This window comes from Aquarana catesbeiana, linkage group LG11 (genome assembly GCF_042186555.1).
Source record: "Aquarana catesbeiana isolate 2022-GZ linkage group LG11, ASM4218655v1, whole genome shotgun sequence".
Lineage (NCBI taxonomy): Eukaryota > Metazoa > Chordata > Amphibia > Anura > Ranidae > Aquarana > Aquarana catesbeiana.
This window is the reverse complement of record NC_133334.1, coordinates 264,261,519-264,322,466: the sequence shown is the minus strand read 5'-3', so window position 1 is coordinate 264,322,466 and position 60,948 is coordinate 264,261,519. Positions and strand designations below refer to the sequence as shown.

The following is a 60,948-nucleotide window of genomic DNA, read 5'->3' as shown; positions in this document are numbered from 1 at the left end:
CGCACGTGCAGAGCCTGCCAGGAAGTCGGCACTGCACAGCGCTAGTAGCAGGCAGTGAGATATTTTCCCGATCTGTGGCTGCAGAGATCGAGAAATGTCTTACTGCCTGCGATTAGCGCTGTGCAGTGCCGACTTCCTGGCAGGCTCTGCATGTGCGGGTTGCGAACACGCCTGAGATCATCCTTAATGGTCAGACAATGCAGACATGATACAGGAGATGCTCAGAGACTGTAGACATACTACAGGAGATGGTCAGAGACTGCAGACATGATACAGGAGATGGTCAGAGACTGCAGACATGATACAGGAGATGGTCAGAGACTGCAGACCTGATACAGGAAATGGTCAGAGACTGCAGACATGATACAGGAGATGGTCAGAGACTGCAGACATGATACAGGAGATGGTCAGAGACGGCAGACATGATACAGGAGATGGTCAGAGACGGCAGACCTGATACAGGAGATGGTCAGAGACTGGAGACTTGATACAGGAGATGGTCAGAGACTGCGGACATGATACAGGAGATGGTCAAAAACTGCAGACCTGATACAGGAGATGGTCAGAGACTGAAGACATGATACAGGAGATGGTCAGAGACTGCAGACATGATACCGGAGATGGTCAGAGCCTGCAGACCTGATACAGGAGATGGTCAGAGACTGCAGACATGATACAAGAGATGGTCAGAGACTGCAGACATGATACAAGAGATGGTCAGAGACTGCAGACATGATACAGGAGATGGTCAGAGACTGCAGACATGATACAGGAGATGGTCAGAGACTGCAGACATGAAACAGGAGATGGTCAGAGACTGAAGACATGATACAGGAGATGGTCAGAGACTGCAGACATGATACCGGAGATGGTCAGAGACTGCAGACCTGATACAGGAGATGGTCAGAGACTGCAGACCTGATACAGGAGATGGTCAGAGACTGCAGACATGATACAAGAGATGGTCAGAGACTGCAGACATGATACAAGAGATGGTCAGAGACTGAAAACATGATACAGGAGATGGTCAGAGACTGCAGACATGAAACAGGAGATGGTCAGAGACTGCAGACATGATACAGGAGATGGTCAGAGACTGCAGACATGATACAGGAGATGGTCAGAGACTGCATTTATGGCTGAACTCAGTGTAAAAATATATAGTATAGCAGAGCTGCTGCACTCTACTTAACCACTTCCCGCCCGGTCCATAGCAGATGAGGGCCGGGCGGTGGTTCAGTTATCCTGACTGGGTGTCATATGACGTCCAGCAGGATAACATGCCGCAGCGCGCCCCCGGGGGCACGCATTGCGGCGATCGGTGGAGCGGTGTGTCAGCCTGACAAACCGCTCCACCGATCTTTGTAAAGCGCCTCCGGCGGAGGCTCTTTACCACATGATCAGCCGTGTCCAATCACGGCTGATCACGCTGTCAATGGGAAGAGCCGTTGATTGGCTTTTCCTCACTCGCGTCTGACAGACGCGAGTAGAGGAGAGCCGATCGGCGGTTCTCCTGATAGGGGGGGTCTGTGCTGATTGTTTATCGGCGCAGCCCCCCCTCAGATCACCACACTGGACCACCAGGGATCGCCACCAGGACCACCAGGGAAGGGGCAACATGTGGGTGGCCAGGTATGTACCCCATGGCCATCCACATGTGCCCAATCTGTGCCAATCATTGCCCCCATTATGTTCCAGATCTGCCCAGCAATGCCCCCAATATGTTTTATCGGTGCCACCTGTCATTGCCCATCGGTGCCACCTGTCAGTGCCCATCTGTGCCCATCAGTGCCCACCTATCAGTGCCCATCAGTGCCACACATCAGTTCCACCCATAAGTACCCATCAGTGCCACCCATATGTACCAATCAATGCCACCTACGAGTGCCCATCAGTGCCGCCTATGAGTGCCCATCGATGCCACCTATGTGTTCCCATCAGTGCCGCATACCAGTGCCACCTATCAGTGCCCATCATCAGTGCCCATCAGTGCCACCTCATCGGTGCCCATCAGTGCCGCCGTATCAGTGCCCGTCATTGAAGGAGAAAACGTACTTATTTACAAAACACTTTAACAGAAACAAAGAAAAACTTGTTTTTTTTTCGAAATTTTCGGTCTTTTTTTATTTGTTGCGCAAAAAACCGCAGAGGTGATCAAATACCACCAAAAGAAATCTCTATTTGTGGGAACAAAATGATAAAAAATGTGTTTGGGTACAGTGTAGCACGACCGCGCAATTGTCATTCAAATTGCAACAGCACTGAAAGGTGAAAATTGGCCTGGGCGGGAACTTGTCTAAGCGCCTGGTATTGAAGTGGTTAAACCAGCTCTGCAAAGATCAAATCTTCCTTTGAAAGTACAACCGACAGAAGACAGCCGTGCAGCGCACACAGAGCTCAGTGTACAGATTAGGCAGCTATTAACGCAAGCTCCGCCCACTTGCTCCTCCTTTGCAATCATTTGGCTGGGCTTCTAGTGGGCGGGAACAAGCTGGTTTCCGTAGAGACGCTGCTCGCTCTCCTTGGATTGGCCTCGTTGTAGCTGGTCTCCATGGAGACGGGGACTCCGGAAGTGCAGCCACATGGATCCTCTGTGTGTACAGGAGGCCGAGCCTGTCCTGGAGGACAGCGGGGAGAAGGAGTGGAGGAGTGACAGATTGTCCCAGGTCACTGGTCAGGCTGTCATAGTGTTGGGGGGTCATGGTGTGCGGATTGGGGGCTCAGGAAACCTCCAGCCATCTGATGATGTCTCAGTCTGTGTTGTGGGAAGATAATATGAATACAGATTTCAGGAAGCCAGGACAATGTCTAATGTTTGTTATAAATCTGCTCTTTTCCTGCAGATCCCATTCCAGATCCTGAGAGGACACAGAGGTGCGGTGAGCTCCTGTCACTTCTGCTGCCGGGATACAAAACTTCTAACCTGCTCACATGACCAGACCGCCAAACTCTGGGTGAGTCCTCGCCCCGCAGACATGGCCGCCTCTGACTTCATCGCCTTCTGAGTCAAGTACACAGTGCAAGCATGCAGCAAGTGAAGGCGGCATGCTTTCCCAATCTGAATGCTTGGTCTGTGTCAGTTACTGAGAATAGATTGAAGCAAAAGGATTAGCATGACAACTAGGCATGCCGTACAGTGCGATGGCACAGTATGATGGCACTGTACGTTATGCGATGGCACTGTACGTCATGCGATGGCATAGTATCATGGCACTGTACGTTATGCGATGGCACTGTACGTCATGCGATGGCACTGTACGATGGCACTGTATGTTATGTGATGGCACTCTATATCATGCGATGGCACTGTACGTCATGCAATCGCACTGTACGTTATGTGATGGCACGGTACGTTATGCGATGGCACTGTACTTAATGCGATGGCACTGTACGTCATGCGATGGCACAGTACGATGGCACTGTACATTATGCGATGGCACTGTACGTCATGTGATGGCACAGTACAATGGCACTGTACATCATGTGGTGGCACAGTATGATGGCACTGTACGTCATGCGATGGCACAGTATGATGGCACTGTACATTATGTGATGGCACTGTACGTCATGCGATGGCACAGTATAATGGCACTGTACATCATGTGGTGGCACAGTATGATGGCACTGTACATCATGCGATGGCATAGTATGATGGCACTGTACGTTATGCGATGGCACTGTACATCATGCGATGGCACTGTACGATGGCACTGTATGTTATGTGATGGCACTGTACATCATGCGATGGCACTGTATGTTATGTGATGGCACTCTACATCATGCGATGGCACTGTACGTTATGTGATGGCACTGTACGATGGCACTGTACGTTATGCGATGGCACTGTACATCATGCAATGGCACGGTACGTTATGCGATGGAACTGTACGTCATGCGATGGCACAGTACGATGGCACTGTACATTATGTGATGGCACCGTACGATGGCACTGTACGTCATGCGATGGCACAGTACAATGGCACTGTACATCATGTTGTGGCACAGTATGATGGCACTGTACATCATGTGGTGGCACAGTACGATGGCACTGTACATCATGTGGTGGCACAGTACGATGGCACAGTACGATGGCACTGTACGTCATGCGATGGCACTGTACATTATGCGATGGCACTGTATGATGGCACTGTACGTCATGCGATGGCACAGTACAATGGCACTGTACATCATGTGGTGGCACAGCATGATGGCACTATACGTCATGTGATAGCACAGTACGATGGCACTGTACATCATGCGATGGCATAGTATGATGGCACTGTACGTTATGCGATGGCACTGTACGATGGCACTGTATGTTATGTGATGGCACTGTACATCATGCGATGGCACTGTATGTTATGTGATGGCACTCTACATCATGCGATGGCACTGTACATTATGTGATGGCACTGTACGTTATGCGATGGCACTGTACATCATGCAATGGCACGGTACGTTATGCGATGGAACTGTACGTCATGCGATGGCACAGTACAATGGCACTGTACATCATGTTGTGGCACAGTATGATGGCACTGTACGTCATGCGATGGCACAGTATGATGGCACTGTACATTATGCGATGGCACTGTATGATGGCACTGTACGTCATGCGATGGCACAGTACAATGGCACTGTACATCATGTGGTGGCACAGTATGATGGCACTGTACGTCATGTGATGGCACAGTACGATGGCACTGTACATCATGTGGTGGCACAGTGTGATGGCACTGTACGTCATGCGATGGCACTGTACGATGACGATGGCACTGTACATCATGCAATGGCACGGTACGTTATGCGATGGCACAGTATGATGGCACTGTACATCATGTGATGGCACAGTATGATGGCACTGTACATTATGCGATGGCACTGTACGTCATGCGATGGCACAGTACAATGGCACTGTACATCATGTGATGGCACAGTATGATGGCACTGTACATCATGTGATGGCACAGTATGATGGCACTGTACGTCATGCGATGGCACTGTACGTCATGCGATGGCACAGTACAATGGCACTGTACATCATGTGATGGCACATTAGTACGTCATGTGATGGCACAGTACGATGGCACTGTAAATCATGCAATGGCACTGTACGTCATGTGATGGTACAGTACGATGGCACTGTACAGCATGCGATGGCACTGTACAGCATTCATTGGCACAGTGCAGCAGCAATGGCACTGTACACCTTGCGATGGCACAGTATGGCATGCGATGGCACTGTCATAGTCCCGGTCTCTCTGAACTCGACCAGCGAATATCTCTTGCTGTTTATTGACCCAGATGTGATGAGTAGACCCCTGATTTTTTTATTAAAGTGAACCTGCTGCCAAAAAATACAAATAACATAAGGGACTCTTTCCCTTAAAAAAAAAAAAAAAAGTTTAGTAAAAAAAAAAGTGAAAAAAAAAACTGTAAAAGAAAAAAAAATACCCCCCAAAGTTTTTTTTGAGCCCACCCCCACAATTACGAACATAAATGCATGTGTCGGGGGCACTTATGCACAAAAACATAGTACAACACTTGTGTACAGCACCCGGCTGTCTCCCAGGGGCTATTTATTTATCTTAATCTCCATGTATTGCATGCCAGCATGGGCTGTATTATATGCCGCTAGCAGTGCTCAACCTCATTAGGTTTTTTTCCTTTGTGGATGCTGGACCTTTTAGTATTACTACTCTGGTGGTCTTTTTCATGCCTGGATATAAGACACAAGCCTGCCCCTGCTATAGCAATACCTGAAGTTTATTTATCATTTGCTATAAGCACTCCATATTTTTGGAAATTTTCCGGCTACTGGGATTTTGTACATGAGGCCCAACCGTATTGAAGACAGTGAGATTCGCTCTCTTTTCTCTTTTGTTACGTCTCTGAACCTTGATCGTGTCCTGAAGAAGCCTCATGGCGAAACGCATAGACGCACAAGGGCTCATTGTACAAACTGTATCATTTTCATGTTTTTTATCTCTTTTTGAACACTATGTTTATACGATGAACTTTTGAACACTATGTTTATACCATGAACTTTTGAACACTATGTTTATACGATGAACTTTTGAACACTATGTTTATACGATGAACTTTTTTCAATAAATGTTATGAATATTGTTTTGGCTTTTTCTCCATTGTTTCTATGCCTCAAAAGTCCGACCTTTGGTTACTCTAGTAGTACCCTCTCCTGTGTCCCTCAATTTATGGATGTGGCAATATCAGTGCTTCCTTCTCTCATTTTACAAAGTTTTGTTGCCGTTTCACAACTGCATGCAATTTTTAGGTTTGACATGTTGTATCTCGGTGCAACCTCATCTTTTATATTATACCAAAAATTGAGTAAATTATTACATTTGCATGCCCTAGAATAAACTTTAGTTTATTTTTTACTGAAATTCTGCATTTCCTGAACCGTTACACTAATATCGTGTGACATAAACTGGCTCCATACCATTGCAGGGTGGAAGTGACAATAAAACGTCACTTCCGCCCAATGCTCTTAAAGGGACATTTTTTAAATTTATTTTTATTTAATTTTAGTGTAAATATGAGATCTGAGGTCTTTTTGACCCCAGATCTCATATTCAAGAGGACCTGTCATGCTTTTTTTCTATTACAAGGGATGTTTACATTCCTTGTAATAGGAATAAAAGTGACACATTTTTTTTTTAAAAAAAGAACAGTGTAAAAATAAAAAATAAAAGGTAAAATAAATAAGAAAAAACAATGCGCCCGTCCCGCCAAGCTCTCGTGCAGAAGTGAACGCATACGTGAGTAGCGCCCGTATATGCAAACCACCCATGTGAGGTATCATCGCAATCGTTAGAGCGAGAGCAATAATTCTAGTTCTAGACCTCCTCTGTAACTCAAAACATGCAACCTGTATAATTTTTTAAATATTGCCTTCGGAGATTTTTAAGGGTAAAAGTTTGTCGCCATTCAACGAGCGGGCGCAATTTTGAAGCGTGACATGTCGGGTATCAATTTACTCGGTGTAATATTATCTTTCACAATATAAAAAAAAATTGGGCTAACTTTACTGTTGTCTTATTTTTTAATTCAAAAAAGTGTATTTTTAGACCGCTGCGTAAATACGGTGTGACAGAAAGTATTGCAATGACCGCCATTTTGTTCTCTAGGGTGTTAGAAAAAAAAAACAATATATAATGTTTGGGGGTTCTAAGTAATTTTCTAGCAAAAATAAAAACTGATTTTATCTTGTAAACACCAAATCTCAAAAAGAGGCCCGGTCCTTAAGTGGTTAAGGGGGGGGGGCTCTGGTGTGAAGGGGGGCTTCTGATGTGAAGTTACTTCTTGGAGCTTACTTATTAGTTTAAAGTGTATTCATAAATTTATAAAACTGATTTATTTTTGACCCGTGAATATTGAATGAATGAATGAGTGACTTGTATAGTGCCACCTATGCGAACTGCGCCTCAGGACGCTTTTGCCGCCGGTGTCCATCTGCGGTATAGCACAGTCCTTTACCCCATAGGGCCCTGAAGCGTTTACACATACTCATATTTTGGCCAATTTTTTAGACAGGGTCTAATTAACCTACCAGCATGTCTTTGGAGAGTGGAAGGAAACTGGAGTACCCGGAGGAAACCCACGCAGGCACAGGGAGAACATGCAAACTCCAGGTAGATGGTGTCGTGGTCAAGATTTGAACCAGCGACCCTGTTGCTGCTAGGTGAAAGTGCTAACCACTACACCACTGTGCTGTAAAATACACAATGTGGCCCTCATACAGAAAAGTTTGGAGACCCCCTTTTTTAAAGTGATGTTAACTGGTTCCTGGAAAACGTACTGTTCCCATTGACATGAGTGTCGGGTCCGGTAATCAGTGGCTGCTCTCACTGAGGCCCTTAATAATGATTTTCATTTCCATCATTTTTAGATGCATACTTCCCAACAGTCCCTGATTTGTAGCAATGTCCCTCTTTCCTCCTCATTTGACCCTCATTTTGGTCTGATCTATATAGATGTATATAAAATGCACTATTTATGTTTCAAAAAGTGTTTCCCAGTGCTAAACTGTTACAATTGTAAACGTCAAAAGCCAATATAAAGGAATAGTAGTGGTAAAAAAAAAAAAAAGCACTTGTTGGTTTAACCAATCCTTTTTTTTTTTTTATAGTATAGTTCTCCTTTAATGGGGTGTGGCGGGAGGGGAGGGGGGGGGGTGTCCTATGCCTACATACATTTGCTAATAGGTGTCCCTCGGTACCCCTTCCAGAAAATTTGGGAGATATGTTATTGTCATGGGTTATTGCATCTTGTTCAATGTGTTCTCTATGTCCCGTGTCTCTTATTCCCATATGTATATTAATAATAGTGATTTGTTTTCTAGGATCTCTCTACCAGCACTCCTGTCTGTGACTATGGAGGAGAGCACACGGCTCCTATTTCACAGTGCAGCCCAACACAAGATAACCAAAGGTGATCGTTGCATCATAAAGTGAATTATCATTTTTTTTACAGTGACTTTTATTTTGCAAAAAAGTTCTGCTGACTGGTTCTTCATGCAGGCACCCAGAGGTACCCATACCTATCTACAGCAGCTTCAGTCCCCCCTGCTCCACCAGAATCCCAGGCTGCTCTGATTGGGCAAAGTGCCAGCATTTTTAGTATGCTAACTGAGGTATTGCCGTGGTCATTGTCGCGAAAACTTCAGAGTCCTCCGCACACTGACCACAGGGGGTTGCTCACTCTGCACTGCTGCCATTTACAGAATGCCTTGTATTTTTTTCAATGAATACCAGGTTTCGATTCAGGCTCCTTGACAGCCCCTCAGGTATGAGATTTGCACTTACTTTGTGCGAAGTATGGAATAAAGATCAAACCTATAATTCAGCTTTAAACGCTTATTTACAATGTTTTTTCTTTTCCATAAATCATTTTTTTTTTATTGATCTGCCTTTGAATTTGGAGATTTGACTACTCCAGGAAGAGTGAAACCCCTAAAGCAGTCCCTCCCCTTCTTGCAAGTCATAGCCTTCTCCTTTTCTGAAAGTGTTTATTTACGGTTTGTGCTGGCCCAGCTCCTCCATCCCCGCCCTCATTTGCCTACAGAACCTTTTATGTAGCTGCTGAGGAGGAGTGAAGGGGAATACTATAGAGCAGTGATGGCGAACCTTGGCACCCCAGATGTTTTGGAACTACATTTCCCATGATGCTCAACTACACTGCAGAGTGCAAGAGCATCATGGGAAATGTAGTTTCAAAACATCTGGGGTGCAAAGGTTCACCATCACTGCTATAGAGCATGGGTGCTCAACCTATGCCCCTCCAGCTGTTGAAGAACTACAAGTCCCATCATGCCTCTGCCTTTGGGAGCCATGCCTGTAACTGTCAGCAGCTTGCAATGCCTCATGGGACTTGTAGTTCTGCAACAGCTGGAGGGCCACAGATTGAGCACCCATGCTAGTATAGAGGGTCACTTGAGTGACAGCTCTGAGTCTGCTGACATCACATCCAAGATGGTGGTGCCCAGCAGCAGTCTCTGTGCTTTTGAATGTCTATATAAGGGAGGCTTTATACATTATTTGCACATATGATCTTATGGGAAGTTTGTTGTTTAAAGAAATGATGTGAGGACAGGATCTCTTTAAAAGAGAAGTATAGCCAAAGCTCGTTTTGGCTGTACTTCTCCTATGGATCAGGAGTGCTAATTGGTTTAGCACTCCTGTGACCCGTTTTCAGCAGAGAGCAGGCTGAAGTCCACTCTCTGCTGATGTTACAGAGCCAATCCAGGCACCACGTTATCCCGACAATGGAAGTCGGGATCCACCAGGTGCCTGGACTGACACCCTGTTGCGAGTCGCTGAGAGACTGAACCGGCCCCACTGCCCCCTCCACAGCTCAGCGCTCTAGGGAGCGAAGAGGGGGCAGAGGGGAGAGCTGCTGATTGACAATCAGCAGCTCCCTACTCGGGGAGCGGTCAGAACCAAGTGATCGGCGGTGTTCGATCACTTGGTTCTTAGTGTAGAGACGCCGGAAGGACAGATTCAAGTATGAATCTGCAAAAAGTAAAAAAAAAACCTTTACTTCTCATTTAAAGCTGCTGCAGGTATGTCCAGGTCTCCAAGTCACATGGCCACTTGGTTTGCTGTCCATTATTGCCACTTTCCTTGTCTCTTTAAAGCTGGTCATAGATGGATCGAATCTCAGTCGGTTCAGCAGGGACCGGCCAATATTCGATCTATCTACAGCAGGCTATTTGTATCCAAGTCAATCCATCGATCGACTTGTGTAAAACCAGCTGGTCATGTAATTATTGCCAGCGACTATAGCCACTAGCAGTAATCATTGTATTTTGCCAGCTGGGAAGGCTCTCTCTCAGAACACAGTAGCACTGACTGTGTAGATGGGGGAATCAAGTGATTTTTCTTTCCTTCCACCCGTGGTGGAAGGAAAGAAAATCACACAGTCTACAGCCCTCTCACAACAATAAAGGTGTACAGACTCTTGACCCTGTGCAGGTTAGAGGGGCCCCAGGTTGGTTCCTCAGGATCCTTCTGGTTGGAGTTGTTTGGTGGCTCTGTGTCTCCTGTAGATCCACTGGCTGCCCTCTGCCCCCCAATCTGCCTCCTTTATATCTGTCACTTAGGCCCCTTTCACACTGGGGCGGTGGGGGCGTCGGCGGTACAACAGCGCTATTTTTAGCGCTGCTGTACCGTCGTTCTTGCAGCTGTATTCGACTGCTAGCGGTGCGGTTTTAACCCCCGCTGGCGGCCGAAAAAGGGTTAAAATCACTCGTACAGCGCGGCTATAGCCGTGGTATTGCCGCGGTATAGCCGCGCTGTCCCATTGATTTCAATGGGCAGGAACGGTTTAGGAGCGGTGAATACACCGCTCCTTCACCGCTCCAAAGAAGCAGTTTGCAGGACTTTTTTCACCGCCCTGCCAACGCACCGCTTCAGTGTGAAAGCCCTCAGGCTTCCACACTGAACAAACAGCGGAGGCTGTTTAGGGGCGGTTTGCAGGCAGTATTTTTAGCGCAATACCGCCTGCAAACCGCCCCAGTGTGAAAGGGGTCTTAGTGAGATCTGGCCATTCCTTGAAGTTGTCTCTCTTTTTATCCATACAGAGTAGAATGTATCCTTATTATAATTATATCTCATTTATAGAATGGTCACATCATCCTACGACAAAACCGTGAAGTTCTGGGACCTTGAGACAGGGAAGGTTCTGGTATGTACATCAACTTATCGCCCACATTCACATTCTACCATACAACATATTTGCCATTCCAGCTTTATTTTCTCAGTTATGTAAATCCTAACAATAATGTTGTATTTGCTACCTTTGATCTGTTCATGTTACCAATGGAAGTGCTTTGTTATACAGCTGTGCTCAAAAGTTTACATACCCTGGCAGAATTTATGATTTCTTGGCCATTTTTTAGAGAATATGATTGATAACACAAAAACTTTTCTTTCACTCATGGTTAGTGTTTGGCTGAAGCCATTTATTATCAATCAAATGTGTTTACTCTTTTTATATCATAATGACAACAGAAACTACCCAAATGACCCTGATCAAAAGTTTACATACCCCACCCAGTTCTTAAAGCGGAGTTCCACCCTAAAAAATTCTCCTTTTAACCTATAAACAAACATTTGGAGGAATTTTTTTTAATACTTACCAGAAAAGCCCTGTTGCTATGTAGTCCTAGTAATCTGCCACTTCCTGGTCCGCGGAGCTCCTTGTGACTTCCTCCCTCGCCTATGCTCTTGGGAAATGATGACACGTCATTTCCCAGGAGTCTGTGAGCAGTACTGTGCTTGGCGCTACGGCCGCCATTGAATTGCGCATGCGCGAGATTGAAAGGTGCATGCTGGTTACCCAACATGCACCTCTCCAAAGCTATTCCAGGAAGCGATCTCAATTGGGCTTCACATGCCCACATTCATGATGGAAACGGCCACAAACGGAAGCATTCATTTTTACAGTTATAAATGTATATTTTTGAACAATCAATCATGTATATATTGTATTGTATATCCTTTTTTAATTTCATTAGCAATAATGCTAGAATCAAAAAAAAAAAAATTTGCCGGAACTCCGCTTTAAAGTGGATGTAAACCCAATGTCATCCTTTCTAAACTACTGCCCTAGGGGTTATCTATAAGGATATATGTGCCTCCTGCATGGATCTTTACCTGTCAAATATCTCCCCTCTGTCTGTTATTAGACACGAAAAACTGCATATTCTGTGGGCGGGTCTGTTGTCTGGAGCTCGGTGGGTGGAGTCGTGATGTCAGTAGAGTCCCCGCCCACCTCTACACTCCTTGTCAATATGCATTTTCTCCTGTGTATTTCTTACACTGAACTTCTGCTATGATCTCTAAGAGCCCTTTCACACTGGGGCGGTTTGCAGGCGCTATTGCGCTAATAATAGCGTCTGCAAACCGACCCGAAAGTGCCGCTGCTTTCATTCCAGTGTGAAAGCCCCGAGGGATCTCACACTGGAGCGATGCGCTGGCAGGACGGTAAAAAAAGTCCTGCTAGCAGCATCTTCGGAGCGGTGAAGAAGCGGTGTGTATACCGCTCCTTTACCGCTCCTGCCCATTGAAATCAATGGGACGGTGCGGCTATACCGCCGGCAAAGCGCCTCTGCAGAGGCGCTTTGCGGTGGTATTTAACCCTTTCTCGGTCGCTAGCGGGGGGTAAAACCGCCCCACTAGCGGCCACATTTTACCGCCGACGCCGCCCCTGCCCCAGTGTGAAAGGGCTCTAACATCCACTGAAAAGACAGGAAAGTAACCACATGACTTCAGCATGCCAAATCATGCTGAGGTGTGGAACAGCCAATCCTTGCAGAGCTGCTGAAGAAAGGAGTGGGGTGGGAATTAAAAAATAATGGCTGTGTCTTAGGCTGTCACTCACAGCAAGGGGGAGGATTTGACAAAGTTTTTTTCAGTTTGTCAAAAATTGTTTCACTGAACAATAAAAGAGGATTGCTCAGAGATGGATTAACTCTGTGTGGCAAGACTGGGCTCAAATGATAGGAAATCTTATACTCTACAGCAGGGATCTCAAACTGGTGGCCCTCCAGCTGTTGCGAAACTACAAGTCCCATGAGGCATTGCAATGCTGACAGTTACAAGCATGACTCCCACAGGCAGAGGCATGATGGGACTTGTAGTTTTGCAACAGCTGGTGGGCCGCCAGTTTGAGACCCCTGCTCTACAGTATGATATAAAAAAAAAAGTATTTTATGGTATTTGTGGATGAGGCTCTTTATCTTCTCAGATGGTAAAGCTGCCCATTCCTCTTGGCAAAAAGCCTCCAGTTCCTGGAAATTCTTGGGCTGTCTTGCATGAACGGCACGTTTGAGATCCCCCCAGAGTGGCTCAATGATATTGAGGTCAGGAGACTGGGGTGGCCACTCCAGAACCTTCACTTTATTCTGCTGTAGCCAATGACAGGTCGACTTGGCCTTGTGTTTTGGATCATTGTCATGTTGGAATGTCCAAGTACATCCCATGCGCAGCTTCCTGGCTGATGAATACAAACGTTCCTCCAGTATTTTTTGATAACATACTGCATTCATCTTGCCATCAATTTTGACCAAATTTCATGTGACTTTGTAGCTCACACATCCCCAAAACATCAGCGATCCACCTCCGTGTTTCACAGTAGGAATGGTGGACCTTTCATCATAGGCCTTGTTGACTCCTCTCCAAATGTAGCATTTATGGTTGTGGCCAAAAAGCTCAATTTTGGTCTCATCACTCCAAGTGCCAAAAGTTTTGAGGCATGTCTCTGTGCTGTTTGGCGTATTGTAAGCGGGATACTTTGTGGCATTTGCGTAGTAATGGCTTTCTTCTGGCGACTCGACCATGCAGCCCATCTTTCTTCAAGTTACTCCGTATTGTGTATCTTGAAACAGCCACACCACATGTTCTCAGAGAGTCCTGTATTTCACCTGAAGTTATTTATGGGTTTTTCTTTGCATCCCGAACAATTTTCATGGCAGTTGTGGCTGAAATTTTAGTTGGTCTACCTGACCGTGGTTTGGTTTTAACAGAACCCCTCATTTTCCACTTCTTGATTAGAGTTTGAACACTGCTGATTGGCATTCTCAATTCCTTGGATATCTTTTTATATCCCTTTCCTGTTTTATACAGTTCAACTACCTTTTTCCTGCAGATCCATCTTCCCTCAGGCCTAGTCTTCATTCGCCCACCTTGTTTGGCTACTGACAGTTTAGCTACTACTTCATTGTCCTTTCTGTTTCTGATGCATGTACTCTTCATGGTCCTATTTTTCTATGTGTGTACCATTTTATCTATGGTTGTGCGTCGTGGGCTTTTTACTCTGTACATCCAGTCCTGGGTCATTCTTTAATGTTTGTTTGCCTTGTTTATTATTGCAATTCTTTTTTTTCTCTTTTACTGTACTTTTTTTGTTTGTTCTTTGTATAAACTCTAATAAACTCAGATTGAACATTATGCAGTTTTCTGATATGTTGGCTGTGGTTTGCAGTGGTCGGTGAGCTTGGATGGTCTGGTGACCTCCTGCAATGTTTCCGGTGATGGAAAGCTCGTGGTATGCAGTGTGGATGTGGACAATGCGGTGTGCGTCATCAACACAACCACGGCCTCCAGAGTTCTAAATGTTAAAGGTACATCATTTTTATTTTGCTGTCTCTTGACACCTTGATAGTGATATGGGGCTTTAACATTCATTTGGAAATAACCCTAAAGCTGAACTCCAGGAATTGGACAAGATCTACCCTGACAGTGGATCCTCTCCCGGCACTACAAAGGTTCAATGCATTTTTAAGGTATGGCAACCATGGCAAGTGCCGGGGGGGCCACCAAAAAAGCCGCCCCCGCAAAAACAACAAACCCCCACATGTCCTCCCATGGCCGCCTCTAGGACTATTAAACCCCCCCGCGCCGTGGCCGGCCTGCTGGAGCGCAGCCCTGGTGTTCTGTCAGATAGCCACTACCCGGCCTGGGCTGTTGGGCTCGGCTTAGGCTGATGTAGGCTCTGTCAGCAGGGAGGGGCGGGGCCGGGAGCTCCACGGACGTTCTGACCCTGCCCTGCACCGCAAAAATTCCCACCCCTGCCGCCAAAGCCCCTTCCCCTACCACCGAAAAGCTCCGCCCCCAGACCTCTGAGAGCGGGAGGTGGGCCCGGCTGGCCGGGTAGGTCTTTCTGCCAGTATACACTGCCTGTAGACTCACTGTTACACTAAACCCTCCCTGACAATGTTGTTTACCCCCCCGTATAGCTGTGCATTGCTGAAAATTATCATCCATATGACCCCTGACATTAGTGGTGAGTGTAGAAGTGACCCCTTAGATTGGTAGTCAGTGTAGGTAGGAGGTCAATTTACCATTACTGTCTTTTCAAGGAACCCCTAGCACCCTCTGGAGGATCCCCAGGATTCCACAAAACCTTGATTGAGAAAGGCTGCCTTAGATTAGAGAACATCATAACAATGATTGCTGGACCCAGAGCATCAAGGGAAAGGCCAAAGGCAAGAGTGAGAACCACTTAGCCATTATGTCTATTGGTGGGATATTTTTTATCTATTTTGGGGTTTAAGAAGTGCAGCCAGGTTGGCAAGGCAAAGCCCAAACCTCCCCCTTCCAGAGGCGATCGTGTCCTTGATAATCATAGAAGATGTAAGCTTTTTATATCATTGTCATTTTTCAGACCAGCACACATCCACCATAACCCGATGCTGCTTTGACACCAAAAGTCAGAGGATTTGTTCAGTGTCATCAGACCGAGCGATCAAATTGTGGGATATGATCGCCCAGCGCACCACCATCAACATAAGCGGGTAAGAAGAAATATGGGCATCGCATGGGAAAATAAAATCTGAATTTTTTACTCCAATGACAAACAATCTCGTTATCTTTTTAAAGACACGAGCTCATCAGTCACACTGGCTATTGAACTTCATTTTTCTCGTCTCGTCGTATGTGTTGTACATCACCGCGTTCTTGGCGTTCAGAATTTCCGACAACATTTATGTGACCGTGTGTATGCAAGACAAGTTTGAGCCGACATCTATCGGAAAAAAATCCACGGTTTTGTTGTCGGAATGTCCGAACATGTGTACGCGGCATAAGTGCCTTCTCTTTATATTCCCGTTCAGTGATTGTTGGATTCTCTATAGGAATAATATGGAAAACTCAAGCTGGTGACACTGGTAGCTTGGCTGAAAAGCTATGGTTAGAATCTCACAGCAATGCAAAGAAAATAATAAAAACAGCAGTAAATTAGTCAACAGGAGGTTCAAACTATGCTCCACTTCACCTAAAACAGAAAAAGAACAGAACCCCATTCAGGCCTCCACAGGAGCTTCAACCATATGAAACACCAGTACAGTGGTACCTTGGATTATGAGCATAATTTGTTCCAGAAGAATGCTTGTAATCCAAAGCACTCATATTTTAAAGCGAGTTTCCCCATAAGAAATAATGGAAACTCAGATAATTCGTTCCACAGTGACTTCTATTGTATGCAGTACCACATGTTGCCAGAGGTGGGGGTGGGCGTCGGAAACACTCGGAAACATCTCGGGAATGGAGTGCATCCGAGCGGCGCCCCCGCACCTCTGACCAAATGTGGTACTGCACACCACAGGGGCTTCACGTTTTGCGAGACAACACTCGCAAACCGAGTCGGGATTTAAAAAAAAATAATAGCTTGTATTGCGAAACGCTCGTTAACCGCATTACTCATAATCTGAGGTATTACTGTATGCGTTTAAAGTGGTTGTAAATGCTTACATATGCCCACAGAAGTGACTGGCCTCAGGTGATACACAGAGATGAAAAAAAAAACTCCTACATAAGTTGAACCTGTTTATCTGCTGTCTTCTCCTCTCTACATCCATTCAAATTCCAGGATTTATAAAGCTTGTCTGAGAGTTCAGAAAAAAGGGGGGGGCAGAGATCTGAAGTTACACTCTGCAGAGCTGATTGAAGTGAAGGGAACCCCCCCCCCCCCCTCCACACAGGAACAGAGCTGAGGCTGTCAATCAGCTGGAGCTCCCTCCCATGTCACCATTTTTCTATTGGTGTCAGGAAAACTTTTCAGGAGCGACTCATGCTAATAGCAGAGGAATGAGATCGTGGACAGAAATGACACTTAGTGCTCTGGATTGAGACAAGTACACACTATAGAGGGATATGCTTTGTTCATATTTCATGTCTGAGGTTTACAACCATTTTTAATAATTATCTTGTAGAGCGCACAACAATGTTATATCAGACTGCAGCTTCAGTAACAATGGGCTTCTACTCTGCACGGCCTCCTGGGATAAGAGTATAAAGCTTTGGGACATTAACGCTGGAGATTACCGCCATCATGGTCCGGATAGTCTCCTCCACGCACACAGCGGCTCTGTCAGCTCTTGCGCATTTTCAGAAGATGGTGAGTCAAGCAAGTCGTTTAAACACTGGTCCAAGCAAAGTTCTGTGTCACTAATTGCACTGTGCAGAATTTTTTTGAGGATGTTTTGGTGCTCATTTCACTAATACAATCAATGCAGAGAAATCAGATTAATCAGGGTTATTGATTCTTCCTTGGACAAATGTGAATGGGCCCTTTTACCAACCAATCGCTGACTGTTTCTTGCTGTCTCCTTTTTTTTAGGCTCCACCCTTATATCTGGAGGATATGACAGAACAATCGTTGTGTGGGATGTGAGTTCAGCATGCAAGAAACTTGTCCTCAAGGTAATTCATGGGATCAAAAGGGTTAAAGTGATTCTAAACATAAAACTTTTTTTTCTTTAAAAAAACAAACAAACGTGTACTACTTACCTGCTCTGTGTAATGGTTTTGCACAGAGCAGCCCCGATCCTCCTCTTTTTTGGGGCTGGCGTTCTTGGCTCCTCCCCCTTATGAGTGCCCCCATAGCAAGCAAGGGGCTTGCTATGGGGGGCACTCATGTGGGTTTACTCCTGAGCCTTGCTGTTTGTGTCTATTGACATACAGAGCTGTGTTTGACCCAGCCCCCTCGCGCTCCCTCGTCACTGGCTGCGATTGACAGCAGCAGGAGCCAATGTGGAGTTTGAGATGCACATAATTGAATTGAGATCGGGCTCAGGTGAGTATAAAGGGGGGCACTACATGCAGAAGGTTTTTTTTTACCTTTATTCATAGAACACATAAAGGTAAAAAAAAAAACTTGTGAAGCTCTAGTGAACTCCATGCCCAAGAGGGTTAAGGCAGTGCTGGAAAATAATGGTGGCCGCACAAAATATTGACACTTTGGGCCCAATTTGGACATTTTCACTTAGGGGTGTACTCACTTTTGTTGCCAGCGGTTTAGACATTAATGGCTGTGTGTTGAGTTATTTTGAGGGGACAGCAAATTTACACTGTCATACAAGCTGTACACTCACTACTTTACATTGTAGCAAAGTGTCATTTCTTCAGTGTTGTCACATGAAAAGATAGAAGAAAATATTTACAAAAATGTGAGGGGTGTACTCACTTTCGTGAGATACTGTGTGTGTGTGTGTGTGTGTGTGTGTGTGTGTATGTGTATATATATATATATATATATATATATATATATATATATATATATATATATAATGTGTATATGTGTGTATGTATTAAAGTTGCCAGCAATTGAATTCAAGGGGCGCCACTGTCTTTCTTCTTTCTTTATGTGTCTGGATTGTGGAGCACAGGATGAGCCCCAGCCTGGCTTATGGCATGCAATGTATTTGCAGGATTACCCAGTTATGGGTAATCAGGAAACAGAACAAGGGCGCACACACCGCTTCAGGCAAAGAATGGACACACCCGGTCCATGGTGCTAATCCCAGCTCATCACCGTAGGCAATATCAAGAAGAGAAGACCAGATTGATCGCACACTTGGATCCAAAAGGTGCTGTAGAAATTTCTTTATTGTCATGAGCCAGACAAAATTGCAATGATGATCAGTTGACGCGTTTCACACGAAAAGAACCGTGCTTGTTCACAACAATTGAAATGCTCACAACACAAGCTATTTATAGGCATGTATCAAATCAAACACCTGTAATTAAAGAGCAATCAACACAAAACTTTACCGACAAAAACATTTCTTAAATGCTAAAACTATTTTAAACTGTTTAAATTTTATGTGAACAAGCACAGTTCTTTTCGTGTGAAACGCGTCAACTGATCATCATTGCAATTTTGTCTGGCTCATGACAATAAAGAAATTTCTACAGCATCTTTTGGATCCAAGTGTGCAATCAATCTTTTCTTCTCTTGTTGATATTACCCAGTTATGGGCTTGGGAGCAGCATGTTCTATTTTTCATTTAAATGTCATCCAGTTCAGATTTACTTTTGTTTCTGCTGGGATATGTGATTATACATTGCATGATAACTCCAGCTTCTTTCTGGTCACTCCATAGGGCCACACAGACTGGGTGTTGGACGTGGCGCTGAGCTCCGATAAGAAATGGATTCTATCTGCTTCTAAGGTGAGGAACCTCGTAGCTGATGTCTGTTTAAAGGGTGTAATTAGTCAGTGTAGACACATGGAACGCTGTGTCTATATAAGGATTCTGTACATTACAACTGGGCCTGTAACATGAAACATATACTGAATATTTTTCACTGGAAACAGAAAGGAGACAGGGCAGGAGCAGACAAGACAGATACTGCTGATGGCACAGCTGATGATATCACTACCATGTTTTTTTTTTTTTTTTAAAGTTTGCCATAAAAGCGGAGTTCCCCTTCAGTGGCTCTATAGCAGTTTCAGTTACAGAATTGATATGGGATCTCTCTGTGCTTCTGCAGGATTCTACACTAAGACTGTGGGATATAGAGAACTGCGAGGAGATCCCTGCCGTGATTGAGAACAAGAAAGCGATTGGTCCCCGATTTGCCCAGGTGACAGTCTTAAGAGATTTTACTGAGCGGTCTATAAATATTTTTGAATGTACCCTAATCTGCTACCCGTACACCCCAAGGTGGGCAGATATGTTCCAGAGAAACATGGATGGAGAGACACATTTGCTGCACCATACACTTCATTTAAACCAATGTATGACTGCAGGGCTTTTATTAGAAATCATAGGGCCCCATACAATCTACCTGACAGCCCCCCTCCCAAAGATCTGCTGCAAGCACAGAGGCTCGGAGCTTCCCCAGTTGTACAGTTGTATCTTTGCTCAGGGCCTGCACTTGGACCCCGGACCCCCCTGCCCCTGAAAAGAGAGATAACAAAAGATGATATCACTCCAGTGTCCAGTGAATACTGAAGAGTTTGGGGTTGCAAAAAAACAAACAAATATACTGTGTGTGTGTGTGTGTGTGTGTGTGTGTGTGTGTGTGTGTGTGTGTGTGTGTATATATATATATATATATATATATATATATATATATATATATATATATATATATATATATACTCAATCACCTCTGTGCTGCAGCAGCAGTGTGATCCCATGTTGGCTCTAAATTCCAGAACTGAGTGGTCACATGACCGCTAATCACTCAGTTCTGAGTCTGCTCAGAGTGGAGAGCGGTGACAGTTAGTCACCGCTCTCCACTGTCCTCCTCCTGCAGAGCTCACCGGAGCTCTGGGCAATAGATGGGGCCACCACAACTGGTTTTGGCTCTCCGCTGCGTGCTGAGAGGCGAAGCCAGCTGTCAATCAGGCATCTTGGTGGATCCTGACAGAATTGTCGGGATCTTTACAGAGCCTTGGGCAGCTCCACCACGTCAGCTGACAACGGGCTGTAGCCTGCTGCCAGCTGATTCTGGGTCACAGAAGCGCCAAAGTAAGTGCACTCCTGCGACCCACAAGAGAAGTATAGCCAAAAAAGCTTTGGCATACTTCTCTTTGTAGATTGTGCTGCCTTCTGCAGTGCCCAGGAAAGTCTTGCCCCGTAATGTGCCATGATTGTGCTGTGAAGTGCCCAGTAGGACAATATGTAGGACAATAGGACAATATGCCCAGTAGGACAATATGTAAGTCTCTCCCTCTCCTCTACTGCCAACTGTCATGAAGGGAGGTGGAGGTATCCTAGCCCAGAGGCAGCCTCCCCTGGGACAAGGTCATCTAGAGCCCAGGGCAAACATGCCAAACTGTGCCCCCCCCTCCCCCAAGATGTATGAGCATTATGTGTCAGCAAACCCCCCCCACAAAAACACTGAGCACTAATCTGCATGCTTTCCCCCTAAGTATAAGTTCCCCCTCCTCCCAGTACAAATCTGTCCCCTTGCTGAAATCCCCCATCTCAGCACAAATCTTTGTTCCCCCTCCCCCCAAAAAAAATTCACCCCCTCCTAGCACAAATTCACTACCCCTAAAATGTCCCCTCTTAGTACACATCTTCTCCCCCCCTCACTTCAAATCCCTCCCCCAGCACAAATTGCCCCCATCCCCCTCCCAACATAAATCCCTCTAAATCCCCACTCTTAGCTTCCCCCCCAAAATGTCCCCTCCCAGAAGAATACTTACCCCTTGCAGCCCCCCAAATTCCCCTTTCTAACACAAATCCACTCCCCCCCCCCCTACTCGTGCCGCCCCACACCTCACATGATACCACAGTGCCCATATTTTTTCAGGGTCCTCCCATTTCCACAAACGGTATTGATCAGCGTTGCTGGTTATCACTCCCATACTGGGAAGTCCTGGACTACCCATAATCCATCATTCCCTTTTCTCTATGGGACTTTGAACCTTTCATTGTGCTGCAGTTGAATGGAAAGTAAAGCTGTATGGGGGAGGGGGTCACCATTGTTGGCAGGGACAGGCCTCTTATCCTATAGTCAGCCTGTTATGAGCCTAACCGTCCTGTGTGTCTTTCCAGTGTGAAGCATGCCAGAAGCCTTTTCCCATCATGCACTGGGACAATACCAACGTCACCCACAGGTGTGTTTTTTGTCGTCATTCTACGCCCTCCAGAGACATCCTTCACCCCGTACCCCCAACCCTCTGTACACCCCTGGAATAAAAACTTTTCTTTTTTACCATGAGTGTGTGTGCGTGCGTTTCTAAATGAAGGTAATGAAGTGAGGGGGACATTGTCGCTTCTATTCATCGCTCTCCCTTCAAACTGAATGCAGCTCATATAACACAGATCTGTTACTCAAATGTCCACATAAAATTTTACGGGGGGGGGGGGGGGGTCAAGGGGGGTGAGAAAAAGAGGAACAATGGAAGAATTGAAATACCATTCCTGGAGGAAGTGGTGCTGCAGACTCCCAGACCTGGTCAGGTGATCTAGGCTGAACGAGCCAATCGGAACTCAGATTTTTGCATTCAGCATAAATCACATGACCCAATGCCTAGGTTTTCTGATATGTGGACATGTTGTGCATGCATGGAATCACCTGAAAAGCGCCATGCATGAGATGCTGTGTAGCTCTGTCAGGTCCCATAGCCTGGCACAGATCTGCAGCTTTCTGCTCCTGCTTGGGGGGGGGGGAGGGGTTCACATAATTCCACGCAAGCACAGACTTGCCATGTTGCTCTGTCAGGTCCCATAGATCCAGCAGCATACAATGGGGAAAATATTTATTTGACCCCCTGCAGACTTTGTAAGTTTGCCCACTTACACAGAAATGAAGGGTCTATAATTTTTTTTTTTTTTTATCATAGGTGTATTTTAAATCAGGGGTCGTCAACCCCCGGGCCGCAGGCCACTACCCGGCCGTAGCGTCTTTGCAGCCAGGGCCGCGGCAGGCGGCATGACATTTTGAGTCACCAGTGGATCAGTGAGGGAAGCGGGCTGGCGAGCAGAGATGACATCTCTCTCTGCCCACCTAGCATCACCGCTCATTCTACATTATAGTGAGTTGAACTATTTCATTTATATTACAATGTAATATAAGAAATAATGTGCTTCATTCATTCTGACACCATACCAATCATGGTGCCGTGATGATTGAAGTACCGCAGAACACCAGCTATTGCCCTGATAAATTGCCCGCGAAATTCGCTTACCCCCCCCCCCGTGTGCGTAAATAGACCTCTCCCTCCACAGTAGATCCCTTCCAGCAACATAAGACCCCCCAGCAACAATAGATTCCCCATCAGCAACAATAGACCCTCACACAAAATCAGATCCCCACCAATGACAAAAGATCACCAGCAGCCAACATCAATAGACCCTCCAGCACACCCCACACCCCATGCTATTACATACATTCAGTGCTGGAGGTGCCGGAAATGCGTTCCCCCGCGTTCCCGCTGAAAAAAAGCCCTGGTCTCCATCATTTAACCACTTCCCGCCCAGCCTATAGCAGAATGACGGCCGGGAAGTGGTTCAGTTATCCTGAGTGGTTCAGGATAAGCCACGATCGATCGTTGGTGTGGTGTGTCAGTCTGACACACCGCATCTCCGATCTCGGTAAAGAGTCTCTGATGGAGGCTCTTTACCACATGATCAGCTGTGTCCAATCACAATCACGTGTATCGGCTTTTCCTCTACTCGCACTGACTGATGCGAGTAGAGGAGAGCCGATCGTCTGCTCTCCTGACAGGGGGGTCTACACTGATTATCAGTGCAGCCCCCCCCCCCCCAGGATGCTCGCCCATGGCCACCAGGTAAGCCCACTAGAGCCCACCAGGGATGGCAATCATTGCCCATTAGGGATGGCACTCTGTGCCCATCAGTGATGCCTATCAGTGCTGCCTATATGTGCCCTCCAGTGCCACCTACTAGTGCCCATCAGTGCCACCTAGGAGTGCCCATCGGTGCTGCCTATGAGTTCCCATCAGTGCTGTATATCAGTGCCACCTATCAGTGCTGCATATAAGTGCCACCTCATCAGTGCCAATCAGTACTGCCTCATCAGTGCCCGTCAGTGCAGCCTCATCAGTGAAGGAGAAAACGTACTTATTTACAAAGTTTTGTAACAGAAACAAAGAAAAACTTTTTTTTTTTTCAAAATTTTCAATCTTTTTTTTATTTGTAGCGCAAAAACTAAAAAAAAAACCCAGAGGTGATCTATTTGTGGGAAAAAAATGATAAAAATTTTGTTTGAGTAGAGCGTCGCATTACTGCGCAATTGTCATTCAAAATGTGAGAGCGCTGAAAGCTGAAAATTGGTCTGGGCAGGAAGGTGTATAAGTGCCCTGGTACTGAAGTGGTTAAAATACACCTATGATAAAAAGTATAGACCCTTCATTTCTTTGTATGTGGGCAAACTTACAAAATCTGCAGGGGAACAAATAATTATTTCCCCCACTGTATCTGCACATGCGCGAGATCACGCTGCATACGTCTCCTAAGATTTAAAAAAAAAAAAAAAACTGAACCTGTTGCTGTCCACGTAACACCTATGTGCAGCGGCAGAAGGGTGGGCTTTAATGCTGACGCGTTGCACATATGCATCGCAGGGGACCAATGTTCCTGTGCTGAGAGTGCGCTCCCCGCACAGACACCGACCTGTCAAAGACCGCTGTCGGCCTGGGTTAACGATCAGTAGCTGGCAGGACCAGCTCCCAATCATGTGACCACTGTGCCAGCCAATCAGTGGTCACATGAGCACCGATCCTTCCTGCCTCCCCCCTCCCCCGTCCCTCCCAGGCATTCAGAACTTTTTAAAGCGGGGGTCCACCTATCTATCGTTTTTTTTTTTTTTTTTTTTGGAGTTCATTCACAAACTTTTCTTCTCATGATTATCTATTCACATGTTCTGTGTAATAAGTCCGCCTGTGTCCGATTTCGTTGTAAAGAATAACTTATAAAATTCACTGCAGGCGGTTTCCATCTTCATTGTGGGCATTTGAAGCCCACAAGCATGTATTTCCTGGATGCGGTGAATGCTGTGCTCCCAGCATTCACCGAGATGTTGTGATGACGCTGTTGCACAATGCATGCTGGGAAGCCTGAGACTAGCTCCCAGGGGACTGTGGGAGGTCTGGGAGAGGCTAGAAACACGCCTACTCCCATGGGAGGAAAACCAGGAAGTGCTAAGAAGATTAGAAAGAAAAAGGTAATTATGGCGATTTAAATTTTTTTACACAGCATGTCAGCATCTAGGCAAGGAAGAGAATACATAGAGATAATGTTCAAAATTTGGGTGGAACCCCACTTTAAAGGGATGCCGAGGCAGGAGGGAAAAATTTCCACCAATTGTGTAAGAGGAAGGGGGGGGGGGGGGGGTGTGAAGTCAGAGGGGAGGAAAGCTGGACTTACACTTGTAGAATTCATTAGTAATTTTTCGTTTTAAGAATGTCCGTCTGATTTCCTACTCATTTGTGGGGTGCAAAAAGGTGTCCATCCCCGATCTTAATGGCAAGAAAATTTGAAGAAGCAGGGTTGAAAATTTTTTCCCGAGCAACAGTGTATATGGTTGTCATTTGGGAAGATACAATCATTCCATAATTATTAAGCCCAATGCCATGTGACAGTTCAAAATCATATAATAAAAAATTCAACCAGCGTCAATCACATGAGATTGAAATAAAGCAGCTAATACTGAGAATAAAACTTATCAAATCCAGCAAATACAATTCATAAAAAGCAGTACAGCGCATAAAAATTAATTAATTAATCATTTGAAGCAATATTATGTTATAAAAAGTCCATAAACAAGAAAGTCATACATATGGGTGAAGGTCCTCTTTAAAGACTAAAATCAAAAAAACAAAGAAATTGCGCTAGGTGCATAAAAATTGTGATGAAGTAAAAAAGGTCCTGCTGCTATGCACTATAACCCGATATAAGGGTACAAAAAACTAGATATAATACAGAAAGTGCAGCGCTGGACATATGAAGTGAATGGTGAATTATTACTAAACCATATAATAAAAATTAATCAACAACAATGTATACAAATAGTGACCTATAAATATAGGTAGTGAATTACTTATGACCGTAAGCATATAAATATAGGTAGTGAATTACTTATGACCGTGAGCATATGGAATTACAGAAAAACATTTCTGGAAATAAAGCTTTTAAAGGTGCATAAAAGTCCAAAGCAATATTTTTCGTGCAATGTGAGTTTCAGGGGTGCATCTTCGATAATCGGTGTTGCCCACCACCGGATAGGTGAATGAATAAAAGGCTTACCAGAAAGCCTGTGACCGCCCTTATTCAGGGGGGTCAAAACAGGCTTAGCAGATATGGGGGGACCACCACACGGATACTCCGGTTGGCACCTGATGGATCAATGGGTCAAGACTCCTTGCCAGGTAATTCTCCAGCCGACAACCACTGTGGATGTTCTCCCGACTCCTGTCCTCTCATGGGGCAGACTTGAAGCTCCCACGGATTCAGTGCAGGAATGATGTAATATAAAGTTGCCAAAAAAGGGGATAAAGAAAAAATGCTCCGCTGGTGCAGATTGGTCTCAAGTATTAAAAGCAAAAAAAATGGAATAAAACAAACAAGATAAAAAACGACACTACCGCCGTTTGTTTAAAGATCGCGCATGCGCGGTGCGTGCAATGTTGTGACCCTACGGCCGTTTCGTCACAACTGACGTCATCAGGGGTACGCACCGACGCACGCGCATGCGCATTAAATAACCAAGCGTCAAGACGGAGGACGCTATGATTGGTTCACACTAGGCTGTGCTTCATGTAAGAAATCAGCTACAGGGAAATTTAACATAGACATAAACCTACCTATTCAATTAAGCAAAGGGAACGTCAAGCTGTTAGATTACGCCCTATCGAAGCAACAGCATGTAAACACTCAACCGATGCCATCTAGTGGTTTTTTTGAAAATTACACCAGAAATTCAGCAGTGGCATATAACCAGGCTGCATTATAAAAAATAATGAAGTTGATTAATTAATTAATTAAAAATAACATAAAAAATGAAAAATATAAAAAATATATAAAAAACTTATATAAATATATACAAAACTATTAATACATTTATTATTATAATGTCCGCAGACGTCTATAATATTATGGGGCTAAATTAATTCAAAAATATAATATAAAAAAAAAGCAACAACAAATGACGTCACTTCTAGTGCCATCCAATAGGGTATTAGAAAATCATTGTACCCAAATTAATATCAGCCTTAATGTTCACAATTAAATGGAATCAGGTAACAATATACCCCTATATAAGGGGTGAGTTTATATAATATATTAGGGAAAAAAACAAGAGGATAAAACTGAAGCCTGTTAATGCCTATTGTGAAAACAATAACATAGCCTACTCCTTACAAAAATTCTAAAACAATGATACATGAAAATACCACCCCTATTTGGGACCAGAACTAAGTCAGTATATAGAAAATATAAAAAGAATTCAATGAAAAAAAATTTTTTAGAAATTCTTTAAATTCCCTTCACCATCAGGGGGCATATATCTGGTGTTCGGCTTTTATCATTAGAAGTACATTGGATAAACAGAACATGGTTAAACCCAGAAAGTATACCCGAGTAGGACATCAACTTCTCCAACAACCTCATCTTTTCAACTGTTGTTGATAAAACAGTTGATGTCCCACTCTATATTTAAACCATTCGGGGCATGGGAACCAAGCCTAAAGATCCAGTTAGTTTCTGATCTCGATATGGTTCGCTTTCCATTACTGCCTCGCCAGTGTGGAACATATTTTTCTATCCCTATAAAGGTGGTGCCACTGGGGTCTCTATTGTGCACTTCGTCATAGTGTCTAGAGACACTATGTTTATCGAACCCTTGTTTGATATTAGTGATATGTTCCCCTAACCTTACGCTGAGTTTCCTGGTGGTGCGCCCCACATACTATAAACCACAGGGACACCTGAGGAGGTATACCACACACTTGGAGGCGCATGTTATGAGAGAGTTAATAGGGTAAGTGACTCCTGTGCCTGCTGATGTAAATTCTGTGAGCCTTCTCTGGCGTAATGCGTTCACTCTACAAACCCTACATCTTCTACAGGGAGAAAAGCCCTTTAGGTCACCAAAGAAGGTCGAACGCTGAGGTGGATCGGGGACATTTGGTGCTAGAGTGTGCCTTAGGTTCATAGCCCCTCTAAATAAGACATGAGGGTTATTAGGCAGTAGAGGGCCAAGAACACGGTCGTTCTTAATGACCGGCCAATGTCTTTTTAATGATTCTCTTAATGGCCCAGTGTTGGCTGGAATAAGTGGTAAGGAAAGCTAAACTGAAGTCCTCACCGTTGTTAACCTGGGGGGGTTTATCTCCTAGAAGTTCCGTACGGTCTCTATTCCCGACTTCCACGATTAAAGTTTCTAACATAATTGCCTCATAGCCTTTATCCAGAAATTTCAATTTAAGGGATGAGGCCTCTCTAAAATACTCATCCAGATTTGAACAATTCCGCCTCAGGCGTAAAAATTGGCCCTTAGGGACAGCGGACAGCCACGATTGATGATGGCAAGAGTTAAGGGGAATAAAACTATTCCTATCGGTGGATTTGAAGAAAGTAGATGTAGTAATTCTCCCATCCACTATAGTTATTAGTAGGTCCAAAAAATGGATCTGTACTGAGCTAGCCTCATATGTCAGAACTATACCCCTATCATTTCCATTAAGGGAGAGGAGGAAGTTGGACAAAGATTCAGAGTCGCCATCCCAAATAAATAGGACGTCGTCAATGAATCTTCTCCACATAACGAGTTGGGGAGGTTTATCACATAAAACTACGTCCTCCTCCCATTTGGCCATAAAGAGGTTAGCCATAGAGGGAGCGAATTTCGCTCCCATGGCCACTCCCCTTGTTTGTAAGTAATGCTTGTTGTTATGCCAGAAATGATTGTGTGCCATCGAAAAATCCAACAGCTCCATCACAAAATTACATTGTGTGATGGAGATGTTGGAGTCACGATAAAGGAAATGTCGCACCGCTTCATGACCCAATTGATGGGATATGGATGTAAAAAGCGATGCGACATCCGCAGTCACTAGCATATAAGTATCTTTCCACTCTATGCTACCCAATATATTAAGGACGTGTTTAGTGTCCTTAAGGAAAGCGGGGGTGCCCATCACCAGTGGCTGCAGATAAAAATCAATATATTTACCAACACGTGAAGTGATGGAATCTATACCACTGATGATGGGCCTTCCCGGAGGGTTAACCAGAGTCTTGTGGATCTTTGGCAAGATGTACATGACTGGCAACCTGGGGGCCAGAGGAATAAGGTGTTCCCTCTCTTTTTTATTGAGAATCCCATTTTGTAACCCTTGTCAATCAAACCTTTCAATTCCCGTTTAAAACTGAGAGTTGGGTCAGATTGCAAGGGTAAGTAGGTGTCAGCATCAGAAAGGATTCTCTGCATCTCATTATTGTAGGAGTCTTTGTCTAAAATGACAATGGCTCCGCCTTTGTCGGCGGGGCGTATAATAATGTCTTTCCTCTTACATAAGGCCTCAATTCCAATTCTAACATCATATTCGGGTTGTACTGTTCTCATTCTTAGATTAGTTAAATCCTTCAGTACTAAATCCCTAAATATGGCGACATTCGGTGCTGAATTTCCAGGAGGGTTAAACAGTGATGCATTCGACAAACCCGAATGCACCACTGTAGAAGCCTCTCTAGCTAGTTGTCTAGATGGATTACTCAGAATATACCGTTTAATGTTGAGTTTACGGGTATATTTCTGCACATCTATGAATGTCTGGAATTTATTCAAATTCCGCGGTGGCACGAATTTTAAACCTTTATTTAGGGTGAAAAGTTCTTGTTTGGAAAGTTCTTTAGTACTTAAATTTATAATCCCATTTGTGTCTATAGCCTCCTTCTTTTTGGGGTGAAGTTTCCTCCCCCCTCTGCACCCTCTCTTGCGTCGCCATTTCGTTTGGTTCTTCCTCTGCCTACCACCTGAAAATCCCGTCTAAAACGGTTATTCTCTTGTTGGCTTTGAGGAGTACCAAAGATATTTTGATTGCCATTTGGACTAGAAATAGATCCCTCCATAGTCCGTGCCAGAGGGGAAAATCTATTACTAGTTCCCTTTCCTGACCTTGTTGTTCCTGTTCAGCTATTCCTTCACAATATCTCTGTCTACCTTGATGGACTTTCTGGTTGCGGTGGTAATACCCACCATCATAATCATAGTGGGTCTCATGACCCCTATGTTGTCTCCAAGATGGGGATGGATTATAGTGTGTGCGGGGGAGAAACCCCTTACTCCGACCCCTACCTCTTACATGGTTAGGGTATTGCTGAATGTCCCTACCTCTAGGGTGGGGAAAATTGTGGGGGATCGTCGACTGATTCTCTTTCCGGGGTTCCTGGGTAGAAGGCATAGTTTGTGAGTTACTCGTGGTACTATTGGTAACCGGAAGGTCAGAGGAAGGGGGAATCTGCCATTTAAAGACTAAATTATCTTTATAGTCTTTAATGTCTCTATTATATTTTCTCCTTTTTTTCTTTGTTCCATCTCCTCTTTGATTAAGATGGTTTTGAGCACCTCTGATCTCCGGACATATTCCTGATCATCCTTAAAGGGGGCTAGTTTACTCCTAATAGTATTGATTTCTAAATCTAGCATTGTTAGTTTCCTTTTCTTCTTGGCTACCAAGAATTGTAAAAAACCGACCCCCGCCTCGTTAAAATACTTAAACCATTCTCCCAGCTCATTGTCCTCTTTCTGGGGATTGACCTCCCACCTGAGGCTCCTCGGGACCATATTTTCTTTTATATATTCCTCTAAGTATGCTATATCCCATCTAGCATGTACTTCTGTGATAGTAAGATTTTTTAACCTAAGGAAGCACCCTGCCAAATCATCTCTAGGATCCTCCTTACCGTCAAAGACACCCACAGTGTCAGTGACCACCTGGGATCTATACTCAAAGATGTCCATTATGGACACACCAGCTGCAAAAACCGTATATCAAAAATACACAACAAAAATCAAAAAAACAAAGAAATTGCGCTAGGTGCATAAAAATTGTGATGAAGTAAAAAAGGTCCTGCTGCTATGCACTATAACCCCGATATAAGGGTACAAAAAACTAGATATAATACAGAAAGTGCAGCGCTGGACATATGAAGTGAATGGTGAATTATTACTAAACCATATAATAAAAATTAATCAACAACAATGTATACAAATAGTGACCTATAAATATAGGTAGTGAATTACTTATGACCGTAAGCATATAAATATAGGTAGTGAATTACTTATGACCGTGAGCATATGGAATTACAGAAAAACATTTCTGGAAATAAAGCTTTTAAAGGTGCATAAAAGTCCAAAGCAATATTTTTCGTGCAATGTGAGTTTCAGGGGTGCATCTTCGATAATCGGTGTTGCCCACCACCGGATAGGTGAATGAATAAAAGGCTTACCAGAAAGCCTGTGACCGCCCTTATTCAGGGGGGTCAAAACAGGCTTAGCAGATATGGGGGGACCACCACACGGATACTCCGGTTGGCACCTGATGGATCAATGGGTCAAGACTCCTTGCCAGGTAATTCTCCAGCCGACAACCACTGTGGATGTTCTCCCGACTCCTGTCCTCTCATGGGGCAGACTTGAAGCTCCCACGGATTCAGTGCAGGAATGATGTAATATAAAGTTGCCAAAAAAGGGGATAAAGAAAAAATGCTCCGCTGGTGCAGATAACTTTGGGTTTCCTTTATTGGTCTCAAGTATTAAAAGCAAAAAAAATGGAAAAAAACAAACAAGATAAAAAACGACACTACCGCCGTTTGTTTAAAGATCGCGCATGCGCGGTGCGTGCAATGTTGTGACCCTACGGCCGTTTCGTCACAACTGACGTCATCAGGGGTACGCACCGACGCACGCGCATGCGCATTAAATAACCCCGCTTTCCTTAAGGACACTAAACACGTCCTTAATATATTGGGTAGCATAGAGTGGAAAGATACTTATATGCTAGTGACTGCGGATGTCGCATCGCTTTATACATCCATATCCCATCAATTGGGTCATGAAGCGGTGCGACATTTCCTTTATCGTGACTCCAACATCTCCATCACACAGCTGTTGGATTTTTCGATGGCACACAATCATTTCTGGCATAACAACAAGCATTACTTACAAGCAAGGGGAGTGGCCATGGGAGCGAAATTCGCTCCCTCTATGGCTAACCTCTTTATGGCCAAATGGGAGGAGGACGTAGTTTTATGTGATAAACCTCCCCAACTCGTTATGTGGAGAAGATTCATTGACGACGTCCTATTTATTTGGGACGGCGACTCTGAATCTTTGTCCAACTTCCTCCTCTCCCTTAATGGAAATGATAGGGGTATAGTTCTGACATATGAGTCTAGCTCAGTACAGATCCATTTTTTGGACCTACTAATAACTATAGTGGATGGGAGAATTACTACATCTACTTTCTTCAAATCCACCGATAGGAATAGTTTTATTCCCCTTAACTCTTGCCATCATCAATCGTGGCTGTCCGCTGTCCCTAAGGGCCAATTTTTACGCCTGAGGCGGAATTGTTCAAATCTGGATGAGTATTTTAGAGAGGCCTCATCCCTTAAATTGAAATTTCTGGATAAAGGCTATGAGGCAATTATGTTAGAAACTTTAATCGTGGAAGTCGGGAATAGAGACCGTACGGAACTTCTAGGAGATAAACCCCCCCAGGTTAACAACGGTGAGGACTTCAGTTTAGCTTTCCTTACCACTTATTCCAGCCAACACTGGGCCATTAAGAGAATCATTAAAAAGACATTGGCCGGTCATTAAGAACGACCGTGTTCTTGGCCCTCTACTGCCTAATAACCCTCGTGTCTTATTTAGAGGGGCTATGAACCTAAGGCACACTCTAGCACCAAATGTCCCCGATCCACCTCAGCGTTCGACCTTCTTTGGTGACCTAAAGGGCTTTTCTCCCTGTAGAAGATGTAGGGTTTGTAGAGTGAACGCATTACGCCAGAGAAGGCTCACAGAATTTACATCAGCAGGCACAGGAGTCACTTACCCTATTAACTCTCTCATAACATGCGCCTCCAAGTGTGTGGTATACCTCCTCAGGTGTCCCTGTGGTTTGGAGTATGTGGGGCGCACCACCAGGAAACTCAGCGTAAGGTTAGGGGAACATATCACTAATATCAAACAAGGGTTCGATAAACATAGTGTCTCTAGACACTATGACGAAGTGCACAATAGAGACCCCAGTGGCACCACCTTTATAGGGATAGAAAAATATGTTCCACACTGGCGAGGCAGTAATGGAAAGCGAACCATATCGAGATCAGAAACTAACTGGATCTTTAGGCTTGGTTCCCATGCCCCGAATGGTTTAAATATAGAGTGGGACATCAACTGTTTTATCAACAACAGTTGAAAAGATGAGGTTGTTGGAGAAGTTGATGTCCTACTCGGGTATACTTTCTGGGTTTAACCATGTTCTGTTTATCCAATGTACTTCTAATGATAAAAGCCGAACACCAGATATATGCCCCCTGATGGTGAAGGGAATTTAAAGAATTTCTAAAAAATTTTTTTTCATTGAATTCTTTTTATATTTTCTATATACTGACTTAGTTCTGGTCCCAAATAGGGGTGGTATTTTCATGTATCATTGTTTTAGAATTTTTGTAAGGAGTAGGCTATGTTATTGTTTTCACAATAGGCATTAACAGGCTTCAGTTTTATCCTCTTGTTTTTTTCCCTAATATATTATATAAACTCACCCCTTATATAGGGGTATATTGTTACCTGATTCCATTTAATTGTGAACATTAAGGCTGATATTAATTTGGGTACAATGATTTTCTAATACCCTATTGGATGGCACTAGAAGTGACGTCATTTGTTGTTGCTTTTTTTTTATATTATATTTTTGAATTAATTTAGCCCCATAATATTATAGACATCTGCGGACATTATAATAATAAATGTATTAATAGTTTTGTATATATTTATATAAGTTTTTTATATATTTTTTATATTTTTCATTTTTTATGTTATTTTTAATTAATTAATTAATCAACTTCATTATTTTTTATAATGCAGCCTGGTTATATGCCACTGCTGAATTTCTGGTGTAATTTTCAAAAAAACCACTAGATGGCATCGGTTGAGTGTTTACATGCTGTTGCTTCGATAGGGCGTAATCTAACAGCTTGACGTTCCCTTTGCTTAATTGAATAGGTAGGTTTATGTCTATGTTAAATTTCCCTGTAGCTGATTTCTTACATGAAGCACAGCCTAGTGTGAACCAATCATAGCGTCCTCCGTCTTGACGCTTGGTTATTTAATGCGCATGCGCGTGCGTCGGTGCGTACCCCTGATGACGTCAGTTGTGACGAAACGGCCGTAGGGTCACAACATTGCACGCACCGCGCATGCGCGATCTTTAAACAAACGGCGGTAGTGTCGTTTTTTATCTTGTTTGTTTTATTCCGTTTTTTTTGCTTTTAATACTTGAGACCAATAAAGGAAACCCAAAGTTATCTGCACCAGCGGAGCATTTTTTCTTTATCCCCTTTTTTGGCAACTTTATATTACATCATTCCTGCACTGAATCCGTGGGAGCTTCAAGTCTGCCCCATGAGAGGACAGGAGTCGGGAGAACATCCACAGTGGTTGTCGGCTGGAGAATTACCTGGCAAGGAGTCTTGACCCATTGATCCATCAGGTGCCAACCGGAGTATCCGTGTGGTGGTCCCCCCATATCTGCTAAGCCTGTTTTGACCCTAAGCCTATATGCTTACGGTCATAAGTAATTCACTACCTATATTTATAGGTCACTATTTGTATACATTGTTGTTGATTAATTTTTATTATATGGTTTAGTAATAATTCACCATTCACTTCATATGTCCTCTTTAAAGACTAAAATCCTATGATAAATTTTCTGTAAAAAACACAATTAAAATAAGTCAAGAATTAACATAAGAGATTAATAAAGACATTTCCAAATGCTATCTTTTTTGATCCATTCCCACCGCTTGCTTTTTAAATCCCTACATACCAGCTGCAGTACCAAAAGCCACCAGTTGCAGCAGCATCCCATGTTAGAGGCTTGTTGTGGCTGGAACAGCGTGCGGCGCCGTGGCTTAGTTGGTTAAAGCGCCTGTCTAGTAAACAGGAGATCCTGGGTTCGAATCCCAGCGGTGCCTTGGGAAAGTAATCTTTAGTTTTTTTTTTAAATGCTGTTACATTCATTGTTTTTATTCGCTTTCTCCTTACCTACGATTAATTTAGGTACCCATTTGATACTTTATTAACATTTTGATATTTTTTTTTTCCATGGCAGACCATAGTTTATCATTTATTCATGGCAGTTCATCATATCTGTAGTTTAGATTTATTTTGCAGTTGCACCTTAGGAATGCTGAAATTTGAAGAGGAATGATGAGAAATGATTTCTATAAGAGTAAATTGCCTCTTACAAACATGTCACTACTCATTCTTGCACAGAATTAGTGCAGCAGGTGAAGAGCGCCACCTGGTGGTCAAACAGAGGTAACGCAGTTTTTCTGTGGTTGGGGTGGAACAGAGCCAGATAACTGCTAAAATATTGATAATGATTGATATAGACAGTCTGCATGATAGCCCCACCTGCTTCAATATTTTTAATTACATTTTTCTTTCAGTTTAACTAGACCTGGGATTTTTTTAAACTTTTTTTTTTTTTTACTTTTTAAAGGATATTGAAACCCAAGAACAAAAGTTTTATCTTTTCCAGATTACCCGTCCTTATATGTGACTGAATTAGTTTTATTTTTCTTTTTTTCAAACTAAGTATATAATCTGCAAATTCAGAAAAATACTTCTGGATCCTGCCAGGAATCCGGTGTCTTTGTCACTTCCCATGCACTGAACAGAAATCTCAAACAATCCTATCAGCCTTCCCAGCTATCATCTTTGAACTACAGGACACCTCCTCCTCCCTATGTTATATGGGGACGTGGTAACGTTTGTAGCCCAAATCAGGAGAACAGCTAGGGCGACTGCTCCTCCAGAGATACAGTGAGATGAGTGAGCGTTGTCACCCTAGGACGGGAAGTGTGTTATCAGAAGGCAAAAAAGCCTGAAAAAAGAAAACCAATGCAGCTGCCGCATCTAAGGTGAATATATTATAGTTCTGTTTAATGAGTTAAGCTGTACATTAATTAATTTTTTTTAATTTTAATTAAGATAAACAAAATTAGGGCTCATTCACACTAGCAGTTGGAGGGTGGTAAAACCCAGTGGCCGAGCTGTGATTTCACTGCCCCCCACCACTCCCCTTTAATTACAGAGGGTGTACACATACCATGGCAAGAATAATACCCACTGCCTTTTTTGGTGGGTGCTGCCGCCCGATGATTGTGACCCATTCAAGTGCGGTTGCGGCGCACTAGTGCGGGGTCCAAGGGGTTAAAGCAGGCGGTGAGGAGGTGATAAAAAGGTCTCCTTGCCAAAACACCTCTGAAAAGTGAACTGAGTGTGGATCGCTTTTCAGAAGAGCGATAGACCCTGCTGCACATCTAAACAAGCTCTAATTGATCCACGCCAGCGATAAGCCTATTCAAATAACATTTGATCAATATTAGAGTCCATCAGAAATAATGAAAGTGAGGATCAACTGGAAAAAAAAAAAATATATATCTAATGCACCGCTTGCTTTAAAAACCCATCAGACGTTTCCTGCTGAGCTTTGACCTGAAAACAGATGATTGAAAGCAAGCGAAGAACGCCATAAGCTGGTCATACACACCAATATCTGATTGTACATTCTTCTTAAGATCTAAATAAATAGGGCAGCAGTTAAAGTAAATTGAAAGCTAAAGTAAAATAAAATATGTTTCAAATAAATTATAAGTTAAAATAAAATAAAAAAAAAAAATCAGCTTTTGTTGCAGAGTAGATTTTTTTTTTGTCCCATGCAAAAAGTGTGATCTGTTCTGCTGCTGCCAATGTCATTCAACCCACTCCTTGTGAGCTCGGGCCATCGTGGACCTGCCCCTCGGGGGTGTTCCATCATAATGACCTGGGCAACAGGAAGGACCGCCCACTGCTGAAGAGGAGCCCACTCATCACATGACCAGAGAAAATTCACCTGCAACCCTAAAGCACATACAGGGCCTTAAAAAAGTATTCATACCCCTTAAAATTTTCCACATTTTGTCATGTTACAACCAAAAACATAAGTGTATTTTATTGGGATTTTATGTGATCGACCAACACAAAGTGGCACATAATTGTGAAGTGGAAGGAAAAATATAAGGATAAATGGTTTTCAATTTTTTTTTACAAATAAATATGTGAAAAGCGTGGGGTACATTTGTATTCAGCCCCCCTGAGTCAATACTTTGTAGAACCTCCTTTCACTGCAATCACAGCTGTAAGTCTTTTTGGGGATGTCTCTACCAGCTTTGCCCATCTAGAGAGGGACATTTTTGCCCATTCTTCTTTGTAAAATATCTCAAGCTCTGTCAGATTGGATGGAGAGCGTCTGTGAACAGCAATTTTCAAGTCATGCCACAGATTCTCAATTGGATTTAGGTCTGGACTGTGACTGGGCCATTCTAACACATGAATATGCTTTGATCTAAACCATTCCATTGTAGCTCTGGCTGTATGTTTCGGGTCGTTGTCCTGCTGGAAGGTGAACCTCCGCCCCAGTCTTAAGTCTTTTGCAGACACTAATGCTATGCACACACGATAGGATTTTCCAACAACAAATGTTCAATGGGAGCTTGATGTCAGAAATTCCGACCGTGTGTAGGCTCCATCGGACATTTGTTGTCGGAAATTCCGATCGTGTGTACACAATTCCGATGCACAAAATTCCACGCATGATCGGAATCAAGCAGAAGAGCCGCACTGGCTATTGAACTTCATTTTTCTCGGCTCGTCGTACGTGTTGCACATCACCGCGTTCTTGACGTTTGGAATTTCCAACAACATTTGTGCGACCGTGTGTATGCAAGACAAGTTTCAGCCAACATCCGTCGGAAATAAATCCACGGTTTTGTTGTCAGAAAATCCTATCTTGTGTACATAGCATAACAGGTTTTCTTCTAAGATTGCACTGTATTTGGCTCCATCCATCTTCCCATCAACTCTGACCAGCTTCCCTGTCCCTGCTGAAGAAAAGCATCCCCACCATATGATGATGCCACCACCATGTTTCACGGTGGGGATGGCGTGTTCAGGGTGATGTGCAGTGTTAGTTTTCCGCCACACATAGCATTTTGCTTTTAGGCCAAAAAGTTCAATTTTGGTCTCATCTGACCAGAGTACCTTCTTCCACATGTTTGCTGTGTCCCCCACATGGCTTCTCGCAAACAGCAAACAGGACTTCTTATGGCTTTCTTTCAACAATGTCTTTCTTCTTGCCACTCTTCCATAAAGGGCAGATTTGTGGAGAGCACGACTAATAGTTGTCCTGTGGACAGATTCTCCCACCTGAGCTGTGGATCTCTGCAGCTCCTCCAGAGTTACCATGGGCCTCTTGGCTGCTTCTCTGATGAATGTTCTCCTTGCCCGGTCTGTTAGTTTAGGTGGACGGCCATGTCTTGGTAGGTTTGTAGTCGTGCCATACTCTTTCTTTTTTTCGGACGATGGATTGAACAGAGCTTCCTTGAGATAGTCAATACTTGGGATGTTTTTTAATAACTTAACCCTGCTTTAAACTTCTCATTAAATCCCCAAAAAATACATTTACATTTTTAGTTGTAACATGAAAAAATTTGGAATATATCAAGGGGTATGAATACTTTTTCAAGGCACTGTATGCAGCAAAAAACTTGCACCTGAGTTATAGTGCAGTCCAACATACAGCTATGAAAGCTCTTTCCGTTGTGGTGTGATGCCTTGTCAATAATAGTGCAGATGCATTTTTTTATGCATTGAGGTGCATTCAGGGGCTCATTTAAATAGAACCTACCTCAGACCTCAGACAACCCAACCTGCAAAAACTCATTTCAGGGAGGTGGCGCTCCGCGCCCGCATAACCCCCCCCCCCCCCCCTTTTTCTTAAAGCACATTTTCAATATTTTTTCACAGTGCTTCTGGGGGTTGGGGGGTATGTGGCAGTGGATGATCAGGGACACTAACTGGTGACAGTGTTTAAAAGAAAAAAAAAATTAAATACGTTTTTATTACATTTTTTAAAACTTTTTAAACTTTTTTTTTTTTTTTTTTTTAATTTTTTTACATACTTTTATCAGAGTAGTTCAGATTCACTAATGTAACTCTGTACTACTCTTTTTTTTTTTACAAATTGTTTGCTGTTACAATGAAGATCATTGTAATTCTTTTTTTATTAATGAATTTCGACAAATTCGTTAATTCGGAAATATCCGAATTAACGAAAGCCCGTTTAACAAATTTTTCTGAATATTCGGAAATTCGAAAACCCAAAAATTCTAAATCTGAAATAATAACTAACTAAGTATACCACATCCACAGCCACCCCTCTGCCAAAGGTTTTACCTACCTCCTCGTAAAAAGAAGTCTTGTTTGTTTGACAACTTCTGTCTTTCATGAATCCATGCTGTCTGTTGCTTAAAATGTTTTTTTCCAGCAAGAACTCATCTATGTATCTATGTGGTCTTTTATTAAACTCTCCAGTATCTTCCCCACTATAGAAGTTAACAGGTCTATAGTTATATAGCTATAAGACTTTGATCACTTTTTAAATATGGGCACCACATTGGCCCTGCGCCCCATATCCAGTGGTACCATTCCAGTCATTAACGAGTCCCTAAATATTAGAAACAATATTAGAAACAATGGGCTCAATTCTTTTAGGATCCGTGGGTGGATGCCATCTGGCCCAGGTGCTTTATCCACCTTTATTCTGTCTAAATATTTCTGGACCCTATCACTTTTGAGCCATTGAGGATTATTTGGGGCTGTGTCATTACCACCCTCATTATGAACATGAGCTCCCCCATGCTCCTTTGTATACACAGAGCTGAAGAACATAGTAAATAGATTTGCCTTCTCTTTGTCCCCAGTCACCCACTCTAAATTATTTTGTAAAGGGCCTGCATGCTCAGACCTGACCTTTTTACTATTAATATATTTGAAGAATTTTTTGGGGTTTGCCCTACTATGTTTTGCAATCTGTCGTTCGTATTCAATTTTTGCGTCCTTGATTTCCTTTTTACATATTCTGTTATATTCTTTGCAGCATTTAAACGATGATAGTGTTCCTTCATTTTTATATTTCTTAAAAGTTATTTTCTTATTATTTATAGCCATTTTAATTTTTGCCGTGAGCCACATAGGTTTTATTTTTAAACGTATTGCCCATGGGAATATACTTTGCAGTGAGTTTGCATACAGTCTTTTTGAAGAATTCCCATTTCTGCTCTGTGTCCGTTGATGCCAATATTCCCTCCCGGTCTAAGTCCTGGAGAGCAGCCCTCATCCTTGGAAAATTTGCTCTCTTACAGTTAAGTTTTTTTATCTTTCCCGTATGTGTTTATTGCTTACAGCTAACATTAAATGAAATGCTGCATGCTGATCCAGCAAGGGTTAATCAGAAGAACCGGGCAGCCTCTCTATCACGTACCTTGTAGCAGGGCCTGATATGATGAGGATGGCCTCTCTTACACCTCTGACTCGGGGCTCCCGATAGTGTGAACAGAAGGCACAGGAGTGCAGAGTGGCACAAGTGCCTGTAAGTCTTGCTAGCAGTGCAGGTGTCCAGGCCAGGCAGGGGTAGTCACCAGGGATCTTCAGTGAAGTAGGCAGGCTGGGTGAGCAGCAGACGGAAGCAGGCTGGTACTGGCAATAGCAGGCGGGCGAGGTGTATACCAGTAGCAGGCAGTGAGTAAGCAGGCACAGCCAGTTGGCAGGTAGACCATGGCAACAGCAGGAGGAGTAGCAGAGTAAGGAAGGCCGGGTCATACACTGGCAAGACAGATCAGGTACAGGGGCTCAGGCAAAAGTGCGGTGAAGGTACAAGCCAGGTCAGGAGCAGATCACCGGAGCAGTAGCAAATGGAGCAGGCAGAAGTGGTGGTCAGAAGGCAAGCGGAGGTCAGTACAGGCAGAGTTCAGGGAGTCGTCAAGACAAATCGGGTCAGTAACTGGAGTCATGATACAGGATCACAGGTTCTCAGGACACAGAAGGCTGAAGACAAAGCAGCAATGAACCTGAGCACTGGCTCAGTTTAAATAGTCCATTTGGCGCCACTATCTATCACGGGTGCACTTGAGCACGCCGACGTGCACGTATGTGCGCGCGAATATTCACACGCACATGCACATGAGTATTAGCATGTGCATAATTTCTATGTCCATTAGAAGGAATGTGGATCAGTCTGTGAAGATGCATAAAAGTCTGCCCAGAGGAGCCATCTTGTCTACTGGCATGCCCATCCTGACACACCCGTGGCATGGACAACCTCTTGTCTGGAGGTGAGGAGCACATATTAGTCCCTCAACAAAAAAACAACAAAATGAGTCCCTCAGTACAACAAAAGTGTTGTAATAGAGGGCATAAAGTGGATGCTGGTTCTCCAATTTTGGAATCAAGAGGGGGAGCCAAAGAGTAGTGATGCCCAGAAATTACAGCAGAGAAAGACTAGAAGTAAATGCTGCATGCTGATCCAGCAAGGGCCAATCAGGAGCAACAGGTGGTCAGTTGTCGGGTGGACACCCTCCTGTCTAGAGGGAAGCTCTGTCCCTGACCTAAGTGTTGCAATACCAGGGGTCAGCTATCTACATCTGCCCCTTCAGGAGATGAAAGCGGCCATCCCTTCACTGGATTTAGGTCAAGTAGCCACAGGGCCCCGGGAGCTCCATCAGCTTCTGCGCCTTCCGTCTGCTCAGACTCCAATAAATCTCTGACTCTAAAATTAGACTACATCTGTAAAACTGGCACCTCAGCTGAAACCGCACGTGTCCCGGCTAAATTCAAGGATTAAAATGCTCCAAGGAAGTCTTGTCTAATACAACGACTTCTACCCCGACAAATGTGCGCCGCCAACCATTTCTAATCCGCGCAATCATTTACAGACCTGGGAACAGTCTGTTCTGAACACTGCGGCTCATACAAATAAAATGTTTCTTTCCCCTTCGAGTGATTTTCAGGATTTGATATCCTATATGACTAATTCCCTGAGTTCTTTTAATTATTTGGAAGGAAGGAGAGCACACTAGCTGAGTTCGGAGATGATTTACTTCCTATAAGCCTGGATTTAGGAGTTCTCCAGCTAAAGAAGAGGCAGAATGCTGGCCAAGCAAACACAGCGGAATTTATATACACCTGAGCTGCTTTTCTTGGCCAAATATTTTTTAAGGCTGTTCAGCCTCTCTTGTGATTCACTAACTGGAGGAGTTACATGAAATAAATAAAACAGTACAGTTTAAGGGTTGTATTTATAAAAAAAAAGCTCTGTGAATGTCTCTAGCATCATCTCAAAAAATTGCAGTTGTTTGTCTAATATGATTATCTTCTGTGATCATCAGCTCCATCTAGTGGCCATAATGTGGTATTTTCCTTAAATACAATAATCAAGAAAATATGGGCACTAGATGGCGTTGTTAATCATAGTTAATAAACAGATAAATTATAGATAAATTATAAGGATTTTTTTAGATGGCTTGAATGCTTGAAACATTGGCTAGCAAATGTTTTATATATAGAACCATAAGTTAAGAGTTCAGAAGAGAAACATTTTTTTTTTTGTGTTAGATACAGTGGTTAAAGGGTTAGTACCTTCTGGCGTTTTTATTGTGGTCTGTGTTCCTATCAGCGAGAATGTCGGTGCTATGGGAAGTAAGATGAAACCTCTTTAGTGTAGAATGGTGAAGGACCATAGCCTCTGTCTAATTTTTATTCTTTATATAAGAGAAGACAGCAGGGGCACTGGATTATAATTTTGGTAGGTGTTCCGGTTTTATATCAGATCTAGTGTAATGCCACGTACACACAATCGTTTTTCTCCTCGGAAAAAGATATGACGGCTTTTCCGACGGGATTCCGCTCAAGTTTGCCTTGCATACACGCGGTCACGCAAAAGTTCGCTGAAATTACGACCGTCAAGAACGCGGTGATGTACACTATACGACGAGCTGAGAAAATGACGTTCAATGCTTCCGAGCATGCGTCGAATTGTTTCCAAGCATGCGTAGGGATTTTGCGTGTCGGAATTGCCACAGACGTGCCACAGACGATCGCATTTTCGGATAGGAACTTTTTCCGACCGAAAAATTAAGAACATGCTCTCAATTTTTTGCTGGGTGGAATTCGGCCAACAAAAGTCCGATGGAGGGGGGCGTGGCCGGCCGGAGAGGAAGATGGACGCCTAAGCTCACAGCTCGCCAGCCAGGGGACACAATCCAGCGCAATCGGCCGCAGCAACGACGCCATCCTCACACATCCTCACTCCTCACCTTCAGGGGACAACGATGCAGGCATCCAGAAAGAGATTTACCGACCACAGGCCCCAGAAACTGACCGAATTTGCCTATAAGCCGGCGGGCCGGGAAATCCAAGATGGCGCCGACCAGGCCGCGCCGCGCGGACCTTACACGGACCTCCCGGACGCTTCCACGGCTGATTACTCGGATCAAGGTACTGTACCTGACCCATCCCAGAACCCGGAGGGTGACCCCCTCCCCAGCAGCCCAGCCAAAGCTAAAATGCGGCTGGACACGCCACCGCACCGGTCACAACACCAACAAATTGAGGCCCAGGCTCCTACTCCCTTCTCCATAGACCAGGCCCTGATCTCCTCTATGGCATCCTTCCCTACCTCAGGGCAACCAGTCATGGATACCACATTGAAGGACATGCTGATCTCCCTCCAGACCTCCCTCATGACGGACCTCTCATCCATGTTCCACAGAATCACCTCTGATATTCACTTGCTAGATAACAGGGTGACTAACACTGAGAGAGGGATTCAGGCATGCACATCCACAGTTAATGAAATCATTGATGCCTATGACACAGTTAAAGAAGAACAGGCATGGATGCGGGCCAAGCTGGCCGATTTAGAAGACAGGTCCCGTAGGAACAACATAAAGTTGAGGGGTGTCCCCGAAACCATACTCCCCGCGGACTTGCCGAGATACGCAAAAGAAATGATGCATATTGTGATTCCTGAAGCGTCCCCGCGTGATGTAATCATAGATAGGATTCACAGAATTGCCAAGCCTGCCCACCTAGCAACCTCGGTCCCCAGAGACGTCCTAATGAGGGTCCACTTCTACCACATTAAAGAGAAACTCCTCATGGGGCTCAGAGCTAAATCACCCTTACCTGCTCCCTACACTGGCATCCAACTCTTTCCCGACTTGTCCAAGTACACCCTCCAATCGAGAAGACATCTTAACCCGATAACCAAAAGCCTGCAAAACCACAAGCTACAATATAAATGGCGCTACCCCGCAACCATCCTTATTGTACACAATGGCCAAACGCACGCCATTGGGGATCTAGAAAAGGGCCTAAAGCTTCTCCACTCTTGGCGGATAATCCCCGAGTTATCCAAACCACCTCCTTCAGACAGGGGACCCACTACGTCCCGCAACTCGCAAAACCGCAATCTCAACTGAGGGTGTATACACCACTACCACACTTGGCCGCTAACACTCATTATGGCTCCCCTGAGCGCTGGCAACCTGATTCTGATTCTCTTGCCTTCTTCTCCCGGTATCACTGACTCTCTGTACCCCCTAATAGAGGATTACACGGTGTTCTTCACCCCCTCTAGAGATCCTTTTACCACTAGAAGCACCACCTCCAACAACTAAACCGAACTTCCCACTATTGGATCATATCGACAAGCCTCACCACTTTTATTATACTATACAAGTTATTGTTCTACCACTGACTTTTTTTTTTTCTCTCTTCCTTATCTCCTTTTCTTATCATTTTTTACTGCATTTTAACACATTGCTCTATTCGCAGTATTCTAGTCCTATCTTGTTTCAGCCGTCCAGTCTGCCAAGAAGATACCACCAATCCCTTGACCCAGGATCCTCCTGCACCTACTTCCACGACCAGCCTACTACCGCTGCAACCTACCCTCAAGTCTCGTACTTCTGCTACCCACCTGCTGAATCCCAACGCCAGGTACCTCCGGAACTACCCACCGTCAACTAACTGTAAGTGTTGTGCACAACTCACACCGCAAGATGCCAATCACCATTCTCTCCTTGAACGTCAACGGGCTAAACCATCCCGCCAAACGTCACTCACTGTGGAAAACCGCCTCGGCTCTCCACAGCGACGTGCTTTGTATCCAGGAAACCCACCTGCTACATTCCAATACACCCTTATGCAACAACTACCAATATCCACACATCTTCCATGCCACACACCCCACTAAATCAAGAGGGGTCATGATAGCATTTCGGGACACTTTAGACTTCCAACTCCTTGATTCAATCTCAGACCCAGAAGGTCGGTTTATTATCCTAATCTGCACAATCAACAAAGCAACTTATACCCTAATCAATATATACGCCCCGAACTCCCACCAAATGAGATTCCTCCACAAAGTTCTTCGCTCTGCCAACACTATCCGAAAAGGCCACCAGATCATCTGTGGAGACTTCAATCTAGTACCAGACGTCTTGATGGACTCCACCTCACCGACTAAACGCCGTGACTCTCCTTTAAAGAAATTCATCGCCTCCCAGGACCTGTATGATGTCTGGAGATGTCACCACGGCTCTGAACGTGACTTTACTTTTTTTTCACCCAGACACCGCTCGTACTCAAGAATAGACCTGTTTCTTTCTGACAAATGCATTTTGCAAAAAATTTCTGCTTCTCAGATCCACACCACGACATGGTCGGACCATGCCCCCATATCTATCACATTACAAGACACCAATTTCCAACAAAATACGTTTCTCTGGCGTGCTAACAACTATATTATACAAAACGACACATACGCCCCAGAAATTTCAAAACACATCAATGAATTCTTTTCCTTGAACAAAGGCTCGGTACCCGACCCTGCCGTGGTGTGGAGCGCTCACAAAGCATTCATACGAGGGATGTTAATTAAACTTGGTTCTCAGCATAAGAGGAAGAGGACGCAGCAGATAGACAAACTGACAACCCAGATAGCGACCCTAGAGGACAGGCTCAAAAAAGACCCCCGAGACCCACAGGCCAACCAACTACTAAACCTCAGGCAGGAACTTAGAACTCTACTTCTCCACTCCTACGAATTCCTTCACAGGAAAATCAAAGCGTCTTCATACTCCACCTCCAACAAAGCTGGCAAGAAACTCTCCCAACGACTAAAAGGTAGACGCACCAAAACTAAAATAACCCAACTCATTCACCCCCATACCCACACCCCCTTAAGCAACCCCCAAGACATAGCTGATGCCTTCAGCACATACTATGAAGACCTCTACAACCTGAAACAGGACCCCCATACCCCACAACCCTCCCAGGACGAAATAGATCACTTCCTCTGCAAACTAAATCTACCCAAACTGACTGAGAAACAACTGACCTCCTTAAATGCCCCATTCACTGACCAAGAAATTAAAAAAACCATAGACTCCCTCCCCAGCGGGAAAGCACCAGGCCCCGACGGAATAACCGGGGAATATTACAAACAATTTCATTCACAATTGATCCCACATCTTAGTGACCTATTCAATAATGCTGCCTCCTCTTCTACCTTTTCGCCAGAATATTTAAAAGCGTTAGTTATCACGATACCGAAACCAGGGAAACAGTCGAATGTCCCCCAAAACTTCCGTCCCATCTCCTTACTCAACCTCGACCTCAAACTATACGCCAAATCTATAGCGACAAGATTACTCAAAATTATGCCCACAATTATAAACCAAGACCAAACAGGATTCACAAAAGGCAGACAAGCCTCAGATGCCACCAGGAGGATGATTAACCTTATTCATCACGCTGAGTCCACCGGAACGCCTTCTCTGCTCCTTTCCCTGGATGCAGAGAAGGCGTTCGATAGGGTTCACTGGTCCTACCTAGCGTCGGTCCTCCGGAAGTTTGGATTTCAAGGCCAGATTCTCGGTGCCATTATGGCTTTATATTCCAACCCCGAAGCTCAGGTTTACACGGAAGGCATGCTATCCCGACCATTCCCAATTACAAACGGTACCCGCCAAGGTTGCCCCCTATCCCCCCTCATATTCAACATGGTCATGGAACCCCTAGCAGAACATATCCGCTCTAACGCCGACATCTCGGGCATAAAGATTGGCCCTCACCACCACAAAATTAGCCTGTTTGCGGATGATGTTATCCTCATCCTCACCAACCCGACTGTTTCCCTGGCAGAAGTACAAAAGATGCTAAATTGGTTTAGCTCGATATCATATTACAAAATCAATACGACTAAATCCTTCATACTAGACATCAAGGTGGACGCTACTATAAGAAACCTCCTACAAGCCCAATACTCATTCGCCTGGGCAGACTCCGACATATCATATCTAGGCATACAACTACCGAGGACGACTAAAAAACTCTATACATGTAACTTTCTGCCACTCCTCCAAAACATTCAAGCGACCACACAAAACATAGCGAAACACGAACTCTCCTGGACAGGTCGCCTTGCGGCCTTTAAAATGATCTGCCTTCCCCAGATACTCTACTACTTCCGTACCATTCCTATCCCCCTACCCACCACATTCTTCAGATCCCTTCAGACATTATTTAATAAATTCCTCTGGAAAGAAAAGAGACCCAGATGTGCCCATACAAAACTGATCAAACACAGACTGGTAGGAGGCTCGAGCTCAATAGACTTTGAAGACTACCACCTAGCAGCTATTCTGGCCCAACTACCCTGCTGGTTTAAACCATCCCCGTCCACTCTATGGGGCCACATTGAACAATCTTCACTCATAAGACCAAACCTAAAAACATGGCTGTTAAGCATTCCCCTAGGCGCTCCAATCCCGAAATCCCTGTCTCCCACCGTGAAAGCCTCAGCACAGGCATGGAAAAAAACGTCATCCCAAATGCAATACTCTCCCACCACACCACAATCCCACATCCCCATAAAATCCTTACTCCACCTAATGCCAGAAATCTCACTTTCATCTTGGATCCTTAAAGGTATAAACTACATACAAGACATACTACAAGAAAACCACATCAAATCATTTCCTCAACTTCAAACCACATACGACATACCCGCATCCGAATACTTCACCTACCTCCGTATACGTCACTGCCTGCAAAATATACCATTCCCCATCTATAATATACACCCCAAGACTTGGGAATACCTCACCGACCCCGACACAAAAATCAAAGGCATCTCATATTTTTATAATAATCTGCACCAAAAACGTACCTTTACCAAAATGCCACCCCACCACACCTGGGAAAAAGACCTTGCCAAAAAGTTTACAGACACACAATGGCAACAAGCCCTCAAGACTATCTACAAATCCACCAAATGCGCGGCCCTATGGGAACTCACACAGAAGATTACACTAAGATGGTATCTGACCCCCGCCCGCATAACATCTTTTAACCCTCAAATCCCTAATACTTGCTGGAGATGTAAATCTTCCACATGCGACCTATTACATGTCTTCTGGTCGTGCACCAAACTCCGCAAATACTGGGAAGACACCTTCCACGTAATCTCGACCATCACTCAAATCACGACCCCTCCAACACCGGCCCTAGCGATCCTCAACCTCACTATTGAGGACTTTCCTCACCCCCTCCAATCCACAATCACCCACATCCTCGTGGCAGCCAGACTCAATATAGCTAGACACTGGAAATCTGACACACATCTGACGATTACGCAAGTCACAGACTTGGTATCACTACACTACAGTTACGAGACCACCACAGCCACACTATCTGGGCAAGCCACTAAAATACGCACAGCATGGCAACCTTGGACCGACTGGACTAGAAACTGCGCACCCCGCGCACAAACAAACGGCTGTTCTGATCCTCCTTCTTGACCGAGCAATACCCATCACTATCTAAGAATCTTATGATACCTTTATAACTGAAAAATTTCAGTTTTTCTTTTTCCTCCTTTTCCATTGTTTGGAACTTTCGTGTCCACCACAGAAGGGTCCGCTTCACTCCTGTGCCACTAAAGGTCCCACATGGGGTGACACACTTGTGAAGTGGACCGAATAAGACCTATCAGAGTTTTTATTCCTGTTAGCATTAACGAAATGACACGACTATTACTTACATTAGTATATATATGTTTTTACTAGATCCCGGTTTGTGGATAGAAGTTCATATCTTGATCATGATTGTTATACAGACGTCATTGCACGACGTACAATGTTTAATTGTACAATGTACTCTTTAAAAACCTAATAAAAATATGGAATCAAAAAGTCCGATGGAGCATACACACGGTCGCATTTTCCGACGAAAAAAATCTCATCGGTCTTTTGCGGGCCGAAAATCCGACCCTGTGTACGCGGCATAAGAGTATTTCTCTTATGCCCTGTACACACGGTCGGACATTGATCAGACATTCCGACAACAAAATCCATGGATTTTTTCAGACGGATGTTGGCTCAAACTTGTCTTGCATACACACTGTCACACAAAGTTGTCGGAAAATCCAATCGTTCTGAACGCGGTGACGTAAAACACGTACGTCGGGACTATAAACGGAGCAGTAGCCAGTAGCTTTCATCTCTTAATTTATTCTGAGCATGCGTGGCACTTTGTGCGTCGGATTTGTGTACACACGATTGGAATTTCGGATTTTGTTGTCAGAAAATTTTATAGCCTGCTCTCAAACTTTGTGTGTCGGAAATTCCTATGGAAAATGTGTGATGGAGCCCACACACGGTCGGAATTTCCGACAACAAGGTCCTATCACACATTTTCCGTCGGAAAATCCTATCATGTGTACGGGCATTAGAGCGGATCTGTGGAGGGCCACGGCCTCACAAAGACTAATGTCTTGAAACAACTAAAGATGGAAGAAGGGAAGCTCTGGCAGGTTGTGTGGAGTTCAGACAAGATTTATTATAAGTCACATTTTTTTAATGTAATACTTTGTAGCCCTGATGATGGGGGACTCCCAGATCCCTTTAAATACAATACATTTTTATAAATCTTCCCTAGACCCCAAAAACGAATCCGATGCTTCTCTTCTTATGACTTTAGTTGGTTTTTATCCATTTCTGTGTTTGTTACGTACTTGGTGGAGGAGCCTGATGAGGTGAGGTCAACCTCTCTTACACTTCCAACCCAAGGCCTCTGAGCAAACGATAGCACAATGACACTAAGTGGCCTGAATGCCTAATTGGTCTGCTGGATGCTGGTGCTGATGGTTAGGAGACAGTCTGGTCTGGTCAGTGATGCATTGGCACCCCCATGGATGATGGCAGGCTGAAAAAAATGTCACTGGAACAGCAGGAGGGAGAAGCATGGACAGGCAACTGACTGGCCTCAATAACAAACAGGCAGGTGCACTGTGGACAGGCCAATGACTAGTCTCAAGAACACCCAAGCAGGCAGGTGCAGCATGGACAGGTGGATGTTTGGTCTCAGGAACAACCAAATAAACAGGTGCGCTTTGGACAGGCGGTTGGCGGCTCTCAAGAACAAATAAGCAGACAGGCACAGTATGGACAGCTCTGGAACAACCATAAAGGCAGGTGCACCATGTACTGTACAAGTGGATGACTGGTCTCATTAACAAGCAGACAGATGCACCATGGACAGGCAGATGACTGGTCTCAGGAACAACCAAACAGGCAGATGCACCATGGACAGCTAGATGACTGTCCTCAAGAAAAAGCAGGCAGGTACACTATAGACAGCTGTATGACTAGTCCCAATAACAAGCAGGCAGGTGCACCATGGACAGGTAGATGATTAGTCCCAATAACAAGCGGACAGGTGCACCATGGACAGGTGGATAACTAGTCCCAGTAACAAGCGGACAGGTGCACCGTGGACAGGTGGATAACTAGTCCCAATAACAAGCGGACAGGTGCTCCATGGACAGGTGGATGACTAGTCCTAATAACAAGCAGGGAGGTGCACCATGGACAGGAGGATGACTAGTCCTAATAACAAGCAGGCAGGTGCACTATGGACAGGTAGATGATTAGTCCCAATAACAAGCAAGCAGGAGCACCATGGATAGGTGGATGACGAGTCCCAATAACAAGCAGGCAGGTGCACCAAGGACAGGTGGATGACGAGTCCTAATAACAAGCAGGGAGGTGCACCATGGACAGGTAGATGATTAGTCCCAATAACAAGCAGGGAGGTGCACCATGGACAGGTAGATGATTAGTCCCAATAACAAGCAAGCAGGAGCACCATGGACAGGAGGATGACTAGTCCTAATAACAAGCAGGCAGGTGCGCTATGGACAGGTGGATGATGAGTCCCAATAACAAACAGGCAGGTGCGCTATGGACAGGCATCTTGACTGGTCCTAATAAAAAGCAGGCAGGCGGATTACTGGTCCCAATAACAAGCAGGCAGGTGCACCAAGGACAGGCAGATGACTGGTCCCAATAACACGCAGGCAGGTGCACCATGGACAGGTGGATGACGAGTCCTAATTACAAGCAGGCAGGTGCACCATGGACAGGTGGATGACGAGTCCTAATTACAAGCAGGCAGGTGTACCATGGACAGGTGAATGACTGGTCCCAATAACAAGCAGGCAGGTGCATCATGGACAGGTAGATGATTAGTCCCAATAACAAGCAGGGAGGAGCACCATGGATAGGTGGATGACTGGTCCCAATAACAAGCAGGCAGGTGCACCATGGACAGGCTGGTGACTGGCCCCAATGACAAGCAGACTGGTGCAATGTGGACAGGCAGATGACTAGTTTTGGGGTCAGCAGACACATACGCTGATGGATGACTAGTCTCAGGATCAGCAGATAGATACACTTGCTGCTTGTACACTGAAGCCCCCAATAGGTGAACAGCCAAGCCGCAAATACTAGAGAGTGGTGGGTTGTCAAGGTTTAAGCCCAGTTGGTAACAGGAAAGGGGGACGAGTATAGATATGATAGAGGAATAGTCAGAGTTTAGGCCATCGATAACAGTCAGGTAGATCAGATACAGATGAAGCAGGTAGATGAGTAGTCAAGGTGCAGGCCGGAGTTAGCAAAAGGCAGATAAGCAGGTCAGGTGAAGCCAGGTCATTATCAGAAGAAGATTCAGGAAACGCAGGTCACAGATCGCAGGTACCGCTGAAGACAAGTCATCACTGAGTTCATTGGGTTGTCTCAGCTCTAGTATGTCTGCAATCTCTGACCGCTTTCTGTAGCCTAAATCTTGTGTGGGGCCCCTTGGTGATGTCAGGGACCCTTTATATCCAACAAATTGACCTCTACTGATAGATTCTTCTAGTCCCTGTGCAGTCTATAGTTAGTGATAATCCGACAGGTTCTCTTTAACGTTGGCAGCAGTAGTAGAGAGCACAGATGTTCCATATTTCCCATGTCAGACCCATTACTATTCCCATGGCCTCGGCTGCTGGTAGTTCCCATGGTTTTAAAGCCCTATGGATAAAAATAGCCGTCTGCACATTGAACATTAATCTTTTTTTTTTTTTTCCCTTTTAGCATTAGGCTCCTAATCTGTGTCCTTCGTAATGTAACTCCTCCATGCCTGATTTATCTCTGCCTATGGAAGGTGAGTACATTAATCTCTCATAAAAAGACAGTTTCTTGATATATTCTGCACAGAAGGGTCATTTATCTTCTCTGTGTTCAAAGAAGAGGATGTATAGGTGCTGCTAAAAATTAATTACACATTTATGTCAACGATGATTAGATTGAGCATCTTCTTCCATATATTTCCCTCATGATAAGGTGAAGATGATGATTATAATGATACAGTATGTGCCAGTGTAATGGTTGCATATATGAAAGTTCAGGTCCAAAATACCAAATGGAAATATCCGTGCTTAACTCTGACTCTTATTTGTATATTATTGATACATATAAACCAATAAAAATGAATGGAAAGAGATCGTGCATCTTCCATATTCTTGAAGGCACAATAACTGAACCTCTACACAATACACAATAATGGCCAATGAAGGGCAAAATTCCTCCCAATGACACTAATGATGGGGCACAATTCCTACCAATGATACCAACAATGGGGCACAGTTCCTCCCAATGACACCATCAATGGGGCCCAATGACACCATCAATGGGGCCCAAAAACACCAATCATGGGGCTCAAAGACACCAATGATCGGGCTCAATTCCTCCCAATGACAGCAACAATGGGGCCCAATTACATCAACGATGGAGGACAGTTCCTCCCAATGACACCAACAATGGGGCCCAATGACACTAATTATGGGGCACAATTCCTCCCAATGGCACCAACAATGGGGCCCAATGTCACCAATGATGGAATGATGGGGCACAATTCCTCCCAATGACACCAACCATGGGGCAAAATTCCTCCCAAAGCAAACAATGGTGGGGCACAGTTCCTCCCACTGACACCAATGATGGGGGATTGTTTACTCCCACTTATGCTGGGACATTTTGTACTCCCAATGGCCACAGTCCGCCCAGTCCGCCCCCCCCCCCCAAAGTCTGAAGGACGGTAAACTGGGCCTTTGTTTAGAAAGTTTGGAGACTCCTGCTCTTGACCATATATATTGCGATTCTTGTAGAAATTTAAAGCCCAACTCCAGGCAGATAAAAAATGATCCCTTGAAATAGTGCTGTGCCTGCACTGCAAGAGTTAATAGCTCCTTCGGTCCAGGGGAGAGGAGAAACAGTTCTACTTACCTGATCCTTCACTCCTCCAGCAGGTGGCGCTCCTTCATTCACAATCCGGTGGTGGACTGTGCCTCGGCATCCTTGTGTCAAGAGCAGGACCCTGCTTTGGTCTTCATTATGTAAGGATCCTAGACTGCTAGTACATGGGGCATCGAAGGTGGGGGAGGGGGGCTGGCCTAGCTGTGGGGAGGAGCGGAGGTTCAGGTAAGTATATCTATTATTCCTCTAGAGCTGGGGTCTCCAAACTTTAGAAACAAAAGGCTAGTTTACTGTCTTTCAGATTTTGGGGGTGCCAGACTAAGGCCAGTTGGAGTAGAAAATGTCTCAACGTCAATGGGAATAAAAAATGGCTCAGGCTTGGTTGTTATTAGGAGGAGGAATTGTCCCCCATCATTGATATTAGTGGGAGGATCAGTAACCAATTATTGGTGTTAGTGGAAGGTATAGTGCCCCACTGTTGGTGTCAGTGGAAAGAATAGTGCCCTATCATTGGTATCAGTGGAAGGCATAGTGCCCTATCATTGGTATCAGTGGAAGGCATAGTGCCCTATCATTGGTATCAGTGGGAGGCATACAGCCCTATCATTGGTATCAGTGGAAGGCATAGTGCCCTATCATTGGTATCAGTGGAAGGCATAGTGCCCTATCATTGGTATCAGTGGAAGGCATAGTGCCCAATCATTGGTGTCAGTAGGATGAATAATGCCCGTCATTGCTATCATTGAGAGGAATAGTGTCCCATCATTGGTCTCAGTGGAAGGCATAATGCCCCAACATTGGTGTCAGTGCAATAAATGGTGCCCCACCACTGGTGTAAGTAGCAGCAATAGTGCCCCAACATTGGTGTCAGAGGAAGGAATGGTGCCTCACCATTGGTGTCAGTGGAAGCAATAGTGCCCCAACATTGGTGTCAGAGGAAGGAATGGTGTCCCATCAGTGGTGGCAGTGGGAGGAATAATGCCCCATCGTTGGTGTCAGTGGAAGAAATTATACCCCACTGTTGGTGTCAGTACACGGTATGGTGCCTGATCGTTGATGTCAGTAGAAGGAATATTGCCTCACATTGGTGGGGTGGAATAGTGACTAAAGGGACAGATAAAGGTAAGTAGAGGGCCGCAGTTTGGAGACCACTGCTCTAGAGATAATAGAGCTGTGCCCACACTGCAAGGGATAATATTTCATTTTAAAGCCCAACTCCAGGCTCCACGTCAACCTCAGAAGCCCTCCTACCTGGCTTTGTGTGTTTTTATGCTTACCTTTTCCAGGTGTCTTCAGGTTGGACACATGACTAGCAGGGTCTTCTTCCCCAGCAGGGCTGGTCTTCACAACCCCTGTCTATGACACACTGCACTCACAGTTTGACCTCAGTCTTCTAGGTCAGTGGTTCTCAACCTCAGTCCTCAAGTACCCTCAACGGGCCATGTTTTCAGGCTTCCCTTTACTTTGCACAGCTGCTTTAAATCAATATCAATGACATGGTATTGATAAGAGATATTTTATCTAAGGGAAGTTCCCAAAACATGGCCCGTTGGGGGTACTTAAGGACTGAGGTTGAGAACCACTGCTCTAGGTTGAATGATGCTGGGTGTTGTTCAACCCAGAAAACTGAGGACATCTTGTGGCGGAGAAGGGGTACTGCAGAAGACAGTGCTGGAGAGGAGGTGAGTATTGCATGCAGACCTGTTTTTTTTCTTTCTTTTTTCTTTTCTTTAAATATTTAACCCAGAGTTGGGCTGCAACAGGACAGGACACACAGCTGACTTCCTGTCTAATAATCCCAGAGTATACGTCCAAACACCACATTTATAATGAACCTATGCCCAAGTGATATGTCTTATCTATCCTGCCCGTTCCAGTTCAAAAAAGTCCTAAATTAGACAGCAACCTACTTTAATCAGATTATATTTATTAGAAAAAATGTTTTAATCACATAAACAGTTACACAAAATACACCACAAAAAAAAAAAAAAAAAAGAAAATCTGGAAAGAAAAGAAAAAAAAAGAAAATCCTACAAACACACAACAACATAGTTACAGTACCTTTCTGCTCTGCCCAGAACTGGCACATGTAATTAAGGTGAGCAATTATATCACAATTAATAATTTTTTTTTTTTGTTCTATGCCTCGGATCGAAGCCGAAACCCATATGCCTGCTGTCATAATAATTGTGCAGCCGTCTGTCGAGAGCGGAATGCAGATTAATTAATTTTCCAAAAACCCACTAATGACAGGGGGGCCCCCCGAATATGGGTGACGATGCCAGCCTCGTCTCTTGCGTTCCCCGCTCTCTTAACAAACAGGTGTTGCTAGGCAACAGGCAAAGAAGAGCGAATGAAAGGTGCGTTGAAGGCGGGCGCGGGCCTCAAAGCTGTGGATGCAGCACTACACGATCCACTTTGCTTTGTAGAGTTAATTAATAAATAAAACATAAGAAGCTGCTGTATGCAGGGTGGGGGGGGGGGGGGGATTTCAGATTTCAGAAGTAACATAAATAATTATGTGAGTGAAGAAATAACGAAGGAATGAAAATATGTCTCTCGGCAAGATCATGGAAAGTGCTCGTCTATCAATAGGGTCTAAATTGGAGGACGCCACGCCAATGGTGAAAGAGTCTAAGATGGTATTTTATTTGATAATCGGAGGAAGAAGAAAGCCAGTGCATTTCGGGAGTTGAAACACTCCCCCCTTCATCAGGGCTTACAAGTGAGAAAATATAAAAATCCGTACAACATAATAAAACCCATATAGCAAAATAATCTATTATAAGAAAAAAAATTAAAATGGATAAAAAGGTAAGAAAAAGTCGAATCTTGTGATAATACGATATAAGATGTCATTCTTATACTATTAAAAAAAAAAAAAAAACAGACAATAATGAAATGATAAAGATCAAATAATATTTTATAATATGGAACAGTAGAACATCCATAATCACATGTCTCATTATTAATCAGTATTTCTCATCAGGGGTGCCATCTGGATTCAGCGGGGGTGCCATGCTGTGCCTGATATTTTTGAACAGTGTCCTGCACAGGCAGGCTGGCCAGCATTACTGTACTATACATATGTAGCACCCTGGTGTCTAGGCAGGGTTGCTAACAAATTTAGTTTGCCAGGTAGTAATTGTCCTGGCCAATTGTTAGGAGAGCCATGGATTTCCCCTTAATTCTAGAATTGCTGCACTTTTCTCTTCTGTCACTAGGTGGCATTGTAGCTGGTGACATTAGGTAGACAAGGGCATAGCAAGGACAGATCACGAATGGATGGGGTGTCTCAGCCAATAGGCAAGGGTTTATTTAAGTCCCTTGGCCTGCTGGGAAAGCCTGTTTATTTGGGTGGAGTCAGGTGATTGGGGTTCTGTGCCACCTGGACAGCTGTCTGGGTGGACGTGTGTTATATCGCCCCGGGCTGCTAGGCCGGAATCCTAAGGCCTATCCCAGGGACATCTGGCTGCTAGGTTGCCTGAGGCCTATCCAGGAGCAGGAGAAGCAGCGTAGGGTTGGGACAGCAGGATTGGAGTCCAACCGAGTTGTGAAGGTTCAGCCAGATGGGGAACCAGTTGTGGTCAGAGGTAGAGGGGAAGCAGTCGCCACTAGACCATCCACCTTGTTACCGGAGACCATCGTGAGTAAGCTGAAGCCAGTACCTGAGCAATCTTCTCACCAGCCGGGGACGGTGAAGAAGTGGGAACGCATCAGCAGGTGCCAAGCCAGGGACCCAGCAGGTTAGCGGGGGTGACGCTTGAGGAGTATACAGCGGGATAGCTGTGGAAGAGCTCAGGGGACCCGGTGACGACTGGGACCTGGAAGTCTAGTGAGAGACTGGGAGCTCAGTGAGTGAAGATCCTCAGTGGGATACTGTTAGATAATTAAAGGACTGTTCGGTGTTACAAATAGTTATGTACGACTACTGTTAGTAACTGTTGCAAGATTAGTTGCCATAGGAGACAGCGGTCCTACCTATACAGAAGTGTCCTCCGGCTCGAGACCTTACACTGTATAGCTATCTACCTATAGAAGTCTTGGAGTCTGCCAATTGCTATTGCATCTGCCTAAGGTTGTCCTCAGACATGCAAGCAGGAAAGGTTGTGCTTAGCTGAGAAAGCCCCTCCGCCCCTCCTGAAGACTCCTGGGATGTAGGACATCATTTGCCTAGGCATGGTAACCAGAAAGTAACTAAAGAAATGTAAAAAAAAAAGTTTAAAAGAAGTAAATTTAATATACTTTTCTATCTATTTACTAAAGCTAGCAGGATGAGGATTAAAAATAGTCAATGTTGATTGAGAGAGTGGGGTTGCGCTTGAAGATCGGAAGGTAGGACACCATTCTGTTGTGAAAGGAGAGGACTGGGGACTGATATGAAGGAGAGCAGGGGGGATAACTTCTATGTTAAAGAAGTGGGGGCTTGAAGACTCTGATTTAAAGGGGGAGAGGGACTGAGGGCTCTGATGTAAAAGGGGGACGGACGGACTGAGGAATCTGTTGTGAAAGGATCGGGGCCTGGGGATTCTGATGTGGAAGGATGGGGTTGGGGTACTAAGGACTCTAATGTGAAGTGGGGGGGGAGTTGGACACTGAGGTGAAAGGGGAGAACTAAGGATCTGATGTAAAAGGGGGAGAGACTGAGGACTCATATGTTAAAAAGGGGGGGGGGGGGGGCTGAGAGATTTTTCTTTGAAATGGGGTAGGGTAACTGGACTTTTATGTGAAAGTGGGAAAAGGGGAGGGGGGGTTGCATAGGACTCTGATGTGAAAGTGGGTGGAACTGAGGACTCTGATGTAAAAGGGGGAGAAACTGAGGACTCATATGTAAAAGGGGACGATGACTGAGGAATCTTATTTGAAATGGGGTAGGGTGACTGAGGACATTTATGTGAAAGGGGGAAAAGGGTGGCATAGGACTCTGATGTGAAAGGGGAGAACTAAGGATCAGATGTGAAAGTCGTGGGGGGGGGGGGGACTGAGGACTCATATGTAAAAAAAGGGGGGGGGGACTGAGAAATTTTTCTTTGAAATGGGGTAGGGTGACTGAGGACATTTATCTGAAAGGGGGATTGGGACTGAGCACTTTTATGTGAAAGTGGGAAAAGGGGAGGAGGTTCCATAGGACTCTGATGTGAAAGTGGGTGGAACTGAGGACTCTGATGTAAAAGGGGGAGAGACTGAGGACTCATATATAAAAAGGGGGGGCTGAGGAATCGTAGGGTGACTAAGGACATTTATGTAAAAGGCGGAAAGGGGGGGGCATAGGACTCTGATGTGAAAGGGGAAAACTAAGGATCTGATGTGAAAGTCGGGGGGGGGGGGGGGGATGTTACTCTGATGTAAAAGGGGGAGAGACTGAGGACTCATATGTTAAAAAAGCGGGGGTAGGGTGACTGAGGACTTTTATGTGAAAGTGGGAAAAGGGGAGGGGGGTTGCATAGGACTCTGATGTGAAAGTGGGTGGAACTGAGGATTCTGATGTAAAAGGGGAGAAACTGAGGACTCATATATAAAAAAGGGGGGGAGGGGACCGAGGAATCTTATTTGAAATGGGGTAGGGTGACTGAGGACATTTATGGGAAAGGGGGATGAGACTGAGGGCTTTTATGTGAAAGGGGGGCAGGGAGACTAAAGACTCTAATGTGGAAGGGAGGGGGGTCATCATAAGACTCTTATGTAAAGGGGGGGTCTGAGGACTTGGATGTGAAAGATGGGGGAGGCTTCTAATATGACGGGGGGGGGGGGGGCTAATTTTTAAACTGGGGTGCCTCTAAATTTATCATACTTTCAAAGGCTGAGGACTGAAAAAGGATTGAGAAACACCGGGCTAAACCAGGGCATTGTTGTCCCCTGCAGTAATTCCTTTCAGCCACTAGATGCCCTCAGTCTTCCAGGTTGAATGACACCCATTGACATTCAACCTCAAAGAATGAGGACATACTGTGAGTTCAGGACTTCATAGACACGCTGCTGATGGGAGATACCATGGACTCCTATACAATGATGCTGGGGGGGGGGGAAGGAGGGGGTAGCCCAGAGTAGGAATTTAAGAACTATCATTGGGCAGCAGTACAAGAGAGCAGAGCCTACCTATGTAATGACCAAATATGACATCATACAAATGCGATCTATAACCATGGATATTTTGTAAGAGATCTAATATACAGCAAACTAATTCACAGAAGCTCCGGGAAGACTGCAGACTCCCTTCATCTTCTGAGCTAATCAGATGCTGAGGAGTCGCTGAGACGATTTCCGGATGTCTGTTCCATCCTCCGAGTTCTGTATTTGGATGTCAAAACAGGAAAATCTCTTCTCTGCGTTTTCTGTGGATTCGGCACTTTCATCCCGCTCAGTCAATTCCAATCAATATCGCTTCCTGTAGGGGGGGGGGGAGACAACTCCTGTGTGTGTTATTATTATTGAACACGTGTCAGGCACACACCATCCCATTTACAGCGCTGCCTCGTGTTCATGTTCATCAGCAAAACCTGAGCAGACACTGACTGTTCAATCTACAAAATAAACCCCAGGCATGCCGGGCATGTATGAGTATGGGTGGAATTCACATATGAGACCTATTTAAATTGTAAAAAGATTTATAGTTCTGTTCAGCCAGTTTGTGATTCAGGAACCCATTCCAGGTCTGTGACCTCACTTTTCTCTACCACAATTAAGCAATACAGCTTGGTCACTGACCCGCCTCCTTCGTTTAAATTTGTTACTGTTGTCATTCGGAAATTCGTATGTATCTATTCTATTTTGTTCTGTTCTTTTATTTTCTATTCTATTTTTTTCTGTTTTACTCTTATCTTTTCTATTCCTTTATTTTCTATTCTACCTTTTTCTATTCTTTTATTTTGTATTCTGTTCTGTTTTACTCTATTATATGCTAGTCTTTTATTTTCTATTCTATTCTTTTCTATTCTATTTTATTCTGTTCTTTTATTTTATATTCTATGCTTTTCTGTTTTACTCTTATCTTTTCTGTTCTTTTATTTTCTATTCTATTCCTTTATTTTCTATTCTACCTTTTTCTATTCTTTTATTTTGTATTCTGTTCTGTTTTACTCTATTATATTCCAGTCTTTTATTTTCTATTCTATTCTTTTCTATTCTATTTTATTCTGTTCTTTTATTTTCTATTCTATGTTTTTCTGTTTTACTTATATCTTTTCTTTTCCTTTATTTTCTATTCTATTCCTTTAATTTCTATTTTATTTTTTTCTATTCTCTTATTTTCTATTCTGTTCTGTTTTACTCTATTATATTCCAGTCTTTTATTTTCTATTTTATTCTTTTCTATTCTCTTTTATTCTGTTCTTTTATTTTCTATTCTATGTTTTTCTGTTTTACTCTTATCTTTTCTATTTCTTTTTTTTTCTATTCTATTC

The 60,948-nt window shown here is 44.3% G+C and overlaps 1 protein-coding gene and 1 non-coding gene across 2 annotated transcripts; both read left to right on the top strand.

Moving 5' to 3' along the window:
* Positions 1-2,516: 2,516 nt before the first annotated feature.
* On the top strand, positions 2,517-21,986 carry WDR88 (WD repeat domain 88). The gene is made up of 11 exons (XM_073603917.1): positions 2,517-2,666; positions 2,844-2,954; positions 8,366-8,454; positions 11,145-11,208; positions 14,509-14,647; positions 15,691-15,820; positions 17,237-17,421; positions 17,644-17,726; positions 19,409-19,477; positions 19,800-19,892; positions 21,821-21,986. Exons 1-11 carry the CDS (start codon positions 2,583-2,585, stop codon positions 21,962-21,964), a joined length of 1,191 nt encoding a protein of 396 aa, XP_073460018.1. The 5' UTR covers positions 2,517-2,582; the 3' UTR covers positions 21,965-21,986.
* Positions 21,987-34,922: 12,936 nt separating this feature from the next.
* Positions 34,923-34,996, top strand: TRNAT-AGU (transfer RNA threonine (anticodon AGU)). Its single transcript has one exon. It is a non-coding gene; the product is annotated as a tRNA-Thr (tRNA).
* The last annotated feature ends 25,952 nt before the right edge of the window (positions 34,997-60,948 follow it).

Excerpts from the sequence above, each read along its gene's own strand:
- WDR88 (XM_073603917.1), top strand. The coding sequence starts at position 2,583 with ATGGATCCTCTGTGTGTACAGGAGGCCGAGCCTGTCCTGGAGGACAGC. Across the intron at positions 2,667-2,843 it reads GGAGTGACAGATTGTCCCAG|ATCCCATTCCAGATCCTGAG; the intron begins GTCACTGGTCAG and ends CTTTTCCTGCAG. Across the intron at positions 19,893-21,820 it reads TTGGTCCCCGATTTGCCCAG|TGTGAAGCATGCCAGAAGCC; the intron begins GTGACAGTCTTA and ends GTGTCTTTCCAG.